Genomic DNA, 72,089 nt, shown 5'->3' on the forward strand with positions numbered 1-72,089 from the left:
ACTAAGGAACTTGATTGTGCAGGTTGAAACTTACTGAGATGCTTCCGTTGTGGCGGTGAAGACTGTGGTGCTGTTGAGGATTTTGCAGCAGTTGCAACCTTCTAAGGGAATTGCTCTTTTGGCGCTGTAGTTGAAGCTTTGGGTTTCTTCAGCAAAGTCTTCTTCTAAGGAATTGTTGTAGCAGAGGCTTCAGCAGCTGAAGGAGTAGCAGCAGTGGGTGCAGCAGCATAATCCTCATTGAATTTCTTCACAGCTACTTCTGCCTCTTCTGCAACTTAGACAAATATTTGTCTTTTCATCAGGATAATCCTCAATAGTTGCTACACTTGAGGGATGAGCTTCTTGTTGATCACCCTGTGGCGGCCTTTTGCAAGGTGGCTTGAGGCCGAATTTCTTTGCATATTTTGGAGTCACATATATGTACTCCTTCCATTCCTTAGCCCACCCGCGCTCGATCTTTTGAAGACTTATTTTGCGCTTCGCCATTGTCTCTTTACCATGTATTTCCTCATCAGGAGTACAATAGTCAGCATATATATCTTCAGGTATTTCAAATGGTGGGTTCTGTTCCAGCTTCTTTCCTCCTTTCTCCTTCTGGTCATCCTCCATTTTCTTCAACTGAGGCTTTTGCTGAGGAATCTGAACTCTTGATGATTCTGAAGACACACGTAAAGTTTCTTCAAGGAATGCTGCAAATGAGTTAAGTTGATGAGAACCTAGAGATTCATCAGCTGACATTTTTGTACCTGTGAAGAGAGTATAGGTGCGAAGAATTTGGGGAGGTCTTATGCGTTCTCAGATTTGAAGAAATTGAAAAAATTAAAAGTTGAGGAATTTGACCAGTGAGTTGAGGAATTTGACTAAGCATTCTGATCTTGGGTTCCACAGTTGTGCAGATTCGAGAATTTACACAACTGAGGAATCTCATGAAGAATTTTAGTGGCTTAGTGAAATTCATCAAGTGATTGAGGAATGAGTGTGCATGGCTGACAGACATTCTGAGGAAAAACAAATTTCGTGAGTCTAAAGTGAATTAAAAGATCAACAGAGGCAGTAAAACATGATTTTATTTACCCTGTGCGAAGAACACAAAGAACTAGAGCAGTAAAAGAGAAAAGTTCCTCGGTTCAGATCTTCAGTGCCCTAACTTGGCAACTGAAATCAGCTATGGCGGCGGCGGAAGACGATTTTCCGCAGTCGGCGTGAGTCCGGCGACGGCAAGGGCGAGGCAGCGAAGCTTTTCATCACCGGCGACGAGGATGCTAGCGGTGGCGCTAGGGTTGAGCTCGAGCGGAGAAGACGAGAGGACGAAGAGTTTTGACTGAGGGGGGGAGGACCTATTTATAGCTCAAGTGAGAAACCGTTCGCCGAAACTTTCGGATCGAAGTTCCCTTGCCCCTTCGTTTTCGCATGACACGTGGTGCCCATGACTGAAGCAGTGGAGTTTGTGGTTATCCGATCGTGAGAAGTGGGTCCGGTAACTGTGTAACATTATAAAAACAATTTTTTAATTTTTGAGGATTTTGTTATAAAGTCCTTAGCTAACAAGGACACGGTGAGGATTTTGAACAAGTGTCAAGTAGAACACATATGAAGAATTGAGAATAGACTGGGTTGAGCTTAGCATAGAGGGGAGTCGGGTCCGATCACATTCACTTAGATGAAATATCAAATTGAAGACTGAGCTATAAGTGAATGTTGTTGAGGACTTTGAAAGCTCATATATATATATATATATATATGTATATGTATATGTATATGTATGAAAATCATCAAACGTTTTGAAGAATTTGAAGATTTTGAAGGTTTTGAAAATTTGAGGATTTTGTGACAAAGTGTCAGATTGATGAATTTCAACTTTGAAGAAAAACCAGCTTGAAGAATTTCAAAGTTGGGTGCTGGCGTGACCCGCCGTATAAGAATGATGATGTCAGGCGCCGCGTACAATTGTCGTAGGGCCCTGAGAACCAAATTCTTCATTAATTTCTTCACACTAAGAGTGATGTTCTTCATTGATTGAAGAAAATCGTTTCTTCGTGTGTTGCACATCAATTTTGCGTAAATGTTAGGATGTGTGCATGTTTTCACAAAACATTTGAAGACTCTAGGATATTTAGCTCACACCTCAACTTGCAAAACCTTCTCTCATCCAAGGGCTTTGTGAAGATATTTGCTAGCTGATTGTTAGTCTTCACATGATCGATGATGATATTGCCCTTGAGGGCATGGTCCCGAAGAAAATGATGACGAATCTGGATGTGCTTAGTCTTCGAGTGTTGTACTGGGTTGTAAGAGATCTTGATTGCACTCTCATTGTCACAGTAGAGGGGCACATTCTTCATGTTGATGCCGTAGTATCTAAGGGTTTGCTTCATCCATAGAAGTTGAGCACAACAGGATCCAGCAGCAATGTACTCAGCTTCGGCAGTGGAGGGAGAAACACAACTCTGCTTCTTTGAGGACCAGCAGACTAATGATGTTCCGAGAAATGGCATGTGCCTGATGTTGACTTGCGATCCACACGGTCACCAGCATAATCAGAATCATAATATCCAACGAGGTGAAGATTTGAGCCCTTGGGTACCATAATCCTAGTGTTGGTGTGTGAGCTAAGTATCAAAGAATATGTTTCACAGCCTTATGGTGTGATTCCTTCGGTTTTGCTTGAAAACGAGCACACATGCAAACATTAAGCATTATATCTGGCCTAGATGCACACAGATACAATAAAGAGCCAATCATCGAGCGATATACCCGCTGATCGAAATCTTTACCATTTTCGTCAGTGCACATGCGACCGCTGTTAGGCATAGGAATCTTGACGCCTTTGCATTCATGCATGTTGAATTTCCTCAGAACGTCCTTGGGGTATTTCTCCTGAGATATGAAGATGCCATTGCATTGTTGACGAATTTGAAGACCTAAGAAGAATTTCAGCTCCCCCATCATAGACATCTCATATTCTTCACTCATCATGTAAGAAAATTCATCACTGTAACGTTTGTCAATACAACAAAAGATAATGTCGTCGACATATATTTGACACACAAATAGTTCATTTCCATAAGATTTTTTGAAAAGAGTTGGATCAAGTGAACCTGGTTTGAAGCCTTTCTTCATGAGGAATTCCTTCAATGTGTCATACCACGCCCGGGGGGCTTGCTTGAGGCCATAGAGTGCCTTTCTGAGTCTGAAGACTTTGTCAGGATGCTTCGGATCTTCAAAACCTGGGGGCTGAGCAACATATACTTCTTCCTCAAGCTTACCATTGAGTAATGCACTTTTCACATACATTTGATATAGAGTAATATTATGATGATTAGTAAAGCAAGTAGTATTCGAATAGCTTCAAGTCTAGCAAGACGTGCAAAAGTTTCATCGAAATCAATCCCTTCAACCTGTGTGTAGCCTTGGGCTACAAGCCGTGCCTTATTCCTCACCACTTGACCATCCTCATCTTGCTTGTTTCGAAAAATCCACTTGGTGCCGATGATATTGTGCTTGCGAGGATCTGGTCATTTGACGAGTTCCCACACGTCATTTAGCTTGAACTGAAGAAGTTCATCTTGCATGGCTTGAATCCACTCAGGTTCCATGAAGGCTTCAGCAACTTTTGAGGGTTCTGTGATAGACACAAAAGAGGAATGCCCACAAAAGTTAACTAAATGTGAAGCTTTTGAGCGAGTGAGAGGACCTGGCTCATTGATGTCATCGAGGATTTTGTCAAGTTCCACTTCATTTGCAATCCTTGGATGAGATGGTTACAGACTTTGGTTGGGCCGAGGAATTTGATCTGGAGCTATTTCCTCAGGTGCACCTGTGTGAATTTCATCATTGCTGGGGACGATTTCTTCATCAATTTCGTCAGTAGGAATGATATCCTCAGTGGCTTTGAGCTTGATTGCTTCCTCAGGAGGTAATTTATCTAGCACAGGAGGTAATTGCTCTCTTTGCGAGCCATTATTTTCATTGAACTGCACATCAACAGTTTCAACAACCTTGTTGTGATAGGTGTTGAAGACTCTGTAGGTGTGCGAGTCCTTCCCGTAACCAAGCATAAAACCCTCATGTGCTTTCGGTGCAAACTTTGAACTATGGTGAGGATCTCTAGTCCAGCATTTTGCACCGAAGACTTTGAAATAACTTACATTAGGTTTTTTGTCAGTGAGGAGTTCATTTGAGGTTTTCTTGAGGAATTTTTGAAGATATACCCTGTTGATGATGTGGCAAGCAATGTTGATTGCTTCAGGCTAGAAACGATGAGGAGTCTGGTATTCTTCAAGCATAGTCCGTGCCATTTCAACCAGAGTCATGTTCTTGTGTTCAACGATGCCATTCTGTTGAGGAGTATAAGGAGCACATAATTCGTGAGTAATACCAAGTTCATCAAGATAATCATCAATACTAGTTTTTTTGTATTTTGTCCCATTGTCACTCCTGATGTGTTTGATCTTGACGCCGAAGTTCATCGAGGCCCTTGAGGAAAATCGTTTGAAGACTTCTTGCACTTCAGTTTTATACAAAATGATATGTACCCAAGTGTATCAAGAATAGTCATCAACGATGACAAAGCCATATAAAGATGCTGCATTGGTTAGAGTGGCACAATGAGTAGGTCCAAACAGATCCATGTGAAGCAATTCAAACGGGCGAGTAGTAGTTATGATAGTCTTCGACGGGTGTATGGATCTGGTCATTTTTCCAGACTCACAAGCACCGCAGAGGTGGTCCTTGAGGAATTTGACTGGTTCGATGCCAATGACATGCTTCTTCTTCACCAGTGTGTGCAAATTCCTCATGCCTGCATGACCCAGACGTCGATGCCATAGCGAGCCTTCTGAGGTTTTTGCTAGTAAGCATGTGGATGGTTGAGGACCTGTGGAAAAATCAACAATGTGCAAATCTCCTCTCCTAAAGCCTTCAAAGACTTTGGATTTGTCAGATTCCATGATGACTACGCATATATATTTTCCAAAGATAACAACCATATCAAGATCACAAAGCATTGAGACTGACATGAGGTTAAAACCAAGGGACTCGACAAGCATGACTTTGTCCATGTGCCTGTCCTTGGAAATAGCCACTTTGCCAAGTTCCAATACCTTGCTTTTACCTCTGTCGGCATAAGTGATTTGCTTCAGTGGTGATGGAGTTAGTGGCATATTCATCAACAAGCTTTTATCACCAGTCATGTCGTTTGTGCAACCACTGTCAAGAATCCACTCTGTATTCTTGGGTTTGTCGTCCTGCAGATGAATTAGTACAACTTACCATCTCATATGCTTCAGACTGGAAGAATATGATTTCAATTTCATCAGATAGGAATTTCATCATAAACAGTAAATTTGAGGACGTGTGAAATGTTATCATTTCATCAATTTTAGCTTGCGTCCAATCAAGCATTTTCCTCAGGTCTCCAGCAAATTCTTCAGATGATGATTTTCAACTGGAGACCTAACGTGCATAAGTGATTAGTTCAGTTTCTTCACCACCCACATCTGAAGGGGTGGCAAAGAATTCATCATCCTGCGAGCACCATATGAGAAAGGGGGCATTGAAGCTAATGCACTTATTTTCACAATAGGGGGATTAGAGTACTCAAATGAATAGGCAGAGAAGTTCTTTGAGGATTTATGAACATAATGATTTGAGGAATAATGCTCATATTCATATCCCTTGTAATTTCCCTGCATATCAGAAGCATTAGCACGAGAACGAGTATAGTATTGACCATTTGAGGATTTGATCCTCTTGAAGACTTTGGTCCACCTGAGGAATTTGATCTAGGGTTCAGGTTCTTCATAGGTGGTGTCATCAGGACATTCACCTAAAGATTTTCCTTGCATCTTTTGGGGACCCAAAATTTCCTCACGGGTGGTCCATTCCTGCAGTTAGTTCCAACATATCGAGCAAATACTTCACCAGATTGTTTTTTGAACAGTTTATAGTTAGAGTCAAATGATTCATCTGAGGAATAGGATAATTCACATGCAAAGCCTATAAGAGTGGATGGATCGACTTGAGGACCTTTAGCAGCAACCCATGAGGTTTTGGGGTACTGCTCAGGTCTCCAGTATGATCCATCAGCATTCAATTTCCTCTCGAAGGCAATTCCTTCTTTCCTCGGGTTCATGTTCAAAATCTTCCTTTTGAGCACATCATAAAGGGTTTGATGCCCTTTGAGACTTTTGTATATGCCTGTCACATACAATTCCTTCAACCCTGCATTTTCATCAGTAGCATTTGTGGTTTCCTCAAGTGAAGAATTTCATACCACAGGAGCAGTTGAAGAATTTGTAGTGACACAAGCATTTGATGATTCTGGTGAAGAATTGGCAGTTTCACGCTCGATGCATTTGAGACATGGTGGAGTGAATTCAACCTGAGCGACACTGGTATGTTGAGCAAGCAATGAATCATTTTCCATTCGAAGATCATCATGAGACATCTTCAACTTCTCAAGATCAAGTTTCCTTTGAAGAAATTCATAGGAAAGTTTCTCATGATCAGCCAAGAGTGTGCCATAACGATCTTGAAGACTATCAAATCTAGACAGAATACTTTTCACATCTTCAGTGAGGACTTGAGTGCGATTCATTTCATCATTCAGCAGATCATCGCTTCTGTCTAGCAGTTTTTGAAGCTTTTCAATGGCACTTTGTTGTTTAGTTGCAATGTTGGCAAGTTTACTGTAACTGGTTTTTTATAATCACCAGGTTCACAATCACTTGAGTCAGAGGAGGAAGTATCATTGGGTACCTTTGAACCTTTTGCCATGAAGCAATAGGTTGGAGCGAAGTCATCAGCATATTCATCTGGGTAGATAGTGTTGTCATTTTCTTCAAGGTTGAAGATTGACTTGCTGATGAATGTGGTAGCCAATGCAAGACTTGCCACACCAGACTCTGAATCTTCTTCAGAACCTTCATCTTCATCACATTCCTCAGATTCTTCCTCTGAATCCATTTCCTTGCCAATGAGTGCCCGAGCCTTTCTGAAACTGATCTTGTTGTGCGATGAGGACTTTGAGGATGAGGATTTTGAAGATTTCTTATTTTTCTTCGAGTCATCAGAACTTTCATCCTTGTATTTCTTATTCTTTGATTCTTTCACCCGGCGAGGACAGTCAGCTATGTAGTGACCAGATTTCTTACATTTGTGACACATTCTTTTCTTGTAGTCCTCAGATGAAGATTCTGATTTCCTCATATCTCATCTTGAAGATTTACCAAACTGGACACGCTTTGTAAACTTCTAAAATTTCCTCACGAGCATTGAAAGCTCCTATCCAAGTTCTTCAGGATCACCAATGCTGCAATCTGAGTCTTTTTCTTTAGATGAGGAAATTGCTTTAGCCTTCAGCGCACGAGGTCTTGAGTAGCTTGGTCCGTACAAATATCTTTTTTCTTCCTGTTGGAATTCATGAGTATTGAGTCTTTCAAGTATATCAGCAGGATCAAGCATCTTATAGTCTCCTCTTTATTGAATCACCAGAACCAGTGTATCGAATGATGGATCAAGAGATCTTAGCAGTTTCTTCACAACTTCATGGTCAGTTATGTCTCGAGCTCCCAATGCTTGCAGTTCATTTGAGATGTTAGTGAGGCGATCAAAGGTATCTTGGCAGATTTCATTGTCAAGCCTCTTGAACCGATTGAAGAGATTGCGAAGAACGTCAACACGAGAGTCACGCTGAGTTGAGATTCCTTCATTGACTTTGGACAGCCTATCCCAGATAAGCTTGGTTGTGCCCAAAGCACTCACTCTGCCATACTAACCTTTTCTCAAATGGCCACATATGATATTCTTCGCTTGAGAATCAAGTTGCTTGAATTTCTTCACATCAGCGGCAGAGATAGTAGCAGTGATGGAGGGAATACCATGTTCCACAATGTACCAAATAGCATTGTCAATAGCCTGAAGATGCATCTGCATCTTGGCCTTCCAGTAGAGAAAGTCCTTTCCTTCGAAGGTAGGACATCATGCAGTAACCTTGATCATATCTGCGGTCGACATAACTAAAACTCCAGGTGGTTAAACCAAAATCACACAGAACAAGGGAGTACCTTGCTCTAATACCAATTGAAAGTGCGTTATATCAACTAGATGGGGGGTTAATAGGCGATTTTTAGAACTTCATCGCTGAGGAAATTCCTTGTGAGGAAATTCCTCAATGATGAATTAAGTGCAGCAGAAATAGCGCATGATCAGAAGCGCAAAGTGTTAGGGCATATTTATGCCTAAGTAATTTTGGTGATTGATAAGAGTACCTTAATGGACTAATCGTGTGCTTTGAGCATTTCAGATAAAACATGACAAAGGCACAAGACGATTCGGCACCCTCCGTGGAATAGAAGCACGGTGTCTTCTACGATTCTCTTTGATGGTTTTTGAGTCGTAGGAACACCATACTATTAAGAGGGGATCCGTATTGGGAAGGTTTGGGTGGAATTAATTCTGCACGCACACACTTTCTCTCCATCCCCTTTTCCCTGCATCTTTGGAGCTTTTCCCATCTCTGGTATTTCTCCTCTTGCAAAAAGGTCTCCTAGCGGTAGTACCGCTAGAGGTGGCGGTAGTACCGCTGGCCCAGCGGTAGTACCGTCCCTGGTCAGCGGTAGTACCGCTCCAGGAGTTTAGTACCGTCATCCTTGCGGCTGTACTACGTCGGACTTTTTGCGAAAATTTCTTGGCGGTGGTTGGCCCGATAGTTTCTTTGAGCTACCATGGGCTCAGCGGTAGTACCGCTGCAGCCAGCGGTAGTACCGCTAGTGGGTCAGCGGTAGTACTGTTGCAGCCAGCGGTAGTACCGCTGGAGACAACGCTAGTACCGCTGTGCTCGTGCTGTGAGTGGGAAAACGGTTGGATTCCCCCCCCCGACTATATAAAGGGTTCTTCTTGCTCAATAACCCTACCTTTGACCCTCCCAAGCTCCATTGTTACTCCCTAAGCTCAAAAGTGCCCGATCTCTCTCCCTAGCCAATCAAACTTGTTGATTTCCTAGGTATTGGTTGAGAAGGCCTAGATCTACACTTCCACCAAGAGAAAATTGATTCCCCCGCTAATCCCTTGCGGATCTTGTTACTCTTGGGTGTTTGAGCACCCTAGACGGTTGAGGTCACCTCGGAGCCACATTCCATTGTGGTGAAGCTCCGTGGTCTTGTTGGGAGTCTCCAAGCTTTGTGTGGAGTTAGCCCCAACCTTGTTTGTGAAGGTTCGGTCGCCGCCTTCAAGAGCACCTATAGTGGAATCACGGCACCTTGCATTGTGTGAGGGCGTGAGGAGAATACGGTGGCCCTAGTGGCTTATTGGGGAGCATTGTGCCTCCACACCGCTCCAACGGAGACGTACTTCCTGTCAAAGGGAAAGAACTTCGGTAACACATCCTCGTCTTCATTGGTTCCACTTGCGGTTATCTCTAATCTTTACATTGTGTATGTTTTTGTTGTAGACTATTTCTTACTTGCCTTAGTGATTATAGTTGGTAGCATCATATAGGTTCATCACCTAGTTGTTATTTTAGAGAACCTTTATGTTGCTAACCTTAACTTTTTAAGAATTATTAAAAAGTGGTCGTTGCCTATTCACCCCCCTCTAGTCAACCATATCAATCCTTTCATAAAGACTACTACAGCAGATTACTTGGTGAAGATTATGAGAATCGGTTTGCAAATTACGCAGGAACAAAGAACGCAGGTGAAAATTAACTCGAGTGAAGAATTTGAGGTTGAGGAAATTCAGAGAATGTCTTGAGACAAATTCTTCAAACAACATAGATGAAAGTCTTGAACATACAATTTTGAGGAAATGAAAGAGTTGAAGAAATAGAACACATAGCTTGATGAAGACAGTTGTTGATGACCGAGTTCCAACTGCTGTGATAGTTGTACGCCTGGTTCGGAGCGGCTTGGTATTGAAACCAAAGGACACACAATCCCACGACACACAGTATCTACCGTATTCTCCTTGAGCTAAGGACACACAGTCCTCGCCCAACACTCATGGTAAGTCTTCATGGCAGACTTCCAAACCCTCACAAACTCGGTCACCCGGCGATCCACAATTGACTACTCGATGCTCTAGACCATGACGCCTAACCGTCTAAAGGATGCACAGTCCTCAAAGGTAAAAGGCTTCAGTTCCACACAGGAACAAATTATTCAGTGATGCTAAATCACTTGGTTTTTGGTTTAGGGTTTGGTGTTTGGGGTATTTACTCACCTGATGATTTTTCCCTCGAAGACTATGAGGAATTTGGGTTGCTCTAAATGACAAGTTTCAGTTTCTCTCGGAGCAGCCAACCAGATAGTGGTTGTGGGGGGCAACTATTTATTGCCTGGGAGCATCCCGACACGATTTGACATTAATGCTCTTAAATAATGTGCCCGTAGGGTGGATAAGATGAGTGAGGTGGCCTGTGTCGCGGCAACGGTCAGAACTTTCATCTGCGAAAGTCGTCATGTCTCTCATATTCCTCACTTTGAGGTTTTAGTAGGTTTAGGCTTGGGTTGAGCATCATGAGGAAATTCATTCTGTAGTATTAACTCGACCCCCTTTAACAGTACGGTGTTCGTATGACTCAAGAGTAAAGAAAATGAAACAGAAAGAGTAAATCTTCACGCTTCAAAATCTTCAGACTGTTTTTCTTCAGGACACACCGAATTCCTCATCTTCAATATGTTCATGAGGAATATCAATTTCATCACAATTTCTTCGCGGTCAAATTCTTCAAGGTAAGACCAAGGTCTTCAGCCGAAGACATGCATTTTCAGGGGTCGATATTCATCGTATAACTCAAACTCCTCAGCGACTTATAGAGCATGTGTACACTTACAAACACATTAGTCTCTTAACCTATAAGTATTCAAACCACCAAAAATCACTAAGGGCACTAGATGCACTTACAATTTTTTCTCAAATGAAGAGAACTTTTTTGAATTCATGATTAATTTTTTATTTCACAACATTTTTTGAAATTTGAAAGTTTTTGATATCTTGAATTATTAAAAAATAGGCGACGCCCTAGCCCGCACATGTGCCGGCCCAGAAGGGCGTGAAAGGGAAGGGGGATGCGCGCTTACTTTCTTCGCAGCATGTTACACGCCCAATGGGAGGTCCCAAACATAGGGGTGCCCAACGTTGTGTAGTACTCCGCATGCCACCCCATCAAACTAAACAACAAACTGACCTAGCTGGGCCCATTCTCTATGCGTGTTTGGTCGCTTTCGAGTGTCGTGTGGCCAACATGAACGCTTGGTCTGTCGGTAGAGTTCGGCGGCTAAATACATCACAAGTGCCTTAACTTTTCTTGTGTGATCAGTTTAGTGTCTAAAATTGTAAAATACACGAAAATTATGCTCTGACTTGTTCCGTTGTGCAAGTACAATGCCTCCTACCATAGCAGAGTATATGCCCTACATGTGTGGTGAGCCAGTATATATGGTATCAGAGTATGTGCCCTACATGTGTGGTGAGCCAGTATATATGGTGGTGGCATGTACGTGAATGACCAGGAGCATTTTTTACAGCCAACCCCCTCATATGTTATTTAATCACACATAATTATATCGCATATGGATGCATACTGAACCTGTCAGGTTTGGATCCCACATGTCACTCACACCAAGCACGTGTACACATGCAAATTACAGATATAATGCAATTTTATATTAATGATACCGTGTGAAATAATAAAGATAAATAAGAAAAAATATCCAAAGTTTGGAACCCACGAGCTCAGGTGTGCCACCATCCATCATGCATGCAACGTCAAGTGCACAAGACCACAAGCTTTGGACTTTGCTACAAGTTTCAAAATCAGCCACGCATGTGACTCCAAGACCTTTTGGTGTGTGGGGAATGCAAAGTTGGGCCTGGAAAATCAATTAGGCCAGCCTGCTGTGTTCGGCCTCGGTACGACCGTGATGTGTGAACCGACATACAAGGGGCCGTGGAAGGCTACGACAGCCAAGTCAGCTCGGGAAATAGGAGAAAAGCTGCAGACAATGGCGGTGGCGTTGAGCGGCTGGGGATCCACCACTTTTGGCTCTGTCCGCACAGAGCTAAGGAAGTTGCGAGGAAGGCTGCGTGAATTACGAGAGAACCCGCATCGTACTGCAGCATCACACGAGGAAATTAAAGTGGAGGACAGAATTGTTGAGCTACGCTACAGAGAGGAAGTTATGTGGCGCCAACGTGCCCGAATCCAGTGGTTGCTAGAAGGGGATCATAACACGATTTTTTTTTCATCAGAAGGCATCGAGTAGGAGAAAGAAGAACCGTATCGTGTCCTTAACGCGGCCTGACGGATCTATATGCAGCGACCCAACGGAGCTTCATCACATGGAAATTGCTTTCTATGAGACCCTATATACATCGGAAGGGGTTATCGGAATGGAAGAGGTGCTGTCCCATGTTCCTTGTAAAGTCACAAGTCCTATGAATGAGATGCTATCAAAAGAAGTAATCGAAGGAGAAGTGAAATGCGCTTTGTTTCAAATGTATCCTACCAAGGCACCGGGACCTGATGGTTTTCTGGCTCATTTCTTCCAGAAGTATTGGCATTTATGTGGCGACGAAGTGACCAAGGTTGTGATTCGAGTTTTGAAGGGAGAAGACTCCCCTGAGGAGATCAACAGGACGTTCATTGTTATCATTCCCAAGGTACAAAACCCCACCCTACTGTCTCAGTTCCGACCTATTAGCTTGTGCAATGTGATTATTAAAATTGCATCCAAAGTGCTTGCTAACCGACTGAAGCAGATTCTCCCTAAAATAATATCTGAAGAGCAATCGGAATTTGTGCTTGGTCGTCTAATCACTGATAATGTCATCACGGCTTATGAATGTCTTCATTTTATGAAGAACAATAGAAGCAAGAAGAATGGGCATTGTGTTGTTAAGCTCGACATGATGAAAGCTTATGACCGTGTTGAATGGGTTTATTTGGAGGCTATTATCAAGAAGATGGGATTATGTGAGATATTTGTGCGCCAGGTAATGAGAGGTGTGACTTCAGTCTCTTTCTCACTTCTGTTTAACGGGATGTAGACTAGTGATTTCAAGCCATCCAGAGGTATCACACAGGGGGATCATATCTCTCCTTATTTGTTCCTCTTAGCGGCCGAGGGCTTATCCCGCATGCTAAATCATGCGAGCAATGAAGGGGTTTTTGAGGGTATCCACATTGCTCCCACTGCACCTAAAGTAAACCATCTATTGTTCGCGGATGATTGTTTGCTCTTCAGCAAAACTACCTCCGAGAATGCTGAGCAACTAAAGGAGATCCTAAATATGTACTGTCAAGCTTCTGGGCAGCGAATAAATCATGACAAGTCCTCTATCTACTTTGGAAAGGGTTGCCCAGATACGCAAAGAGAAATAATAAAGGGAATTCTACAAATCCAGAAGGAAACCATATGTGAGAGATATTTGGGGCTACCATCGGATGTGGGACAAGCCAAGAATGGAGTGTTCTCATACTCAAAGGATAGGGTTTGGAAGAACATTCAAGGCTGGATGGAGAAATGCTTAGCGGGAAGCGGCAAAGAGGTGTTGATCAAGTCGGTGGTGCATGAAATACCAACATTCTCCATGGCCCTATTCAAGCTACCCAGGGGTCTATTTCAACACATAACGTCTATGGTCCGCAAATTTTGGTGGGGATGCAAGGCGGGGGAGAGGAAAACTGCATGGGTCTCCTGGGAGACGATGTGCATGCCGAAATACAAGGGAGGTCTTGGCTTCCGAGATATGGAGATCTTCAACCTAGCTCTGCTCGCCAAGCAGGTTTGGAGAATACTCTATGATCCTAACACAATGAGCGCGCGGATCCTCAAGGCGGTGTATTTTCCAACATCCGATATCCTGTCTTCCCAAGTGGGATCACGGCCATCCCAGGTTTGGCGTTCTCTCTGCGAAGGAAGGGACATTCTCCTCACAGGACTGATCAAGCTTATCGGGAATGGTGAGACCACCAATATTTGGAATGACAACTGGTTACCACGCGACCATTGTATGCGCCCTTTCGGTTCGGCATCACCAACCCCCCGGAGCGAGTAGCGGATCTTATATCACATGATCGATGCTGGGATGAACAGGCTCTGGCAGAACACCTGTTACCGATGGATGCAGACATAGTGCGCCGAATTCCGCTCAGTTATACTCCTCAAGGCGATGTCTATGCATGGCAGTACGAATGATCAGGTGTGTTCTCCGTGCGCTCGTGCTATAGGATGGTTATGGCGACGAAGCTAAGGCGAGAGGGGTGGCTCAATGGAGACACATAATTATCAAACACTGCTCAGGAGGGAAACAACTGGAAGAAGTTATGGGGGGTGCAGGTTCCGGCCAAACTTCGCATATTTGCTTGGCGACTTGCGCGTGCGTCCTCGCCGACGGGGCAGGAACGAGAGAGGCACCATATGACAGACGAGGCCTCATGCCCGATATGCCACGCAGCAACCGATACCTGGAGACATTCTCTGCTCGATTGTAATATGGCAAAAAGCGTGTGGTCTTTGCGCGATGATGAAGATGACTCTCTGCTTCCCGTATATGGCGATGAGACGGATGACCCTAGGCTCTGGTTGCATGGCCTCTGTAATACATTAAGCAGGGAATGTTTCATTGCTGTTCTCACCACGCTGTGGGCGATCTGGTGGGCACGGCGTAAGGCGATACACGAGAAGGAATTCCAGAGCCCTCTGTCAACACACCTATTCATCAACCGCTATCTACAAGAGCTGAGAGGACTACCAGCAAAGAATCATCAGAACGGGAAGCCGGCGAAAACACCAGCCCCACGGTGGATTCCACCGGCTATCGGAGAGACAAAACTGAACATGGATGGAGCTGTGGCAAAGTCATCAAATACTGGGTCTGTTGGGGTCATTTGCCGCAATGCACAGGGAGACTTTCTTGGGGCTTCCGCGGTGGTTTTTGCTGGAGTGATAGACCCGGCTGTGATCGAGGCTCTTGCATGCAGAGAAGCTCTTGCCCTGGCGAAAAATATGATGTTCACCAAAGTTCGTATAGCATCTGACTGTCTGAGAGTCGTTAATGAACTAAAGGGCCAAGCACACCGTGGCGCATATTGCATGATCTTAAATGACATTCAGGGGAGGAAGTCTGGCTTTCGGAGTTGCGGTTTCGTTCACGAGCATCGTCAGAGTAATAGTGAGGCACATAACCTAGCAAGAATGGCCATTACCCTAGCTCTAGGCCATCATCTATGGTTTGATCGTCCTCCTGACAAACTTTGTATCCCTCGGAACATTATGATATGAATAAAGTGGTTGTGTTTCAAAAAAAACAAGGGGTCGTCGTTCTTAATCAATAGTCAGTCTAAATTAGGATTTAGATTTGGATTTTATTTAAAGAAGTTTAGTTATTATTAATTGTAGCTGTCTTCGTTCGTAACGGCTAGTGCGATCATCAAGACATCCTATCGGAATCCCAATTTGTGAAATTTATTTCATGTATCATATTCTTAATTTTGGATTGGTTGGCTATTATTTTCTTTCAAGTTCTTTGAGGAAGAATTCCTTGTGGATAGGTCGATTGCGTCATTGGCTCTGTCCATAACACCAGTAGTAGTAGTGCTAGCTGGAAAATCGGTACTACTAAATGTACTTACTAGTAGCGCTGCATGAAAAAGCGCTACTGCTATAAACTTAGTTGTAGCACGTTAGCGGTAGCGTTGTCACCGACGCTACTGGTATAGGTAAATCCAGCGCTACTAGTAGGCTTTCTCGTAGTAGTGTTGGCTCGGCCGATAACACCATGGAGTTGGTTCACTGATTGCCGTGAATATCACTCATGTACGGTTTTCCCTTTACGGTTGATAACCGTATCGTGATGGTCAAGTCCCATCAAAATCGTAGTTATCCTCACTCTCATCGGAAGATCGAGCCCCAGTTTACATTAAGTGATATTAGTTTTCAGGTTCATTGATGAGAGATTTATAATTTTATTAGAATAGATTGTTTCCGCCCTACAATCCGAAAAAGCCAAAGAAAAATACAGATTAGTTCATTTGCTGCATCTATCTTTTTTTGCCTCTAATAATTTGCATCTAATATTTGTTTTGTTGAATTTTTGGTTGCATTCATCCTAAGGGAATCGTTTCCCACCCGCCCGCCGGCCGAACCGACGCGTCGGTCGTCCCTCGCGCGCGCGGGCCCTTGCAACATTTTTCCCACCCGCGCGTTTCATTGATCAATGGATGCAACATTTTTCGTCTAAATTTGTTGCAACCAGCGTTATTTTTGCTGTAAACACTTTTTTATTATTTTTTTGTCCCAGTAAAAAAACTGCATATACGTTTGGTTGCAACTCGAGTTCGTCGGATTTTTCGTTACAATCGATGTTTTTTACTTTTGCTACAACCGTGTTATTTTTTGCTACAACCGGCATCATGTTTTGCTGCAACCGTTCACTAAAAAAGTTGCATACACGTCACATAAATATTTGCTACAACCGACGTTTGACTTTTGCTACAACGTACCATCAGCTTCGTTTTTTTGCTACGATCACGTAGATATTTTTTTTGCTACAAATTTTATTTTTTGTTGCAACCGTTGAAAAAATTGCTGCATCGCATCGAAATTTTGCTGCATAGAAAGAAAAATGTTGCATGCGGATCCAACGGCGCGGACGCGCGGGGTTGATGGATCCTACGGCCCGCGCGCGGCCGGCCGAAAGTTTGGGCCGGCGCAGATCACTCCCCTAATATTAATACTGGTTTAGATTAGTTAGGGATAAAAAACATCTACTAGATCGATCTATTTTTGTACATCATGCATAAATCTCTTCCGCTCCCGAGTCAATTGCATCCGGTCCTATCCACACACGAAAGGAATAAAATCTGTGTTTGGTAACGTCTATCTTCTTGCTACCATACTTTAATCTTTGGATTGGACGTTCTACTCATTTTTTCTGGCACTGGTATCTTTATATCGAGGACTCTCAAAGATTTGTTTGCAAGTGCCAGCTACGCCAGCTTCTCACGTTGTGTGCTGCGACCAAAAGAAAACTGTTTCTGCGCCTACCCTACCGCGTACGCCTCGCTTGGTCCCAGACATTAGCTTCACTCGTGTCTGCCCCTTCGCGCCGCCATTCCTTCACAGGATTTCTCGTTTGTTTTTCCACCGCTAGTAGCACGTCAGCGCTCCTCTCTGCCAGAGGCTTTTTGCTTGTTAGCGGCTTGAAAAGCAAAGACGGAAAAAGAGCAAAAATGAATAGAAAAAATTGAATAAAACACTCCAGCCGGCTAGCATCTATTTTGGACTGTTTTGTTGCTGCTACTTGATCGTCAATCCATCTATCATATACTTTTCTGTATCTAAATAAGTGTTGTTGAAAGAACTAGTTTAGTTCTCATCAACAACAGTTTTTTAAGGTACGGAGGGTGTATTTTGGAGCATTGCTATATACTCAATTATACCCCACTTATATCTAGCTCATTAGAGCTACCATATATTTTTCCGCCACCAATTTCACTCACTTGCTTCAGTATCTGGGTTTAGATTGTTTTCTCGCTTACTAGTCGACTGCCATCACTAGTTAGGAGTTTGAGAAATTATTCAACTTGCATTGTTTTTTGCTAAATTTGCGTCGATAATATTATGATTTGAGAAGCCTTTGCCAAGCTACACCTTTTCCTACCAATAAGTACAGGTCCGGCTCTATTGATTCCTGGTTGTTGCTCCATCCAATCTCCATAGGTTGTTTGAAGCCAACACCAACGTGTCGATCACCATCTGTTGCATGCATTGGTAAGAACACGTAACAATTTGATACTAAGCTTGAGTGTGGTCGATTTTTTTCTTTTCACCATGTCCTACTAGTTGATAGGGATTATACATTGTGTATTTTTTCTCTTGCTAACAATGGCAGAGAACCAACCCACACTCAAGGGCCTCAGCACCGATGCGAAGGTCACTAGCGAACGCCTCACCCAACTTGAGGGTGCTCAGATTGTGGTAGAAGAAAGGCTCAAGGCCATCGAGGGTGCACAAGGTGTTGCCAACACACATCTACATGACATCTTGTCACGTGTGGATGGGTTGCAGACTGCACTTCGCGTCAACAACAACGCTGCCCCTTAGAACTCCATGGGTGTCACCGCTATTTCGCGAGCTCGATGTGTGCCCTTGGGTGATCCACAACACATGGCTACGTACGATCACCAATGCTGCCACCATAAACCAGCACCAACAACGCCATCCACGCGCCAACGAGGAACATGAGGACTGCCACGGGGATTATTACGGTGACACCAAGGACGATCAAATGGCCAACCGCCACAATGACCATGCTCATCGACAACTATGTTTGAACTGTCAAGGTATGGCAAGAGATCCACACAGGTATGATGTTAGAGATCATGGACACTGTAGTGCTAAAATTAAATTTATTATGCCTACTTTCAATGGTAAATATGATCCAGATGTTTTCAGTTGAACGAAAATTTGCATGTCATGATATTCCCGAGAACCAAAGAGTTAGGGTAGCCACTAGTGAATTTACAAACTTTGCTTCTATTTAGTGGAGTTAGTGCCATGCTAATGCAAACAATATATGTGCTACTTGGGATGCTTTAAAATGAGCTATGCGACAACGTTATGTTCCTTCATATTATGCTCATGACAAACTGAATGAATTGAAACGTTTAAAACAAGGTATTAATTTTGTAGAGGATTATTATCAAGAATTGCAAACTGGCTTAATGCGATGTGGATTAGTTGGAACCGAAGATGCTATGATGTCTATATTTCTAGGTGGTTTGAATCATGATATTCATGATATATTAGACTATAAGGAGTACAATTCTATTAGTCGTTTGCTTCATTTTGCTTGTAAAGCTGAAAGGGGAGTACAAGGCCGACAGAACAAGGGACGAGGTAACTTTTCTGTAGGTTGCCGTGTTAGAAATATGCCCTAGAGGCAATGATAAAATAGTTATTATTATATTTCCTGTTTCAAGATAATCTTTTATTATCCATGCTATAATTGTATTGAATGAAACCATAGATACATGTGTGGATACATAGACAAAACAATGTCCCTAGCAAGCCTCTAGTTGGCTAGCCAGTTTATCAAGGATAGTCAAGGTTTTCTGACTATATGCAAGTGTTGTCACTTGATAACTGGATCACATCATTAGGAGAATCCTGTGATGGACTAGACCCAAACTATGAACGTAGCATGTGATCGTGTCATTTTGTTGCTATTGTTTTCTGCGTGTCAAGTATTATTCCTATGACCATGAGATCATATAACTCACTGTCACCGGAGGAATACCTTGTGTGTATCAAACATCGCAACGTAACTGGGTGACTATAAAGGTGCTCTACAGGTATCTCCGAAGGTGTCCGTTGAGTTAGTATGGATGAAGACTGCGATTTGTCACTCAGTGTGACAGAGAGGTATCTCGGGGTCCACTCGGTAATACAACATCACAGAGAGCCTTGCAAGCAATGTGACTAAGTATAAGTCACGGGATCTTGTATTACGGAACGAGTAAAGAGACTTGCCGGTAACGAGATTGAAATAGGTATGCAGATACTGACGATCGAATCTCGGGCAAGTAACATACCGAAGGACAAAGGAATGGTCCGGAAACAAAGATTGATTTATAGGATGGTTTCATTTGGTCATCGGAAAGTTTCGGGCATTTCCGACAGTGTACCGGGAGTGACAAATGGGTTCCGGGTGTTTACCGGGAGGGCCCACCCACCCGTGAGTGAGCCTAGTGACCCTAGGGTGGCGCACCATCCCTTGGTGGGCTGGTGAGGCCAGCACAATAGGGCCATGGAGCCACAAGGGAAAAAACACCAAAGGAAAGAAAAAAAGGGAAAGAGGGAGGTGGGAAGGAAGAGGAGGACTCCTCCTTCCCAAACCGAATTGGAGAAGGAGTCCTCCTCTCCACTTCGACCGACGCACTCTTGGGGCCCTTGTGCCCCAAGGCTAGCCTCTCCCCTCCTCCTATATATACTAGTGGTTTTAGGGTTTTTGAGACACAACTTTGCCACGTGCAACTCAAACCTATTCCACATAGTTTTGCCTCTAGATCGGATTTCTGCGGAGCTCGGGCGGAGCCTTGCAGGAGTAGATCATCACCACCACCGGAGCACCGTCACGCTGTCGGAGAACTCAACTACTTATCCGTCCCTCTTGCTGTATCAAGAAGGCCGAGATCGTCATCGAGCTGTACGTGTGCTGAACGCGGAGGCGCCATCTGTTCGGCGCTAGATCGGAACAGATCATGGGACGGCGGTGATTTGAATCACGAAGTTGAGCCACTACATCAACCGCGTTTCTTAATGCTTCCCGCTTAGCAATCTAGAAGGGTACATAGATCTAATCTCCTCTCGTAGATGGACATCACCATGATAGGTCTTCGTGTGCGTAGGAATTTTTTTGTTTCCCATGCAACGTTCCCGAACAGTGGCATCATGAGCTAGCTTCATGCGTAGAAGTTATCTCGAGTAGAACAAAAAAGGTTTTGTGGACGTTGATGTTCGATTTGCTGCCCTCCTTAGTCTTTTCTCGATTCGGCGGTATTGTTGCCTTGAAGCGGCCCGGACCGACATTACTCGTACGCTTACTAGAGACCGGTTTCATCAACTAACATGCAACTCGTTGCATAAAGATGACTGGCGGGTGCCTGTTTCTTCAACTTTAGTTGAATTGGTTTTGACCGAGGCGGTCCTTGGAGAGAGGTTAAATAGCAATTTGCACATCTCCGTTGTGGTTTTTGCGTAAGTAAGATGCGATCATACTAGATACCCATAGGATCCACGTAAAACATGCAACAACAAATTAGAGGACGTCTAACTTGTTTTTGCAGGGTATTCTGGGGATATGATATGGCCAATGACGTGATGTGATATATTGGATGTATGAGATGACCATGTTGTAATAGTTAATATCGACTTGCACGTCGATGCTACGGCAACCGACATGAGCCATAGGGTTGTCTTTAAACTAACGTTCGTGTTTGCAGATGTGTTTACTATATTGCTAGGTTGTAGCTTTAGTAGTAATAGCGTAAATAGAACGACAACCTCGATGGCGGCACGATGATGGAGATCATGGTGTGGCGCCGGTGACAAGAAGATCATGCCGGTGCTTTGGTGATGGTGATCAAGAAGCACAAGATGATGGCCATATCATGTCACTAGTGAATTGCATGTGATGTTAATCCTTTTATGCACCTTATTTTTCTTAGAACAATAGTAGCATTATAAGGTGATCTCTCACTAAAATTTCAAGATGAAATTGTGTTCTCCCCGACTGTGCACCGTTGCGACAGTTTGTCGTTTCGAGACACCACGTGATGATCGGGTGTGATAGACTCAACGTTCACATACAACGGGTGCAAAACAGTTGCACACGCGGAGCACTCGGGTTAAACTTGACGAGCCTAGCATGTGCAGACATGGCCTCGGAACACATGAGACCGAAAGGTCGAGCATGAATCGTATAGTTGATATGATTGGCATAGAGATGCTTACCACTGAAACTATTCTCAACTCACGTGATGATCGGACTTGAGTTAGTGAATTTGGATCATGCACCACTCAAATGACTAGAGAGATGTACTTTTTTGAGTGGGAGTTTATCAGTAATTTGATTAGTTAAACTCTAATTATCTTAAACATAGTCTAAGTCCACTTTGCAATATTTGTGTTGTAGATCAATGGCTCACACAGTAGTCACCCTGAATTTTAATACGTTCCTAGAGAAAGCTAAGTTCAAAGATGATGGAAGCAACTTTGTAGACTGGTCTCGTAATCTAAAGATGCTCCTGCAAGCTGGGAAGAAGGATTATGTCCTTAATGCTGCGCTAGGATATGAAACACCCGCTATGTCTAGCCAAGATGTTTTGAACGCCTGGTTAACACGTAAGGAGGACTACTCAGCAGTTCAATGTGCAGTCTTGTATGGCTTAGAGCCGGGACTTCAACGCGCTTTGAGCGTCATGGAGCATATGAGATGTTCGAGGAGTTGAACTTTATCTTTCAGAAGAACGCCCGGATCGAGAGGTATGAGACCTCCGATAAATTCTATGCTTGCAAGATGTACGAGCATTTGTCTGTGAGTTAACATGTGCTCAAAATGTCTGGGGTACTCAAACCGTCTAGCTGAGCTGGGGATTGAACTCCCGCAAGTGGCTATCACTGACAGAATTCTTCAATCACTGCCACCTAGCTATAAGAGCTTTGTGTTGAACTATAACATGCAAGGGATGAACAAGTCACCCGGCGAGTTATTCGCGATGCTGAAAGTCGCAGAGTCAGAACTCCGGAAAGTGCATCAAGTGTTGATGGTCAATAAGACCACTGGTTTCAAGAGAAACGGCAAAGGCCAGAAGGGTAACTCCAAGAAGAGCAGCAAACCTGTTGCCAATCCGACGAAGAAACCCAAGGCTAGACCTAAGCCGGAAACAGAGTGTTATTATTGCAAGGGGATGGGTCACTGGAAGCGCAACTGCCCCAAGTATTTGGTTGATAAGAAGGCGGCCAAAGAAAAATCAAGTATATGTGATATACGTGTTATTGATGTGTACTTAACCAACTCTCGTAGTAGTGCGTGGGTATTTGATATCAGTTCTGTTGCTCATATTTGCAACTCAAAACAGGAACTGCGGAATAAACGAAGGCTGGCAAAGGATGAAGTGACGATGCGCGTGGGAAATGGTTCCAAGGTTGATGCAATCGCCGTCTGCACAGTCTCACTTCAGTTACCATCAGGATTAGTTATGAACTTAAATAATTGTTATTTAGTGCCTGCGTTAAGCATGAACATTATATCTGGATCTTGTTTTGTAATGCCCCAGATGTAACCCTTGCCATATTTGGAAACCTTTCCTATTTGGAACCTTGATGTCAATGCTATGGAGTTATCATTTCATGTGGTCACCTTTGCATCATCCCATTCATTGCATTTATGTCATTTTTTCCTTTGTGTTGTTGTTGTTGCTTGATCTTCATGAGTCTCTTGTGTAATGAATGCTTGTGGTGGTGTGTGATGAGGTGGTGAATCCCAAGCTTGATTCAAACTATGTTTGTTTTCAAATTAGGTTTCAAATAAGTATTTGAGCTCATGTTTAACTTGCTCAAAACCTGTTTTAAAAATGTTGTTATTTTAGTGTGTTATCTTGTGATTGAGGGGTATTGTTTTGGGGTTTTTAAAACTTTAGCTAAGTGGGGTTTTAATTACAAAACAGCACTAAAAATCCCTGTTTTGGATTTAATTTAAATACCCCAAAAAACTGTTTTATATTTTATTTAAATAGGGCATAACTCCCTTATGCCCTAGGCATTTTTATTTTGTTTTCTTCAAACCCATGTGTGGTTGTGTGCATTTTTATTTGCAGGTGCTATTTAAAAATGCAAACCCCTTTTTGATTTAAACCGATTGGCCAGGTGGGCTGGCTTCGTCTTGTCCCTCTAGACCATTCCCTCCTCTCCTCGCGTGCGCAGCCCACCAGACGTATGTCTCCTTCCTCCTCTCGACGTCACTGTGTACGACCGAAGGCTAGCCACAGATCTTCCTCCCCCATGATCTTGCGGCTCCAAGCACGCCTCCCGAGGTTATTTAAGCGACCAGGCTCCCTCCCTGCAACCCTAGGTCTCCGTTTTCCCCCTCCTCTCCTCTCTGGCACCGTCGGGGGCGTTCTCGAGCAGAGCCACCACCATGGCAGGCTCCTGGTGAGCTCGTCGCCGGCAGATCAGCGCCCCGTCTCCTTCCCCGACTGGATCAGGAGCACGTGGTGGACCAGGGGGTTCCATTCCCGACAAGATCCAGCGACGGGAGCAGCTACAACAAGGACTCCGACTTCTTCCTCTTCTGCCACTATGGAGGCCCCTTCTGCAGCACCTCGTCGTCGGCGTCTCTTCCTCCACGGCGAGCTCCTCTCCTCTCAACGCTAGGTGAGCGGGGCCCGTGCTCTCCTCCTCTTCCCTCTCCGTTAGACGCGTCCGAGCCTTTTGCTTGAGGCCTGCCGGAGTTGCACCGGCAGGTTGTGCTGTTGGGCTGTTGCTTGCTGTTGCTCGCTGGTGCTTGTGGCATGGGAGTACTCCTTCTGTTCGTGGCCGACGCATCCCTCTCATAGTCGTAGTGTAGCTCAGGTAGTTCCGCAGCTAGTGTGTGCGTGTGTAGGACGACCTGCTCCGATGAGCTTGTCGTCGGCGCCTCTCTGCAAAAGCAGAGCAAGGCTGCCCCTTTTCCTAGCTTACCTGGTTAGATCTCCCCCTCTGGGACAGTAGCACGCGCCAGCTCGACTGGCTTGGCCCTTGCGCGCAGAACGGCGCGACGCGGGTTCGAATCCCCGCCGGGCCCTTCTATTTTTCTGTTTCGCTGGTAGTGGTACTCGGTAGAGCTAGCTCACCTGGGATCTTTCCCCTTATCTGTCGAGAGTCGTGTGCTAGCGTGGTGGTGTGTGCATGGGTGTTGCACCAAGGAGACCTGGGTTCGAATCCAGGGTACCCCCCCTTTTTGTTTTTTACCCTTGTTCATTTTTTCCCTATTACATTTCTTGGGCAGCAAGTATGCCTTGCTCCTTTTATCAAAACCAGTGGGTTTTTGGTCCTTCCAAAGCCTAGCTTATAGGCATGGATGTGTGTGTATGTGTGCATGTAGTGTGTGTATGCACTTGTATGTAAATGTCCTCACGAGTGTGTGTATGTGTGTGGATGTGTGCACATGAGGGAGGTGTGCACATATGTGAGTGTGTGTGTGTGTGTGCATGTGGTGGCACATGCATATGTGCAAGAGGGCAGCCCCTCTTGATGCACCTCTTGTAGTGTGTGTGTGTGAGCACATATAATTGTGTGTATGTGTTCATGCATATATGTGTGTGGGCATGAGTGCACATATGGACTTGTGCATGAGGGCTAACCCCTCATGCTTGCCTCTATGGTGTGATGTGGTGGTGTATGGGCTTGTATGTGTGCATGTGTACGTGTAGGTGTTGCTACATATGCTTTATTCACATGTGATAATGTCTTATATGAGCATATAGGATTCTAGGTTGTTTTTCGAGCTAGCTTTGTGCCTACATGTTACATGCAAGTACCCATGTATTATATATGCTTTTGGGGTATAATCATCCCAGGAATCCACTGGTGCAATCAGATTTCACTTTAGAGCAACTTCATAAACTGTCATTTTTCTGTCATGATGCCATGTTTAGAGCTTTGTATTATGTAGTGCTTTAACCCTATGAGGATGAATCCTTGATATGGCAGTAGTGGGTGAACGCCTCTACAACATGGGGTCTTTGTTTTGTTCATAGGAATTTGTATACACCTTTTGTGCCTTGTCAAAGTTGACACTTGGCTGAAACTGACACCTTTTGTGCAAGTACCCATGTATTATATATGTGTGAGAATCTGCTGTTACTTTCTTCCCTTCTTGTTTTGGTTGCAAAAGCTCATGTGTTGGGAATGAGCCCATGCAACAAACTAAAGTTTGAGAGCTTTTGTGTTTATCTAGCTCCCTGTTAAATTTCATGCTTATTCACTTCCTGTAGATATCATTTTGGAGGCTGCCAAAATGCTTCAGAGCATAAGCAGCTGGTGAAAATCTGAGATTTTCACTAAGTCCCAGAATCTGTTATTTTTTGTCCAAGTTAGTGCATGTAGATCTGCTCATGTGTGTCTCCTTTGTATTAACTTCTTGCCCAGGCTTGTTGAGCTTTTGAATGGCTTTTGCCTCATATCTTGTTTGGCTCATTTGGGTGGCTGTAGGTACTTTAAATGTTGTAGACAAACTGCTAGGATGCTGTTAAAAATAGATTGTATGTTTTAGTAGATTTGAAGCTTGTGTGGGCATTGTTGTTGGTGTGGTGTGTTTCCATGCACCACTCCACTTATATTTGATTGTTTGATCATGTGGCAACCTGGTAACACCAGGAGAGTGCCATTGGAGTGTGCTTGTGGTGGATTTGAACCGCAGGTCTCCATATCCGTAGCTCCGTTCTCTACGTTCTTTATATGTTTTTGCATCGTTTTCTCGTGATTCACATGTTCGTGCCATCTTCATGCATGTCAAGATATCTTAATATGAAGTTTTGTACAGAATTCTATTAACCCAACTAATGCATATGAAAGTGACTAGAATAGTGATGCATGCTTCCTTCTTCACCCATGCATCATATTGTTTGTTGCATCATGTTGTGTTGGTGTTCATTGGATGTTATTTCATCTTGGGTAGCATCGGGATCGGAAAGCCAGTACGTGGATTCTGGAGAGTACGCGCATGAAGATCACGAGCAGTTCCAAGCTGAAGATATCACAGGCAAGATGACCCTGACCTTGATACCGTATCTAGCTTTGTTATGCTTAGAATCACGTTTCCTTCGATATATGCCTGCTGCCTACCACTTGATAAAAATGCCTGCTGACATTGCCATGAAACTCAAACACCTTCCCCTCCTAGCAAATGTTGTTTGCCTAAGTAGGCTTGCTCAACTTCTAATGAATAGTTGTAGCGACCCGACTCAAAACGAGCCAAGCCTCTGTGTTTCTGTGCCATCCCTGGATCAGTATGCTGGCACACACAGTACATCAATGTATATATCAAAGTGCAATCACATGTAAATAGCGTAAAACTAATATATACCTTAAATATCTCAGCGGAAGCAGTCAAGGGAGTGGAGTCCCAATAAACACCAACGACAAGTTGAGTGTAGACCGTAACCCTGAATCGTACTCTTACTCGTCGAAGAAAATATCTGCAACATAAGACGTTGCAGCCGTGTAGGTCAGCATATTGAATATGCCGGCAAGTCACATAAGAGAGGGGTGAAAAGTAATCATCTATACTATATGCATATATGGCAGGTGGGGCTATAAGTTTTTAGCGAAAAGCAAGTTTTCTCCTACATCAAGAGAGGGCTAAAAGCAAAATGTTACTACATTGTTGGTTGTTAACGAGATGGTTGCACCAACCAATTCTCGTACCCATGTTGTCATTAATACCCACATCAATATTATTATTTGTGTTGAGAATTTCAGATAACTTCAGTTCCTTTGGCTCAAGTTGTCCATGACCGTGGACACGGCTAATCGATTAGGTTTGAGTACTCTGCAAAGTTTTGCACACGTTCCCCACAAGATTTGATCGCCTCCGTGTATGTCCTCGCACTTCAGGGTGTTTGAAGACCGGATGATCAAAACATGGTCTTTCAACGGGTCCCTCTGAATCCCTGTCGGTGCCCATCCAATCCTACCGTTCTTCTACATCTGCTAGCACCGCCTGTCCAGAGTCTCCGCGTTGTCCAACCAAGCCAGAGCCCATAATGACTTGTGGCTATGCATGTAAGCCTTGGGTCTTGAAAATATCCGTCCGTCTCTTTGAGCCTGGGTGAAGCTTTCCGCAAGGTGTCATAGCCGTCTCCAGCATCCCGGGTCATCCACTGGTTTCTCCAGGGAGCCGATCAACCGTCCTTCACCCAGAGTTGCATTGCATCATGAGGTCTTGAAAAGTCTTGACTTAACCGGTCTTGGTTATTAAATTACTTTCGCATCACTCGTGATAAACTCTCAACCAGAATCCCGTCTACTCAAGCATAGCAATATGAAATTTGTCGTCCCGGGCCAAGTAACGGGGTTGTTGGGTGCCTACCGCATGATACTACAATATGTAACCATAATTTCCAAGTACCTACGCAGCATGCAATTGGGCATAGGATGGTAGAACTACGATGCATAAAACATATGTGATACATGATCAAATGACTTGCCTGGCGATGTTGACGAAGAAGAATTTCTGGAGAAATAACTTGATAGACTACTCGTCACTCTCCGATGAAATCTATATAACAAACATATCATTCACATAAGCACTGATACTAGTAATGATTCTAGCAATCAAAACAAAGGAGAGAGTGAATAAGAATCCGAAGGAAACTTCAAATAAGACTAGGGAGTCTTCTACTACGTCAAACACTAAATAGTTTTTGTCTAACAGAAAAATAATAACAGGGAACTAAGATATAAATTTAACTAAGATAAAATAGAGTATTTTTCACAAAACTTTTTGAAAGTATTTCCAAACGGGATTTGAAACAGTGGAGAAACCAATTGCAAGTTATTAGGGAACTAGAATTGATTTCATGATAACATATAAACATAAAAATCAAAACCTGTTGCAAACCTACTGGTAACTAACATAAACAAAACATGATCTTTCTGAAATATAAAAGAAAATAATTTAAAAACAATTATAGAAAAGGAAATAACCATAATCCTAAAAGAGGTCAAACAGAAATTGTTTCACAAGAAACAATGAGCTAAAGTACTCAAATAATTCTGAAATTTTTACCACTGATAACTAAGATCACTAGTGATCAGTAGCAAAAAGAATCAAATTAAAACCTCTTTTTAAACTCCTGGAATAAGCAAAAAAAGGTTTAAACTAAATCTAATCTAATTCAAATTTGAAAATTTCAAACATAGACAAATTATATGTTTTTAAAAACTACAGAAAAATTGTGATCTACTGGAACAAGTTTCAAATCCATTGGAATTCGGGATCAAAAGCTATGATCAAAACAATTTTGAAACTTTCTCTATTTTGGAATTAAACAGAAAAAGAGAAAACAGATTCTAACACACAGGGGTACACGTGGCAGCCCCTGATTGGTTGCGGGGTGTGTTTGCTGCGGGAGTAGTAAGCCAATGGCCGATGACTAAACAAAACTCCGGCTAAAATTAAGTGAGACAGAAAACCGTTCGGTTCTTTAACTAAAACCAAAGGGGTAAGTTGTTTTTGATGTACGCGGTTGGATCTAGATCTAACGGTAGGCTACACAATACAAACACAAAAACAAAACGAACAAAAGAAAAAATGAAAAGGAGGAGTTATCTCCCGTGGATGGAGTTGCTGGGCATGACAGAGGTGCTCCGGCGAGGGGGCTACGCCGGCGAGGTGGGGGAGAGCAGCTCCGGCGTGGGGAAAGGGTCGCCGGCGGGGTGGGGTGGCGGAGGAGGGGGCCGGTGGAGGAAGGGGTCGCTGGTTGGGGGGGGGAGAGGCGCTCCTGGGCGAGGGGGCGCGAGCTCCTGGAGCTCCTGGTGATGGCCGAATTCCAGCGAGGGTTGGTGCGGTGGCGTGGAGCGGCGATGGGTCGGGCTAGGGGGAAAATGGGACGCGGTGGTTGTGGGGAACTTGCTGGTGGTCTCGGTGGTGCGTGGGGGGCGAGGTGGTGACCGGGGCGGAGCGGGGAAAAATTCCTGTGGTGTTGCTCCGGCGAGCAATAGAGGCAGGGGCGAGGCGGCGTGACGACGAGGGGAGGAGGGGTCCGAGGGGGTGGTGCGGCGGCGGTTTATATAGGGGCAGAGGGGGCCGAAGGAAGGAAGGGGGAGGGGGAATCGGGGGGGGGGGATCCCATCGAATCAGGGGTGGCAGGAGGTCACGCCATGGCTGTGCGCTGGAAAGGAAAAGGGTCACGTGGGAAGAAAGAAGGAAGGAAGAAGAAAGGACGAAGAAAAAAAAAGAAAGAAAAGAATGAGAAAGAAAAAAAATAAAGAAAGGAAGATGGGTGCGCTGGAGGGTTGGATGCTCGTGGGGATGGCCAGGAATCTCTCCCAGCGATGGGGGGATTTTCCTAGGAAAATCTCCCGATTTGTTTTTTCTAAACAGCAAGAGAAAAAATAAAAGGAAATAATTTATATGGAGTATTATATACCAAATCAATAAGAAAAATATTTCCTAATTGATTATCATTTTTCCAAAACCAGAATAAAAACTTAAAAAAAATGTTTTTTCAGAAAAATCCCTAAGGCTTTATTTTCTTTTTGGCAATTAATTCCTCCATAAAACATGGGTCTTCTCGGCTCAAAATATTTCAGAAATGCCTCACATTTTGGAGGGTCATTTTTCCTCCGCTCTTTCTTGCGTGCAAGAATTTTGTCAGGGCATTTTCTCGGGGAAGAAAAATAAAGAAGCAAGGGCAAATGTTTGAAAGAATTTCAAATGCAAAACTCCGTTCAAATTCTTTAAAGTTGAAGAAGTCATGTCATCTTCTCTCATTGCTTTTGAATTTGAATCTACTGGAGAAGGGGAAAGTCATTTTATTCCCTCTCATTCATAAGTTTTTGAAAAGTTTCAAATTTCACTCAAGATTCAATCACTCAATCAAACAAAAAATCGTTCTAATAATTATTTTAACATTCCAAAATTTGGGATGTTACAAACCTACCACACTTAAAATGAATCTCGTCCTCGAGATTCGGAGGGGCTAGAAAGAAAGTTTTGGGTTTGGGGGTCTTCTAACAAATCCAACCTCCGGCAAAGTGGGATGCTACCACACTTAAAATGAGAGATACCGGTCCCTTAAGATTTTAACAATCCTCTAGGGTTTTGGCCACTGACATCGCATAGTCTTCATATTAAATCCTTTGGTGATGCTCTCCCGTTATATTCATAACGTTTTCCATCAAAAACGAGTGCTCTTCCGTTGATATAAGCTTCTTCCGTTACTGGGTCTTCTTAACTGACAGTCTCGTGGTCAATTCTAAATAACATATCGATGGTTCTCATGGTGGTCTACCATTTGTGGTTACCCTGCAGAGAGAGGGGTCTTGTCTTCATCCTCACCGTAAAATTTCCTACGCGTGACAACAAATGCCATGTACATGGGGCGTTCATCATACCATTCTAAGGCTTAAACAAAAGCTTCAAAGAACGTCGTCTCTCACTATGGGTAAGTCTCTCAGATTTACCATTCCAAATAGCAAGAGAATGATAATAGTAAGTCGTCATGGTGGCCAAGCCATGTCGCACTGAAATCATTACCTTGTATAAGGCTTAGTGAATCTCGTATTCTAACACTTGGGCATCCTCACAAGCATTGCAGAATTTCTCTTGTCCACGAACGGAGTTTGGATAATCCATTGGTTCTGCAAGCTGAACAAAACATCTATCGTATCTTCACAACTCTCTGGCTTTCGTATGTTCCTAAGAAAACGTTTGTTGATCCATCATAGCTTCTTCCATAAATCATATTCATTTCATAATCAATCCTTTATTACATCCTTGCTTTCTCCTCAAAAACTCCAATTCAAAAGTACTCTATTACAAATGCTGCCATCCACATTGTTCGGTATGGTCGAGCATTTCTGCCAACTTTATTCATCTGCCTCGCTTGGAGGTACTTTAGTTCCACTGGAACTTTCCAATGTGCTCCTTGAAATCATCCATCTTTTGCTTTCTCATGGTGGCCATGAGCTTCATCTCCATCATCTCTGCATGCACTTCACTCAGGTATTCCTGGGTATGACGGAGTCTTGCTTCAAGTATTTCTCCAATCTGATGTATGGCTTCCATGGCAGCTTCACGAACAGCATCAAAGAAGGTTGCTCGTGGTACACGTCAAATGAAAAAGTATTGCCCCATAGTCTTTGGACAAACTCCTTTCACATGGTGGAGGTGTACTTCCACGTACCAAAGCTCCACTCCATTTTCCATGAATGGGTAGCCTTTGTAGACTGCATCTCCTTCAAGATGAATGTGCTTCATCATGTCCTTCAGGATTTTTGGGTAATCATGATCACTGGTCAGGGTCATGATCGTTTCTGGGCCCTCGAGGAATGACTCGTAGAGAGTTGTCATCTGCAGGTGTCAGTAAATAGGTACTCAGAGGAATGTATGTGTCTCCTTGGTAATTATGGTACATTCCTACTCAGTGGATCCTGTGGGTTTACCGATTACTACCACACTAAAAATGAATTATACTCATGCCTGCATAGACCATATTTTCTCTTATCCTCATAAATGTTCAGAGATCTTTGCTCGTAGAGAAACAACGCATACAGTTTCAACATAGGCAATCATGAGACAATAAATTCCATTTATTCATGATGTTATTACAATCTCAGGGACTTCTGTTACAAAAATTTCACTCCATGATCTCATGAAAAACAAGAGTTCTTCAGATTACACTAACTATCGCGGTCAAAACTTAACTACTCCTCTTTAGCTTTCTTCCTTTATGGACAATCGCTAGCAAAATGTCCTGCTTCCTTGCAACGAAAGCAAATGAGTTCTAACAAGTCTCGAGGCGTCTTAGTTTTTGCTTTTGCTCCTTGGGTTTCCGGCTTCCTTCCTGAGCACATGTATTTGTGGTGGCCAAATTCTATACACTTGTAACATCTGACATGACTCAGGTCTATGTCTGCAGAGATTTGGCTCTTTCGAGGGTACTTTTTCTTCTTTATGGACTCCTTCATTTTGGCCAGTTCTTCTATTTCAAGTGGATCAAACTCCACTTTTTCCGTCGGGAAGTTTCCCAGATACTCTTGGCTTCCCTTCGTGCAATCCTGTGAATAATGTCCTTCTTCTCCACATGAGTAGCATGCATTGGAGGAGAATCTGGTCAGACCTTGTCCATCAGGGTCTTCAATATTTTTGTTCATCACCGGTTCTTCTAGAATCTTCTTCTTGAGTGTTTCCTTCATTGCTTGTTTCTGCTGCTGGACAACTTGTTGTACCTTGAGGTAAATGTGACATTGAGCTGGGTAGTGGGTGGTTCCTTCACAACGGAAACAAGTCACCTGACTGCTTGGGCACTCCTCAGCTGGGTGATTTTCTTCACAATGAGTGCATCCATCCTTGTGTTCTTCCTGGGTGTGTCCTATTTCTCCACAGATCTTGCATGCACAAGTCTTCACCTTCGGATTATCATAGCACTTCCGAATAAGTCGGGATCTTAACAGCGTGTTCTTGAATTCGTCCCAAGTTTCTGCTCCACTAAATCCTTGTATGGCATGGTGCATTTTCCACCACATAGCAGCACTTTGGGTAAAGTACTGAAGAGCGTGTTCCACTTCATACTTCCTTGAGATCAAGTTGCTCCCGAAGTGGTTCTCCATGTTCTGAATCCATAATTCAGCCTCCAGCTGGGTCATTGGTCTAGAGACTACAAGTCCAGCTTCATACTCCATTTGGTAGGGTTGAGGTTTTGGGGATGAGACGGGTAAGAGAGAGGGAGATACACACAATACAAACAATATTTTTGAGAATAGGTTTTATTTGTGGCCATCGGAAAACACACACCAATGACGGCTCACAAATCATCATAACTAACGTGGGTATATAACAGGGGTTTGGACTTCTAATGGTCATATAAATATTCGAACGCTTCAGGGTCTTCGAATTCTTCGGGTCTTGAGAGTCTTCAATTGGTGCAGCTTCAATTCTTCAATGCATGATGAAATCCTCTTTACTTTGAAGTGGGACTCAGTTGATCCTTCATGTCGTCAAAGGGGTAAGGGTATTGTCTAACTATTTGAGGTGAGAGAGAACATTCGATGAAATCAGAAGAGATGAGAAGTAAAAGGTGTTGTTGAAAATAAAATTTTTGAGAGATCCTTTCCTAAGAAATTTCCAGTTTCTAGGGTCACGTCCTATAGTCAACATGTGCTCTGATACCATTTCCGTAGTGACCCGACTCAAAACGAGTCAAGCCTCTGTGTTTCTGTGCCATCCCTGGATCAGTATGCTGGCACACACAGTACATCAATGTATATATCAAAGTGCAATCACATGTAAATAGCGTAAAACTGATATATACCTTAAATATCTCAGCGGAAGCAGTCAAGGGAGTGGAGTCCCAATAAACACCAACGGCAAGTTGAGTGTAGACCGTAACCCTGAATCGTACTCTTACTCGTCGAAGAAAATATCTGCAACATAAGACGTTGCAGCCGTGTAGGTCAGCATATTGAATATGCCGGCAAGTCACATAAGAGAGGGGTGAAAAGTAATCATCTATACTATATGCATATATGGCAGGTGGGGCTATAAGTTTTTAGCGAAAAGCAAGTTTTCTCCTACATCAAGAGAGGGCTAAAAGCAAAATGTTACTACATTGTTGGTTGTTAACGAGATGGTTCCACCAACCAATTCTCGTACCCATGTTGTCATTAATACCCACATCAATATTATTATTTGTGTTGAGAATTTCAGATAACTTCAGTTCCTTTGGCTCAAGTTGTCCATGACCGTGGACACAGCTAATCGATTAGGTTTGCGTACTCTGCAGACTTTTGCACACATTCCCCACAAGATTTGATCGCCTCCGTGTATGTCCTCGCACTTCAGGGTGTTTGAAGACCGGATGATCAAAACATGGTCTTTCAACGGGTCCCTCTAAATCCCTGTCGGTGCCCATCCAATCCTACCGTTCTTCTACATCTGCTAGCACCGCCTGTCCAGAGTCGCCGCGTTGTCCAACCAAGCCAGAGCCCATAATGACTTGTGGCTGTGCAGGTAAGCCTTGGGTCTTGAAAATATCCGTCCGTCTCTTTGAGCCTGGGTGAAGCTTTCCGCAAGATGTCATGGCCGTCTCCAGCATCCCGGGTCATCCACTGGTTTCTCCAGGGAGCCGATCAACCGTCCTTCACCCAGAGTTGCATTTCATCATGAGGTCTTGAAAAGTCTTGACTTAACCGGTCTTGGTTATTAAATTACTCTCGCATCACTCGTGATAAACTCTCAACTAGAATCTCGTCTTCTCAAGCATAGCAATATGAAATTTGTCATCGCGGGCCAAGTAACGGGGTTGCTGGGTTCCTACCACATGATACTACAATATGTAACCATAATTTCCAAGTACCTACGCAGCATGCAATTGGGCATAGGATGGTAGAACTACGATGCATAAAACATAGGTGATACATGATCAAATGACTTGCGTGGCGATGTTGACGAAGAAGAGTTTCTCGAGAAATAACTTCATAGACTACTCATCACTCTCCGATGAAATCTATATAACAAACATATCATTCACATAAGCACTCATACTAGCAATCATTCTAGCAATCAAAACAAAGGAGAGAGTGAATAAGAATCCGAAGGAAACTTCAAATAAGACTAGGGAGTCTTCTACTACGTCAAACACTAAATAGTTTTTGTCTAATGGAAAAATAATAACAGGGAACTAAGATATAAATTTAACTAAGATAAAATAGAGTATTTTTCACAAAACTTTTTGAAAGTATTTCCAAACGGGATTTGAAACAGTGGAGAAACCAATTGCAAGTTATTAGGGAACTAGAATTGATTTCATGATAACATATAAAAATAAAAATCAAAACTTGTTGCAAACCTACTGGTAACTAACAGAAACAAAACACAATATTTCTGAAATATAAAATAAAATAATTTAAAAACAATTATAGAAAAGGAAATAGCCATAATCCTAAAAGAGGTGAAACAGAAATTGTTTCACAAGAAACAATGAGCTAAATTACTCAAATAATTCTGAAATTTTTACCACTGATAACTAAGATCACTCGTGATCAGAAGCAAAAAGAATCGAATTAAAAGCTATTTTTAAACTCCTGGAATAAGCAAAACAAGGTTTAAACTAAATCTGATCTAATTCAAATTTTAAAATTTCAAACATAGACAAATTATATGTTTTTAAAAACTACAGAAACATTGTGATCTACTGGAACAAGTTTCAACTCCATTTTAATTCGGGATCAAAAGCTATGATCACAACAAATTTGAAACTTTCTCTCTTTTGGAATTAAACAGAAAAAGAGAAAACAGATTTTAACAGACAGGGGTACACGTGGCAGCCCCTGATTGGTTGCGAGGTGTCTTTGCTGCGGGAGTAGTAAGCAAATGGCCGATAACTAAACAAAACTTCGGCTAAAATTAAGTGAGACAGAAAACTGTTCGGTTCTTTAACTAAAACCGAAGGGGTAAGTTGTTTTTTATGTACGCGGTTGGATCTAGATCTAACGGTAGGCTACACAATACAAACACAAAAACAAAACGAACAAAAGAAAAAAAGAAAAGGAGGAGTTATCTCCCGTGGATGGAGTTGCTGGGCACGACAGAGGTGCTCCGGCGAGGGGGCTACGCCGGCGAGGTGGGGGAGAGCAGCTCCGGTGTGGGGAAAGGGTCGCCGGCGGGGTGGGGTGGCGGAGGAGGGGGCCGGTGGAGGAAGAGGTTGCTGGTTGGGGGGGGGGAGAGGCGCTCCTGGGCGAGGGAGCTCGAGCTCCTGGTGATGGCCGAATTCCGGCGAGGGGTGGTGCGGTGGCGTGGAGCGGCGATGGGTCGGGTTAGGGGGGAAAATGGGACGCGGTGGTTGTGGGGAACTTGCTGGTGGTCTCGGTGGTGCGTGGGGGCGAGGTGGTGACCGGGGCGGAGCGGGCAAAAATTCCTGTGGTGTTGCACCGGCGAGCAACAGAGGCAGGGGCGAGGCGGCGTGACGACGAGGGGAGGAGGGGTCCAAGGGGGTGGTGTGGCGGCGGTTTATATAGGGCAGAGGGGGCCGAAGGAAGGAAGGGGGAGGGGGAATCGGGGGGGGGGGATCCCATCAAATCAGGGGTGGCAGGAGGTCACGCTACGGCTGTGCGCTGGAAAGGAAAAGGGTCACGTGGGAAGAAAGAAGGAAGAAAAAAAAGAAAGGAAAGAAAAAAAAAATAAAGAAAGGAAGAGGGGTGCGCTGGAGGGTTGGATGCTCGTGGGGATGGCCAGGAATCTCTCCCAGCGTTGGGGGGATCTGCCCAGGAAAATCTCCCGATTTGTTTTTTTTAAACAGCAAGAGAAAAAATAAAAGGAAATAATTTATATGGAGTATTATATACCAAATCAATCAGAAAAATATTTCCTAATTGATTATCATTTTTCCAAAACCAAAATAAAAACTTTTAAAAAAAAGTTTTTTCAGAAAAATCCCTAAGGCTTTATTTTCTTTTTGGCAATTAATTCCTCCATAAAACTTGGGTCTTCTTGGCTCAAAATATTTCAGAAATGCCTCACATTTTGGAGGGTCATTTTTCCTCCGCTCTTTCTTGCGTGCAAGAATTTTGTCGGGGCATTTTCTCGGGGAAGAAAAATAAAGAAGCAAGGGCAAATGTTTGAAAGAATTTCAAATGCAAAACTCCGTTCAAATTCTTTATAGTTGAAGAAGTCATGTCATCTTCTCTCATCGCTTTTGAATTTGAATCTACCGGAGAAGGGGAAAGTCATTTTATTCCCTCTCATTCAGAAGTTTTTGAAAAGTTTCAAATTTCACTCAAGCTTCAATCACTCAATCAAACAAACAATCATTCTAATAATTATTTTAACATTCCAAAATTTGGGATGTTACAATAACTTTGCTAGTTGCAGGTGCCAGCTATCTCATGTGATAACATGAGTATTTTTACATCATTATGTTTGAACTGCTATTTAATTAACGCACCTATATACTTGGTAAACGACGGAAGGCCTAGCCTTTTGCTAGGTGATTTGTTCCGTTATTGCCGCCTTAGTTTCGGTTACGGGTGTTTGATTCCATAATTGATCGCTCCTAACACGTTCGAGGTTGTTATGGGGACCCCCTTGATAAATCGTGTAGTGTTAAGGCTTGTCCGGCAGGACCCAACATTGGTTTTAATCTGCTAATAACCTAATAATAATTTGCATAGGGAATAGCTACCCCGAGGAATTTAATCAACCCCCGGGCCAGTGCTCCTCATGAGTGTTGGTCCAAACTAGAGTCGTGTGCGGGGCTAACCCGGGGCACCTCGGGAGATGTCTATCAGGCCATTGTACGCTGTGCTCATCTGTCGTGTCCTAAGACTGAGATACACGGCTCTTATCAGGGTCGTCGACACGAGGGGAGGTCCTGCTAGATTTGTCTTACCTTAGCGATATATCTTGCGTATAAGAATCCTGGTGAAACTTTGGGTCTCCTCAAAGTTGAGGTTTTCCTCTAAGGAATCCGACGAGATCACGAGATTCGTGATAGAGGATTACTTTGCGGCCCGTGGCAGTTTGTGATGGAATAGTTGGAGCACCCCCGCAGGGTTTAATCTTTCGGAAAGCCGTGCCCGCAGTTATGTGGCAAACATGAGAATTTGTTAACATCCGGTTCTATAAAACTTAAAGTAACTCTAATAAAACTGCCAACTGTGTGCGTAACCGTGACTGTCACCTTCGAAGACCTCTCTTCGATCGGGAACACGGTGGGGTAATGTTTGATGTAAGTAGGTGTTCAGGATCACTTAGTGATCATCCAGTCTTCGACCGCTTGCGTAGACCACCATATCAATTACTCTCATCATCGTAAGTTAGCCACCATATATGCTTAGGTTGCTGCCAACCTATACACTAAACCTTCCTCACCTAATAACTTGACTAGATTCGATACCAAGGTCATCCGATTGCTGAGTCCCCGTGGCTCACAGTTTACTACAAAACCCCAACAGGCACAGGTATGCCCGACGCAGGAGATCCTGATGGCACCTAGCTGACGTGGCAGTACGATGAGGAGTCTGACCGACTGTACTTGAACTATCCGGAGGAATGAGGCCATGGTCGTGATCGTGGGCCAGCATGCGGGATGTCCTAGTTGTTTTAATTGTTTCATGTTGTCCGTAGCGGGACTAAACTTTGCTCTGAATAATTGTGTGGTTGTAAAATTTATGTTACACTATCTTCAAATGGCACGTGTATGCCCTACTTGTCATTTTACAGTTATGTAATGTTATGATTATCTCGCTTGCGAAACGTTTAGATACCCCCCTTTCCCTTTGGTTCATCGCCCCCAAAATAGGAAAGGGCCGCATCTTAGTCGTTACATGTTTATTGCGAGATGGTTACTCGTTTAAGTCAGAGAATAATGGTTGTTCTATTTCTATGAGTAATATCTTTTTGTTGGGGAACGTCGCATGGGAAACAAAATTTTCCTACGCGCACGAAGACCTATCATGGTGATGTCCATCTACGAGAGGGGATGAGTGATCTACGTACCCTTGTAGATCGTACAGCAGAAGCGTTAGAGAACGCGGTTGATGTAGTGGAACGTCTTCACGTCCCTCGATCCGCCCCGCGAACAATCCCACGATCAGTCCCACGATCTAGTACCGAACGGACGGCACCTCCGCGTTCAGCACACGTACAGCTCGACGATGATCTCGGCCTTCTTGATCCAGCAAGAGAGACGGAGAGGTAGAAGAGTTCTCCGGCAGCGTGACGGCGCTCCGGAGGTTGGTGATGACCTTGTCTCAGCAGGGCTCCGCCCGAGCTCCGCAGAAACGCGATCTAGAGGAAAAACTATGGAGGTATGTGGTCGGGCAGCCGTGAGAAAGTCGTCTCAAATCAGCCCTAATTGCTCCATATATATAGGAGGAGGGAGGGGGGCCTTGCCTTGGGGTCCAAGGACCCCCCAAGGAGTCGGCCGAGCCAAGGGGGGGAGGACTCCCCCCCAAACCGAGTTGGACTTGGTTTGGTGGGAGGAGTCCCCCTCCCTTCCCACTTCCTCCCTCTTTTTTTTTCTTTTCCTTTGATTTCTTATTCTTGGCGCATAGGCCCCCTTGGGGCTGTCCCACCAGCCCACTAAGGGCTGGTGTGTCTCCCGAAAGCCTATGGGCTTCCCCGGGGTGGGTTGCCCCCCCCCCCCCCGGTGAACTCCCCGAACCCATTTGTCATTCCCGGTACATTCCCGGTAACTCCGAAAACCTTCCGGTAATCAAATGAGGTCATCCTATATATCAATCTTCGTTTCCGGACCATTCTGGAAACCCTCGTGACGTCCGTGATCTCATCCGGGACTCCGAACGACATTCGGTAACCAACCATATAACTCAAATACGCATAAAACAACGCCGAACCTTAAGTGTGCAGACCTGCGGGTTCGAGAACTATGTAGACATGACCCGAGAGACTCCTCGGTCAATATCCAATAGCGGGACCTGGATGCCCATATTGGATCCTACATATTCTACGAAGATCTTATCGTTTGAACCTCAGTGCCAAGGATTCGTATAATCCCGTATGTCATTCCCTTTGTCCTTCGGTATGTTACTTGCCCGAGATTCGATCGTCAGTATCCGCATACCTATTTCAATCTCGTTTCACCGGCAAGTCTCTTTACTCGTTCCGTAATACAAGATCCCGCAACTTACACTTAGTTACATTGCTTGCAAGGCTTGTGTGTGATGTTGTATTACCGAGTGGGCCCCGAGATACCTCTCCGTCACACGGAGTAACAAATCCCAGTCTTGATCCATACTAACTCAACTAACACCTTCGGAGATACCTGTAGAGCATCTTTATAGTCACCCAGTTATGTTGCGACGTTTGATACACACAAAGCATTCCTCCGGTGTCAGTAAGTTATATGATCTCATGGTCATAGGAATAAATACTTGACACGCAGAAAACAGTAGCAACAAAATGACACGATCAACATGCTACGTCTATTAGTTTGGGTCTAGTCCATCACGTGATTCTCCCAATGACGTGATCCAGTTATCAAGCAACAACACCTTGTTCATAATCAGAAGACACTGACTATCATTGATCAACTGGCTAGCCAACTAGAGGCATGCTAGGGACGGTGTTTTGTCTATGTATCCACACATGTAAATGAGTCTTCATTCAATACAATTATAGCATGGATGATAAACTATTATCTTGATACAGGAATTATAATAATAACTATACATTTATTATTGCCTCTAGGGCATAATTCCAATAGTCCCCGACTTGCACTAGAGTCAATAATCTAGCCCTCACATCACCATGTGAATTACATTGTAATAAATCTAACACCCATACAGTTCTGGCGTCGATCATGTTTTGGCCGTGGTAGAGGTTTAGTCAGCGGGTCTGCTACATTCAGATCCGTGTGCACTTTGCATATATTTACGTCCTCCTCCTCGACGTAGTCGCGGATGAGGTTGAAGCGTCGTTTGATGTGTCTGGTCTTCTTGTGAAACCTTGGTTCCTTTGCTAAGGCAATGGCACCAGTGTTGTCACAGATTAAGGTTATTGGATCCAGTGCACTCGGCACCACTCGAAGATCCGTCATGAACTGCTTCATCCAGACACCCTCCTTAGGCGCCTCCGAGGCAGCCATGTACTCCGCTTCACATGTAGAATCTGCTACGACGCTTTGCTTGGAATTGCACCAGCTTACTGCACCCCCATTAAGAATAAATACGTATCTGGTTTGCGACTTAGAGTCGTCCGGATCTGTGTCAAAGCTTGCATCAACGTAACCTTTTACGGCGAGCTCTTCGTCACCTCCATACACGAGAAACATCTCCTTAGTCCTTTTCAGGTACTTCAGGATATTCTTGACCGTTGTCCAGTGATCCACTCCTGGATTACTCTGGAACCTACCTACCATACTTATGGCCAGGCTAACATCCGGTCTAGTGCACAGCATCGCATACATGATAGAACCTATGGCTGAAGCATAGGGGACGGAGCGCATATGCTCTCTATCTTCATCAGTTGCTGGGCACTGAGTCTTACTCAATCTCGTACCTTGTAAAACCGGCAAGAACCCTTTCTTGGACTGTTCCATTTTGAACCTCTTCAAAACTTTATCAAGGTATGTGCTTTGTGAAAGTCCTATCAGGCGTTTTGATCTATCCCTATAGATCTTAATGCCTAGAATGTAAGCAGCTTCTCCTAGGTCCTTCATAGAGAAACTTTTATTCAAGTAACCTTTTATGCTCTCCAAAAGCTCTATGTTGTTTCCAATCAGTAATATGTCATCCACATATAATATTAGAAACACCACAGAGCTCCCACTCACTTTCTTGTAAATACAAGATTCTCCAACCACTTGTATAAACCCAAATGCTTTGATCACCTCATCAAAGCGTTTGTTCCAACTCCGAGATGCTTGCACCAGTCCATAAATGGATCGCTGGAGCTTGCACACCTTGTCAGCATTTTTAGGATCGACAAAACCTTCGGGTTGCATCATATACAACTCTTCCTTAAAGAAACCGTTAAGGAACGCCGTTTTGACATCCATCTGCCAGATTTCATAATCGAAAAATGCAGCTATTGCTAACATGATTCTCACGGACTTAAGCATCGCTACGGGTGAGAAAGTCTCATCGTAGTCAACTCCTGGAACTTGTGAAAAACCCTTTGCCACAAGTCGAGCTTTATAAACGGTCACATTACCGTCAGCGTCCGTCTTCTTCTTAAAGATCCATTTGTTCTGAATAGCCTTGCCGCCCTCAGGTAGTATCTCCAAAGTCCACACTTTGTTCTCATACATGGATCCTATCTCGGATTTCATGGCTTCTAGCCATTTGTTGGAATCTGGGCCCACCATTGCTTCTTCATAATTTGCAGGTTCATTGTTGTCCAACAACATGATTGATAAGACGGGATTACCGTACCACTCTGGAGCAGCGCGTGATCTCGTCGACCTGCGTGGTTCAACAGAAACTTGAACTGGAGTTTCATGATCATCATCATTAACTTCATCCTCAACCGGTGTCGCAACGACAGAGGTTTCCCCTTGCCCTGCGCCACCATCCAGAGGGATGAGAGGTTCGACAACCTCGTCAAGTTCTATTTTCCTCCCACTCAATTATCTCGAGAGAAACTCCTTCTCGAGAAAAGCTCCGTTTTTAGCAACAAACACTTTGCCCTCGGATTTGAGATAGAAGGTGTACCCAACTGTCTCTTTTGGGTAACCTATGAAGACGCACTTTTCCGCTTTGGGTTCCAGCTTTTCAGGCTGAAGCTTTTTGACATAAGCATCACATCCCCAAACTTTAAGAAACGACAACTTTGGCCTTTTGCCATACCACAGTTCGTATGGTGTCGTCTCAACGGATTTTGATGGTGCCCTATTTAAAGTGAATGCAGCTGTTTCTAATGCATAACCCCAAAATGATAACGGCAAATCAGTAAGAGACATCATAGATCGTACCATCTCTAACAAAGTACGATTACGATGTTCGGACACACCATTACGCTGTGGTGTTCCAGGCGGTGTTAACTGTGAAACAATTCCACATTGTCTTAAGTGAGCACCAAACTCGAAACTCAGATATTCACCCCCACGATCAGACCGTAGGAACTTGATCTTCTTGTTACGATGATTTTCCACTTCACTCTGAAATTGCTTGAACTTTTCAAATGTTTCAGACTTGTGCTTCATCAAGTAGACATAACCATATCTACTTAAATCGTCAGTGAAGGTGAGAAAATAACGATATTCGCCGCGTGCCTCTACGCTCATTGGACCACACACATCGGTATGTATGATTTCCAACAAGTCACTTGCACGCTCCATTGTTCCGGAGAACGGAGTCTTAGTCATCTTGCCCATGAGGCATGGTTCGCACGTGTCAAGTGAATCAAAGTCAAGTGACTCCAAAAGTCCATCAGCATGGAGTTTCTTCATGCGCTTTACACCAATATGACCCAAACGGCAGTGCCACAAAAATATGGCGCTATCATTGTTTACTCTAACTCTTTTGGTCTCAATGTTATGTATATGTGTATCGCTATCAAGATTCAATATGAACAATCCTCTCACATTCGGTGCATGACCATAAAAGATGTTACTCATAGAAATAGAACAACCATTATTCTCAGACTTAAAAGAGTAACCGTCTCGCAATAAACAAGATCCAGATATAATGTTCATGCTCAACGCAGGCACTAAATAACAATGATTTAAGTTCATCACTAATCCCGATGGTAGCTGAAGTGACACCGTGCCGACGGCGATTGCATCAACCTTGGAACCATTTCCTACGCGCATCGTCACTTCGTCTTTCGCCAGCCTTCGTCTATTCCGCAGTTCCTGTTTCGAGTTGCAAATGTGAGCAACAAAACCGGTATCGAATACCCAGGCACTACTACGAGAGCCGGTTAAGTACACATCAATAACATGTATATCAAATATACCTGATTTTTCTTTGCCCGCCTTCTTATCTGCGAGATACTTGGGGCAATTGCGCTTCCAGTGACCCATACCCTTGCAATAGAAGCACTCTGTTTCAGGCTTAGGTCCAGCCTTGGGTTTCTTCGGCGGATTGGCAACAGGCTTGCCGCTCTTCTTCGAATTGCCCTTCTTGCCTTTGCCGTTTCTCTTGAAACTAGTGGTCTTGCTCACCATCAACACTTGATGCTCTTTACGGAGTTCAGACTCTGCGACTTTCAGCATCGCAAACAACTCGCCGGGAGACTTGTTCATCCCTTGCATGTTGTAGTTCAACACAAAGCCTTTATAGCTTGGCGGCAGTGATTGAAGGATTCTGTCAGTGATAGCTTCTTGCAGGAGTTCAATCCCCAGCTCAGCTAGACGGTTTGAGTACCCAGACATTTTGAGCACATGTTCACTGACAAACGAGTTTTCCTCCATCTTGCAAGCATAGAATTTATCGGAGGTCTCATACCTCTCGATCCGGGCATTCTTCTGAAAGATAAACTCCAACTCCTGGAACATCTCAAATGCTCCATGACGCTCAAAGCGATGTTGAAGTCCCGGTTCTAAGCCATACAAGACTGCACATTGAACTATTGAGTAGTATTCCTTACGTGCTAACCAAGCGTTCTTAACATCCTGATCAGCCGTAGCGGGTGGTTCATCTCCTAGCGCAGCATTAAGGACATAATCCTTCTTCCCAGCTTGTAAGATCAGCTTAAGATTACGAGCCCAGTCTACAAAGTTGCTTCCATTATCTTCAACTTAGCTTTCTCTAGGAACGTATTAAAATTCAGGATAACTGTCGCGTGAGCCATGATCTACAACACAAATATATTCAAAGTGGACTTAGACTATGTTCAAGATAATTAGAGTTCAACTTAATCAAATTATATGCTAAACTCCCACTCAAAAAGTACATCTCTCTAGTCATTTGAGTGGTTCATGATCCACTTACACTATCCCAAGTCCGATCATCACGTGAGTCGAGAATAGTTTCAGTGGTAAGCATCCCTATGCTAATCATATCTACTATATGATTCATGATCGACCTTTTGGTCTCATGTGTTCCGAGGCCATGTCTGCACATGCTAGGCTCGTCAAGCTTAACCCGAGTGTTCCGCGTGCGCAACTGTTTTGCACCCGTTGTATGTGAACGTTGAGTCTATCACACCCGATCATCACGTGGTGTCTCGAAATGACGAACTGTAGCAACGGTGCACAGTCGGGGAGAACACAATTTCGCCTTGAAATTTTAGTGAGAGATCACCTCATAATGCTACCGTCGTTCTAAGCAAAATAAGGTGCATAAAAGGATTAACATCACATGCAATTCATAAGTGACATGATATGGCCATCATCACGTGCTTCTTGATCTCCATCACCAAAGCACCGGCACGATCTTCTTGTCACCGGCACCACACCATGATCATCCATCAACGTGTTGCCATCGGGGTTGTCGTGCTACTTATGCTATTACTACTAAAGCTACATCCTAGCAAAATAGTAAACGCATCTGCAAGCACAAACGTTAGTATAAAGACAACCCTATGGCTCCTGCCGGTTGCCGTACCATCGACGTGCAAGTCGATATTTCTATTACAACATGATCATCTCATACATCCAATATATCACATCACATCGTTGGCCATATCACATCACAATCATACCCTGCAAAAACAAGTTAGACGTCCTCTAATTTTGTTGTTGCATGTTTTACGTGGTGACCAAGGGTATCTAGTAGGATCGCATCTTACTTACACAAACACCACAACGGAGATATATGAGTTGCTATTTAACCTCATCCAAGGACCTCCTCGGTCAAATCCGATTCAACTAAAGTTGGAGAAACCGTCACTTGCCAGTCATCTTTGAGCAAAGGGGGTTACTCGTAACGATGAAACCAGTCTCTCGTAAGCGTACGAGTAATGTCGGTCCAAGCCGCTTCAATCCAACAATACCGCGGAATCAAGAAAAGACTAAGGAGGGCAGCAAAGCGCACATCACCGCCCACAAAACCTTTTGTGTTCTACTCGAGAAGACATCTACGCATGAACCTAGCTCATGATGCCACTGTTGGGGAACGTCGCATGGGAAACAAAATTTTCCTACGCGCACGAAGACCTATCATGGTGATGTCCATCTACGAGAGGGGATGAGTGATCTACGTACCCTTGTAGATCGTACAGCAGAAGCGTTAGAGAACGCGGTTGATGTAGTGGAACGTCCTCACGTCCCTCGATCCGCCCCGCGAACAATCCCGCGGTCAGTCCCACGATCTAGTACCGAACGGACGGCACCTCCGCGTTCAGCACACGTACAGCTCGACGATGATCTCGGCCTTCTTGATCCAGCAAGAGAGACAGAGTGGTAGAAAAGTTCTCTGGCAGCGTGACGGCGCTCCGGAGGTTGGTGATGATCTTGTCTCAGCAGGGCTCCGCCCGAGCTCCGCAGAAACGCGATCTAGAGGAAAAACTATGGAGGTATGTGGTCGGGCAGCCGTGAGAAAGTCGTCTCAAATCAGCCCTAATTGCTCCATATATATAGGAGGAGGGAGGGGGGCCTTGCCTTGGGGTCCAAGGACCCCCCAAGGAGTCGGCCGAACCAAGGGGGGAGGACTCCCCCCCAAACCGAGCTGGACTTGGTTTGGTGGGAGGAGTCCCCCTCCCTTCCCACTTCCTCCCTCTTTTTTTTTCCTTTGATTTCTTATTCTTGGCGCATAGGCCCCCTTGGGGCTGTCCCACCAGCCCACTAAGGGCTGGTGTGTCTCCCGAAAGCCTATGGGCTTCCCCGGGGTGGGTTTCCCCCCCGGTGAACTCCCGGAACCCATTCGTCATTCCCGGTACATTCCCGGTAACTCCGAAAACCTTCCGGTAATAAAATGAGGTCATCCTATATATCAATCTTCGTTTCCGGACCATTCCGGAAACCCTCGTGACGTCCGTGATCTCATCCGGGACTCTGAACAACATTCGGTAACCAACCATATAACTCAAATACGCATAAAACAACGTCGAACCTTAAGTGTGCAGACCCTGCGGGTTCGAGAACTATGTAGACATGACCCGAGAGACTCCTCGGTCAATATCCAATAGCGGGACCTGGATGCCCATATTGGATCCTACATATTCTACGAAGATCTTATCGTTTGAACCTCAGTGCCAAGGATTCGTATAATCCCGTATGTCATTCCCTTTGTCCTTCGGTATGTTACTTGCCCGAGATTCGATCGTCAGTATCCGCATACCTATTTCAATCTCGTTTCACCGGCAAGTCTCTTTACTCGTTCCGTAATACAAGATCCCGCAACTTACACTAAGTTACATTGCTTGCAAGGCTTGTGTGTGATGTTGTATTACCGAGTGGGCCCCGAGATACCTCTCCGTCACACGGAGTAACAAATCCCAGTCTTGATCCATACTAACTCAACTAACACCTTCGGAGATACCTGTAGAGCATCTTTATAGTCACCCACTTACGTTGCGATGTTTGATACACACAAAGCATTCCTCCGGTGTCAGTAAGTTATATGATCTCATGGTCATAGGAATAAATACTTGACACGCAGAAAACAGTAGCAACAAAATGACACGATCAACATGCTACGTCTATTAGTTTGGGTCTAGTCCATCACGTGATTCTCCCAATGACGTGATCCAGTTATCAAGCAACAACACCTTGTTCATAATCAGAAGACACTGACTATCATTGATCAACTGGCTAGCCAACTAGAGGCATGCTAGGGACGGTGTTTTGTCTATGTATCCACACATGTAAATGAGTCTTCATTCAATACAATTATAGCATGGATGATAAACTATTATCTTGATACAGGAATTATAATAATAACTATACATTTATTATTGCCTCTAGGGCATAATTCCAACACTTTTATGGTCATGCACCCAATGTGAGAGGATTGTTCATATTGAATGTTGATAGCGATGATACACATATACATAACATTGAGACCAAAAGATGTAGAGTTAACAATGATAGCGCCATGTTTTTGTGGCACTGCCTCTTAGGTCATATTGGTGTAAAGCGCATGAAGAAACTCCATTCCGATGGGCTTTTGGAATCACCTGATTTTGAATCAATTGACACGTGCGAACCATGCCTCGTGGGAAAGATGACTAAGACTCCATTCTCCGGAACAATAGAGCGTGCAAGTGACTTGTTGGAAATCATACATAACGATGTGTGCGGTTCGATGAGTGTGGAGGCACGTGGCGGATATCGTTATTTTCTCACCTTCACTGATGATTTGAGTAGGTATGGATATATCTACTTGATGAAGCACAAGTCTGAAACGTTTGAGAAGTTCAAGCAATTTCAGAGTGAAGTTGAAAATCATCGTAACAAGAAGATCAAGTTGCTATGTTCTGATTGTGGGGGTGAATATCTGAGTTTCGAGTTTGGTGCTCACTTAAGACAATGTGGAATTGTTTCATAGTTGACACCGCCTGGAACGCCACAGCATAATGGTGTGTCCGAACGTCGTAATCGTACTTTGTTAGAAATGGTGCGATCAATGATGTCTCTTACCGATTTGCCATTATTGTTTTGGGGTTATGCATTAGAGATAGCTGCATTCACTTTAAATAGGGCACCATTAAAATCTGTTGAGACGACACCATACGAGTTGTGGTATGGAAAATGACCAAAGTTGTCGTTTCCTAAAGTTTGGGGATGTGATGCTTCAGCCTGAAAAGCTAGAACCCAAAGCGGAAAAGTGCGTCTTCATAGGTTACCCAAAGGAGACAGTTGGGTGCACCTTCTATCTCAAATCCGAGGGAAAAGTATTTGTTGCTAAGAACGAAGCTTTTCTTGAGATGAAGTTTCTCTCGAAAGAATTGAGTGGGAGGAAGATAGAACTTGATGAGGTTGTCGAACCTCTAATCCCTCTAGATTGTGGCGCAGGGCAGGGGGAAACCTTTGTCGAAACGACGCCGCTTGAGGAGGAAGTTAATGATGATGATCATGAAACTTCGGATCAAGTTCCTCTCGGACCTTGCAGGTCGACAAGATCACGTACTACTCCTGAGTGGTACGGTAATCCTGTCTTATCAATCATGTTGTTAGACAACAATGAACCTGCGAATTATGAAGAAGCAATGGTGCGGATTCCAACAAATGGCTGGAGGCCATGAAGTACGAGATAGGATCTATGTCTGAAAACAAAGTGTGGACTTTGGAAGTATTACCTGAAGGCCGCAAGGCTATTCAAAACAAATGGATATATAAAAAGAAGACGAACGCAAACGGTAATGTGACCGTTTTTAAAGCTCGACTTGTGGCAAAGAGTTTTTCACAAGTTCAAGGGGTTGACTACGATGAGACGTTCTCACCGGTAGCGATGCTTAAGTCCGTCCGAATCATGTTAGCAATAGCTGCATTTTTTTATTATTAAATCGACAGATGGATGTCAAAACGACGTTCCTTAACGGTTTTCTTAAGGAAGAGTTGTATATGATGCAACCCGAAGGTTTTGTCGATCCAAAGAATCCTAACAAAGTATGCAAGCTCCAGCGATCCATTTATGGACTGGTGCAAGCATGTCGGAGTTGGAATAAGCGCTTTGATGAGGTGATCAAAGCATTTGGGTTTATACAAGTGTTCTGAGAATCTTGTATTTACAAGAAAGTGAGTGGGAGCTCTGTGGCGTTTCTAATATTATATGTGGATGACATATTGCTGATTGGAAACAACGTGGAATTTTTGGAGAGCGTAATAATTGAATAAAAGTTTCTCTATGAAGGACCAAGGAGAAGCTGCTTATATTCTAGGCATTAAGATCTATAGGGATATATCGAGACGCATGATAGGACTTTCACAAAGCACATACCTTGATAAAGTTTTGAAGAAGTTCAAAATGGAACAGTCCAAGAAGGGGTTCTTGCTAGTGTTACAAGGTATAAAATTGAGTAATACTAAATGCCCAACAACTGCGGAAGATAGAGAACAAATGAGTTCCGCCCCTATGCTTGAGCCATAGGCTCTATCATGTATGCAATGCTATGCACTAGACCAGACGTCAGCTTGGCCATAAGGATGGCAGGTAGGTTTCAAAGTAATCCAGGAGTGGATCACTGGACGGCGGTCAAGAATATTCTGAAGTACCTGAAAAGGACTAAGGAAATGTTTCTCGTTTATGGAGGTGACGAAGAGCTCATCGTAAAGGGTTACGTCGACGCAAGCTTTGACACTGATCCGGATGACTCTAAGTCTCAAACCGGATATGTATTTACTCTTAATGGGGGGGGTGCAGTAAGCTGGTGAAGTTCCAAGCAAAGCGTCGTAGTAGATTCTACATGTGAAGCAGAGTACATGGCTGCCTCGGAAGCACCTAAGGAGGGTGTCTCGATGAAGCAGTTCATGACGGACCTTGGAGTTGTGCCGAGCGCACTAAATCCAATAACTATGTTCTGTGACAACACTGGTGCCATTGCTTTAGCAAAGGAACCAAGGTTTCACAAGAAGTCCAGGCACATCAAACGACGCTTCAACCTCATCCACGACTACGTCGAAAGAGAGGACGTAAATATATGCAAAGTGCACACGGATCTGAATGTAGCAGATCCACTGACTAAACCTATTCCACGGGCAAAAGTTGATCAACACCAGAACTGTATGGGTGTTAGATTTATTACAATGTAAATCGCATGGCGATGTGAGGACTAGATTATTGACTCTAGTGCAAGTGGGAGACTGTTGGAAAACTACCCTAGAGGCAATGACAAAATAGTTATTATTATATTTCCTGTTTCAAGATAGTCGTTTATTATCCATGTCATAAATGTATTGAATGAAAACATAGATACATGTGTGGATACATAGACAAAACAATGTCCCTCGCAAGCCTCTAGTTGGCTAGCTAGTTGATCAAGGATAGTCAAGGTTTTCTGACTATATGCAATCGTTGTCACTTGATAACTGGATCACATCATTAGGACAATCATGTGATGGACTAGACCCAAACTATGAACGTAGCATGTGATCGTGTCATTTTGTTGCTATTGTTTTCTGCATGTCAAGTATTTATTCCTATGACCAGGAGATCATATAACTCACCGGCACCGGAGGAATACCTTGTGTGTATCAAACGTCGCAACGTAACTGGGTGACTATAAAGGTGCTCTACAGGTATCTCCGAAGGTATCCATTGAGTTAGTATGGATCAAGACTGGGATTTGTCACTCCATGTGACGGAGAGGTATCTCGAGGCCCACTCAGTTATACAACATCACAAACAAGCCTTGCAAGCAATGTGATTAAGTGTAAGTCACGAGATCTTGTATGATGGAATTAGTAAAGAGACTTGCTGGTAACGAGATTAAAATAGGTATGCGGATACCGACGATCGAATCTCGGGCAAGTAACATATCGAAGGACAAAGGGAATGGCATATGGGATTATACAAATCCTTGGCATTGAGGTTCAACCGATAAGATCTTCGGAGAATATGTAGGATCCAATATGGGCATCCAGGTCCCGCTATTTGATATTGAACGAGGAGAGTCTCGGGTCATGTCTACATAGTTCTCGAACCCGTAGGGTCTGCACACTTAAGGTTCGATGATGTTTTAGTATAGTTGAGTTATATGTGTGGTTACCGAATGTCATTAGGATTCCCGAATGAGATCACAGACGTTATGAGGGTTTATGAAATGGTCCGGAAACAAAGATTAATATATAGGATGGTTTCATTTGGTCACCGGAAAGTTTCGGGCATTTCCGGCAGTGTACCGGGAGTTACGAATGGGTTCCGAGTGTTTACCGGGAGGGGCCCACCCACCCGGGAGTGAGCCCAGTGACCCTAGGGTGGCGCACCAGCCCTTAGTGGGCTGGTGAGGCCAGCCCAATAGGGCCATGACGTCACAAGGGAAAAACACGAACGGAAAAAAAGGAAAGAGGGAGGTGGGAAGGAAGAGGCAGACTCCTCCTCCCCAAACCGAATTGGAGAAGGAGTCCTCCTCTCCACTTCGGCCGACGCACCCTTAGGGCCCTTGTGCCCCAAGGCTTGCCTCTCCGCTCCTCCTATATATACTAGTGATTCAAGGGTTTTTGAGACACAACTTTGCCACGTGCAACTCAAACCTATTCCACATAGTTTTGCCTCTAGATCAGATTTCTGCGGAGCTCGGGCGGAGCCCTGCAGGAGTAGTTCATCACCACCACCGGGGCACCGTCACACTGCCGGAGAACTCAACTACTTCTCCATCTCTCTTGCTGGATCAAGAAGGCCGAGATCGTCATCGAGCTGTACGTGTGCTGAACGCGGGGGTGCTGTCCGTTCGGTGCTAGATCGGAATGGATCGTGGGACGACAGTGATTTGAATCATGAAGCTGTACCACTATATCAACCACGTTTCTTAACGCTTCTCGCATAGCGATCTACAAGGGTACATAGATCTAATCTCCTATCGTAGATGGACATCACCATGATAGGTCTTCTGCGCGTAGGAATTTTTTTGTTTCCCATGCAACACTCCCCAACATGCCGCTCATCATGGACACCCTCTACTACTGTCCCATGCACTACTGAGTGAACACCACCTATTTTGAATAATGGTGCACACTCAAGAAGTTTAAGATCAGCTCCACAATCGTGTGAGGCTTCGAAAACAATGTCTCTGTTGAGTAATGTGATTGTTTAGGAAAGCATGGATAGACTAGGATTTGTTCCTGCCTTGACTTGTACTCCCAGATAATCATGTACTCATATATATATGCCCACGAGGCTCAAGCAATACAACAACGATTCCACCAATCCTTCTCTCCCCTTTAACATGGTATCTGCCGCAAGTTTATAGAACTAGCTGCCGCCTACCGCTTCCGCTCCGCGCGCCGCCCCAGGGGCGGTCGACCTCCATGACAGCCGCCACGGGCCGCGCCGCCCGTACCTAGGGTTAGTCCACCGGTCATGTTGACCGGCTGCCCTAGAGAGTCTTTTCCTGATCTCTTGTGCCAAGGTTTTCTCTCTTTTGCCGATCTCTTTGATCGGCGTTTTCTTTTTGGTTTTCTGATCTTAGATCGGTTTGCGTCGCCCGCCGTCGCCGTCGACCATCGTGCCTCTACTCTGACATCAACGCGACCCGACTTCTCCTTCGACCCGGTGGCCTCGCGCAATGCCGGCGGTCCCTCAACGCTGCTGTTTGTGCGTCGGCACGCCCGTCGATCTTCGCCGGTCTCGCCCATCACAGCCGCCGTTCGCACGCTGCCTGCCCATCGATCTCCACCGTTGCCTCGTCCGGTCGCGCACCGGCTGCCTCGGTCCGGCTGTGTCGTGCCGGTACCGGCTCCGTCCTCGCCGGCTGCCTCGAGCCGGCTGCTCCGGCCCGCCTGCGTCGCGCCGGCTGCCGGAACTTGCCGCCACTCTGCCTCCACCGAGCGGCATCCACGACCTCGCGCGCGATCGGATTGATCACCCGCCTGCCCGCGATCCGCCTTATCTATGCCGTGCGACCGACGTGGCACGTTGGTTGCGCGCGCCTCCGCAGGCCCCGTGAAGACTGTCCCGAGTAAAGCGCGCCCCTCCACCGATCGAGCATCGGGCTATCGCTGGGTCGCCCCATCGGGCTGCAGCGCCGCCGCCCAGTGGTTCTCCCCGCGGTTGCCCCAACCTGCGAGCTGGTGCTACACCACCCCTTCGGGTTGTAGTGCGGCGGTACGCGGTCCCCACGGCCGCCTCAGGCCGTCCCCGTGGCTGCACCGACCCGCGCACCGCCGTTGTGTCGCCCCTTCGGGCCGTAGCGTTGCGGCACGTGGTCTACGCCGCCACCCCGAGGTCTTCTGCCATCGCCCCGACCCGCGTGCTGCCGCTTCAAACTTCGTCGCCCCTTCGGGTCGTAGCGCCGCGGCGCCTGGTCCACTCCGCCGTCCCCGCGCATCGACGCCATCGTCCGCACCGGTCTTCATCAAGTTGTCCGGCTCTTCCTCGCTTACTTCGAGCATCGCCGCCGCGCTCCTAACCAGTCGTCGCCGCCACCATGAGGCCGCCACCGCCGCTCTTCTTTGGCGCTGCTACAGCTCGCTCACCCGAGTCGCACCGCCCGTCCACCTCCTTCATCTTCGTCCAGCACCAGATCATCGCTAGCGATACTGTTGTCTTCCTCGACCACCTCGTCTACTCCGACCACCGCGGGCTACATAGCCCCCCTTCGATTTGCGCCGCAACCGTCATTGATTCCTTCTCTGCTAGTCTCCTAAACATGGCGTACAAGTTGTGTGCAGGTCTTCGTCTACGCATGCCCGATGCTGGCTGTTGGAAATATGTCCTAGAGGCAATGATAAAATAGTTATTATTATATTTCCCCTTTCAATATAATCTTTAGTATCCATGCTATAATTGTATTGAATAAAAGCATAGATACATGTGTGGATATATAGACAAAACAATGTCCCTAGTAGGCCTCTAGTTGGCTAGCCAATTGATCAAGGATGGTTAAGGTTTTCTGACCATATGCAAGTGTTGTGTCTTGATAACTGGATCACATCATTAGGAGAATCATGTGATGGACTAGACCCAAACTATGAACGTAGCATGTGATCGTGTCATTTTGTTGCTATTGTTTTCTGCATGTCAAGTATTCATTCCTATGACCATGAGATCATGTAAATCACTGACACCGGAGGAATAACTTGTGTGTATCAAATGTCACAACGTTACTGGGTGACTATAAAGGTTCTCTACAGGTATCTCCAAAGGTGTTCGTTGAGTTAGCACGGATCAAGACTGGGATTTGTCACTCCGTGTGACGGAGAGGTATCTCAGGGCCCACTTGGTAATACAACATCACATACAAGCCTTGCAAGCAATCTGACTCAAGTGTAAGTCACGAGATCTTGTATTGCAGAACAAGTAAAGAGACTTCCCGGTAACGAGATTGAAATAGGTATAGGGATACCGATGATCAAATCTCGGGCAAGTAACATACCGAAGGACAAAGGGAATGATATACGGGATTATATGAATCCTTGGCACAGAGGTTCAACCGATAAGATCTTCGTAGAATATGTAGGATCCAATATGGACATCCACGTCCTGCTATTGGATATTGACCGAGGAGTGTGTCGGGTAAGGTCTACATAGTTCACGAACCCGCAGGGTCTGCACACTTAAGGTTCAGTGACGTTTTAGTATAGTTGAGTTGTATGTGTTGGATACCGAAGGTTGTTTGGAGTCCCGGATGAGATCACAGACGTCACGAGGGTTTTCGCAATGGTCTGGAAACGAAGATTGATATGTAGGATGGTTTGATTTGGTCACCGGAAAGTTTTTGGGCATTACCGGCACTGTACCGGGAGTGATGAATGGGTTCCAGAAACTCACCAGGAGGGGCCCACCCACCCAGGAGTGAGCCCAGTAACCCTAGGGTGGCGCACCATCCCTTAGTGGGCTGGTGAGGCCATCCCAAGAGGGCTATGGCGTCACAAGAGAAAAATACCAAAGGAAAGAAAAAAAAGGAAAGAGGGAGGTGGGAAGGAAGGAGTGGACTCTGCTACTGCAACAAAAGACCTTCCAACGGCACCAGAAACGTGCTGACGGCACCAGGAATCCTTCTGCTACGGCTATGCCTTAAGGGACTTCCTAGGCAAATATGCAAAGGATTTCCCCCGTGGCCTTGGAGCCTTGCGTTGGTGTTCCCTCGAAGCGGAAAGGGTGATGTAGCGCAGCGGTAGAAAGTATTTCCCTCAATTTGAGAACCATTTATCGATCCAGTGAAGGAGTATCTCAAGTGCCTGCACAAACACAAAAAGCTTGCTCCCAACGCTATGAAGGGGTTGTCAATCCCTTATAGATTGTTCGCCAAGTGAGACCTGAAAGCAACAAAGTAACAAAGCAAAGTAAAATCGAAAGTGGAAACGATAGGTGTGAGTAGACCCCGGGGCTGTAGTGTTTACTAGTGGCTTATCTCTTGAAAGCAAGTAGACGGTGGGTGAACAAATTACTGTCGAGCAATTGATAGAACCGCGCAAAGTCGTGACGTCATCTATGGCAATGATTATATCTATAGGCATCACGTCCAAAACAAGTAGACCGATACTTTCTGCATCTACTACTATTACTCCACACGTCGACCGCTATCCAACATGCATCTAGTGTATTAAGTCCAAAAGAACAGAGTAACGCCTTCAGCAAGATGACATGATGCAGATGGACAATCTCATATCTACGACAAATCCCACCTTGTTACCCTTGATGGCAACTACGCGAGGTGTGCCTTGCTGCCCCTACGTCACTCGGAAAGGTCACCACACGGTAAGAACCCAAAACCAAGCACTTCTCCCATTGCAAGAATCATAGATCTAGTTGGCCAAAAAAAACCCAAGACTCGGAGAGACTTATATGGATATCAAATCATGCATATAATAAATCAGCAAAGACTCAAATATATATCATAGATAATCTGATCACAAATCTACAATTCATCGGATCTCGACAAAGACACCGCCAAAGAGGATTACATCCGATAGATCTCCATGAAGATCATGGAGAACTTTGTATTGAAGATCCAAGAGAGAGAAGAAGCCATCTAGCTACTAACTACGGACCCGTAGGTCTGAAGTGAACTACTCACGAGTCATTGGAGGGGCGATGATGTTGATGTAGAAGCCCTCCAACTCCAAAGTCCCCTCCGGCAGGGCACCGGGAAGGGTCTCCAGATGAGATCTCGCGAAACGGAAGCTTGCGGCGGCGGAAAAGTGTTTTCGAGGATTCCCTGATTTTTTTCTGTATTTTAGGGAATATATAGGCGAAGGAGCTAGGTCAGGGTGGCGCCAGGGAGGCCACAAGCCTGCTGGCCGCCCCCTAGTGGCGGATAGGGGGCTTGTGGTGCCCATGTAGCTCTCCTGGCTTGGCCCTCAAGCCCCCTGATCTTCTTCCGTTCGGGAAAGATTTATTTTGGGGATTTTATTCCGTTTGGACTCCGTTCCAAAATCAGATCTGAAAAGAGCCAAAAACACAGAAAAAACAGGAACTGGCACTTGGCACTGAATTAATAAGTTAGTCCCAAAAAAGATATAAAAGGTACATAAAACATCCAAAGATGACAAGATAACAGCATGAAACCATCAAAAATTATAGATACGTTTGAGACATATCAAGCATCCCCAAGCTAAACTCCTGCTCTTCCTCAAGTACGGAAGTGATAAAGAATGAATTTTTTATGCTTTCATGCTACCTAGCATAGATGTCCTTTGTAACTCCACTTATGTGACGTGAATGTTCAGATCCATTAGATTCAAAACAATAGTTTTCTATTGACGTGGAAACAATAATAATTCAAGCAAACTAGCAAGGTAATCATGAACTTTCAAAATAACAAGGCCAAAAGAAAGTTATCCCTACAAAAGCATATAGTCTGGCTATGCTCTATCATCATTGCACAACGAATTTAAATCATGCACAACCCCAGTATTGGCCAAGTAATTGTTTCACACCTTTACTTTCTCAAACCTTTTCAACTCTCATGCAATACATGAGCGTGAGCCATGGTTTTAGCACTATAAGTGGTGTGGAGTGTGGTGGAGGTTGCAAGACAAAATAAGGAGAAGATGATCACATTAACTAGGCATATCAATGAGCTGTTGAGATGCTCATCAATAGATATCAATGTGAATGAGTAGGGATTGACATACAAATGATGCACTAGAGCTAAGAGTATGTGAAAGCTCTTAAAGAAAACTAGTGGGTGTGCATCCAACTTGCTTGCTCACGAAGACCTAAGGAAATTTTGAGGAAGCCCACCATTGGAATATTCAAGCCAAGTTATATAATGAAAATTTCCCACTAGCTATATGGTGGTGACAAAACGAGAGACTCTCAATCATGAAGATCATGGTGCTTAATATGCACAAGTGTGGAAAGGTCGTAGCATTGTCCCTTCTCTCTTTTTCTCTCATTTTTTTATTTTTTGTGTGGGCTCTTTGGCCTCTTAGTTTTTTTGGAGGGCATCTTTGGCCTCTTTTATTTCCTCACATGGGACAATGCTCATCAATGATGATCGTCACACTTTCAACTCAAAACTTAGAGCAACGATGACTCTATAAGGAATGCCTTCGGTAGTGTACCGTGACAACGATCTATCATGGCATAGACATTAATGGAAACATCATGCTAGCTATCTTACGATCATGAAATGGCAATGTAGAAGTGGTGGCACATGTCATGGTGGTAGTTGCATGGCAATATATTTCGGAATGACTTTGAAAAAGCCATAGTAGGTAGGTATGGTGGCTGTTTTGAGGGAGGCTAATGGTGGGTTTTGTGCACCGGCGAAAGTTGCACGACACTAAGAAGATAGTCATGGTGGAAGGTGAAAGTGCATCTAAACCATGGACTCAACATTAGTCATGAAGAAATCATATACTTATTGCAAAAGTTTTATTAGTAATCGAAACAAAGCATTCAACGCATACTCCTAGGGGAAGGGTTGGTAGGTATAAACCATCACGCGATCCCGACCGCCACACAAAGGATGACAATCAAAAGACTAATCATGCTCAGACTTCATAACATAGTGGTTCACCATACGTGCATGCTACGGGAATCACTAACTTCAAGACAAGTATTTCTAGATCCACAACACCTTACTAGCATAACTTCAATATTACCACAACCACAACTCAAAACTAATTGAGATGAATCAAACTTCTCTAACTATTGAATGCACATGAAGGTGGATGTTTTCGTATCCCTTTGGATAACTACCCCTTTTGAGACTACTTTCAAAGCATAGATCAACTACCAAGCTAGGCACAGCTGTGCTCTAAAATATATAAGTGAAGCACATAGAGCAAAAGTATCTAGCTCAAAAGATATAAGTGAAGGACATGTGAGCGGGATTGTCTACCAAAGGATATAAGTGAAGCTTGACAAAATCACGGTGAGTGCATGTCTCTCTCTCTCTCTAGGTGTTCAGCAAGGATGATTGTGACACAACAAAAATAAAAGACTCCTACGATACAAGACGCTCCAAGCAAAAACACATAACATGTGGTGAACAAAAATATAGCCCCAAGTAACGTTACCGATGGATTGATGACGAGAGAGGGGATGCCTTCCCGGGGCATCCCCAAGCTTAGGCTTTTACGGCATCCTTGAATCTCTTGGGGTGCCTCGGGCATCCCCAAGCTTGAGCACTTGCACTCTTTATCTTTTTGTCCATAAGAACTCCACCCAAAACTTGAAAACTTCACAACACGAAACTTAAACAGAAACTCGGGATAACATTAGTTTAAGAAAGAAAACCACCACTTCCTTAGGTACTATAGAAATTTTAAATTATACTTATGCTGATGTTGGGTTACTGCATTTTCAATCTTCCATGCCTAATACCCCCCCGATACTATCCATAGTTTCATCAAAATAAGCAACCAACACAACAAAAAACAGAATCTGTTAACAGCAGACCGGTCTGTAGCAATATGTATATTTAGTATACGTCTGGTACTTCAAAAATTCTGAACAATTACGAAAGTCTGAAGCATTTGCGTAGAAATCAGAATCAAAAAGAGTCAACTCAAAATCTCTTACAGAAAAAAAAGAAAATTCTTTTCGTGAGCAGAAAGTTTCTGTCTTTTCGAGCATAACCAAACGATCATCCCCAAGACTAATCATAACGGTTTTGCTTGGCACAAACGCAAAAAGAAACACAAAAAAACACAATCATAACAGAATTATGAAAGTGTGGAAAACAGAAAACAGAAGGAAAAAGGATAGATTCGTTGGGTTGCCTCCCAACAAGTGCTTTTGTTTAACGCCCTTAGCTAGGAAAAAGGTGATGGAATCACGTATAGTCATCTTTGGTGCTCAAACCATAAGTAATGTGATCATTTATCATCTTAAGATCTTCATCTTTATTGGATGACTCACCACTAGCTTTAGGAACAAAAACGGACTTGACGGTCTTTTTGAGAGTGAGATTTGGAGTATTTTGCACAGCGGCAAAAGCGGAACCCAAGTTGGTTATGACATCTTCTAGTTTGCCAATTCTAGAAGAATCATTAACTATAAGTTCCTTCTCCCTTAATTTTTCAAAAAAAATCCCACTTTGGATCCGTACTGAGTAATTTGATTGTGGATCTTTCTATCCAAACCCTCAATAAGTTCAATAGTGGCAATTTTGTTTTCAATAGCGTCAAGCCTTTGCATCACGTGTTCCAAGGTCAAGGTAGTTCCATTAACCATGAGCGGGGGTGAGCCTACCAAATTCATGATAGCTCCATAGGAGTCAACAGTATGGCTCCCCAAAAAATTTCCGTCTACAATGGTATCAAGGATATACCTATTCCTAGGAGAAATTCCAGCATAAAAACTTTGAAGAAGAACGGTAGTGGATTGCTTACGAGTAAATCTACTTTGAGCATTGCAAATCCTGTACCGAGCGTCCTTTAAATTTTCTTCCTCATTCTACCTGAAATTGATAACTTAATTCTCAGGAGTATCGTTTGGAGTGGTGGGTCTAGCCATTCATGGATATCTCACACACAAACAAGCAGGAAGAGAGAGTGAAACGGGCAAAAGAAAATGGCAAAGGAGAAACGCAAATGAAAACGGCAAATGTGAAGTGGGGGAGAGGAAAACGAGAGGCAACTAGCAAAAAAAAGTAAATGCAAGAGATGAGTTTGTGAGACCTACTTGGATAGATCTCTCCTTCCTCGGCAACGGCGTCAGAAATACTTCTGCTACTGCAACAAAAGATCTTCCAACGGCGCCAGAAACGTGCTCATGGCACCAGGAATCCTTCTGCTACGGCTACGCCTTAAGGGACTTCCTAGGAAAATATGCAAAGGATTTCCCCCGTGACCTTGGAGCCTTGCGTTGGTGTTCCCTCGAAGCCGAAAGGGTGATGTAGCGCAGCGGTGGTAAGTATTTCCCTCAGTTTGAGAACCAAGGTATCGATCCAGTGAAGGAGTATCTCAAGTGCCTGCACAAACACAAAAAGCTTGCTCCGAACGCTATGAAGGGGTTGTCAATCCCTTATAGATTGTTCGCCAAGTGAGAACTGAAAGCAACAAAGTAACAAAACAAAGTAAAAGCAAAAGTGGAAACGATAGGTGTGAATAGACCCGGGGGCCATAGTGTTTACTAGTGGCTTCTCTCATGAAAGCAAGTAGACGGTGGGTGAACAAATTACTATCGAGAAATTGATAGAACCGCGCAAAGTCGTGACGTCATCTATGGCAATGATTGTTTCTATAGGCATCACGTCCAAAACAAGTAGACCGATACTTTCTGCATCTACTACTATTACTCCACAGGTCGACCGCTATCCAGCATGCATCTAGTGTATTAAGTCCAAAACAACAGAGTAACGCCTTAAGCAAGATGACATGATGTACATGGACAATCTCATATCTACGACAAACCCACCTTGTTACCCTTGATGGCAACTACACGATGTGTGCTTTGCTGCCCCTACTGTCACTGGGAAAGGTCACCACATGGTAAGAACCCAAAACCAAGCACTTCTCCCATTGCAAGAATCATAGATCTAGTTGGCCAAACAAAACCCAAGACTCGGAGAGACTTATATAGATATCAAATCATGCATATAAGAAATCAGCAAAGACTCAAATATATATAATAGATAATCTGATCACAAATGCACAATTCATCGGATCTCGACAAACACACCGCCAAAGAGGATTACATCGGATAGATCTCCATGAAGATCATGGAGAACTTTGTATTGAAGATCCAAGAGAGAGAAGAAGCTATCTAGCTACTAACTACGGACCCGTAGGTCTGAAGTGAACTACTCACAAGTCATTGGAGGGGCGATGATGTTGATGTAGAAGCCCTCCAACTCCAAAGTCCCCTCCGGCAGGGCACCGGGAAGGGTCTCCAGATGAGATCTCACGGAAACGGAAGCTTGCGGCGGCGGAAAAGTGTTTTCGAGGATTCCCTGATTTTTTCTGTATTTTAGGGAATATATAGGCGAAGGAGCTAGGTCAGGGGGGCGCCAGGGAGGCCACAAGCCTGCTGGTCGCCGCCCCCTGGTGGCGGATAGGGGGTTGTGGGGCCCCTGTAGCTCTCCTGGCTTGGCCCTCAAGCCCCCTGATCTTCTTCCGTTCGGGAAAAATTTATTTCGGGGTTTTATTCCGTTTGGTTCCAAAATCAGATCTGAAAAGAGCCAAAAACACAGAAAAACAGGAACTGGCACTTGGCACTGAATTAATAAGTTAGTCCCAAAAAGATATAAAAGGTAGATAAAACATCCAAAGAATGACAAGATAACAACATGAAACCATCAAAAATTATAGATACATTTGAGACGTATCAGACTCCTTCCCCCAAACCGAATTGGGGTGGGAGTCCACCTCCTCCCAATCGGCCGGCGCCCTTGGGGCTCCCTTGAGCCCCAAGGCTAGCCCCTCCCCTCCTCCTATATATATTGGTGGTTTTAGGGCTTTTGAGAAACAACTTTTCCATGTGCAACTCAAACCTATACCACTTAGTTCTTCCTCTATATCGGATTTCTGCAGAGCTCGGTAGGAGCCTTGCAGGAGTAGATCATCACCACCACAAGCGTGTCGTCACGCTGCCGGAGAACTCATCTACTTCCCCGTCTCTCTTGCTGGATCAACAAGGCGGAGATCGTCATCGAGTTGTACGTGTGCTGAACGTGGAGGTGTCGTACGTTCGGTGCTAGATCGGAACGGATTATGGAACGGATATTGGGACGAAGGTGATTTGAATCACGAAGTTGTACCACTACATCAACTGCGTTTCTTAATGCTTCCCGCTTAGCGATCTACAAGGGTATGTGGATCCAACCTCCCTCTCATAGATGAACATCACCATGATAGGTCTTTGTGTGCGTAGGAAATTTTTTGTTTCCCATGCAACGTTCCCCAACAGTGGCATCATGAGCTAGGTTCATGCGTAGACGTAATCACGAGTAGAACACAAAAGTTTTTGTGGGCGTTGATGTTCGATTTGCTGCCCTCCTTAGTCTTTTCTCGATTCGGCTGTATTGTTGGATTGAAGCGACCGAGACCGACATTACTCGTACGCTTACGAGAGACTGGTTTCATCGACCAACATGCAACTCGTTTCATAAAGATGACTGGCGGGTGCCTGTTTCTTCAACTTTAGTTGAATTGGATTTGACCGAGGCGGTCCTTGGAGAGAGGTTAAATACCAATTTGCACATCTCCGTTGTGGTTTTTGCGTAAGTAAGATGCGATCATACTAGATAGCCACAACAGCCACGTAAAACATGCAACAAAAAATTAGAGGACGTCTAACTTGTTTTTGCAGGGTATGCTTGTGATGTGATATGGCCAAAGACATGATGTGATATATTGGATGTATGAGATGATCATGTTGTAATAGTTAATATCGACTTGCACGTCGATGCTACGGCAACCAAAAGGAGCCATAGGGTTGTATTTAAACTAACGTTTGTGTTTGCACATGCATTTACTATATTACTAGGTTGTAGCTTTAGTAGTAATAGCATAGATAGCACGACAACCTCGATGGCGGCACGATGATGGAGATCATGATGATGGGGACAATAAGATCATGCCGGTGCTTTGGTGATGGAGATCAAGAAGCACAAGATCATGGCCATATCATGTCACTTATGAATTGCATGTGATGTTAATCCTTTTATGCACCTTATCTTGCTTAGAACAACGTTAGCATTATAAGGTGATCCCCCACTAAAATTCCAAGATGAAATTGTGTTCTCCTCGACTGTGCACCGTTGCGACAGTTCATCGTTTTGAGACACCACGTGATGATCGGGTGTGATAGACTCAACGTTCACATACAACGGTGCAAAAAAATTGCACACGCGGAACACTCGGGTTAAACTTGACGAGCCTAGCATGTGCATACATGGCCTCGGAACACAAGGGACCGAAAGGTCGAGCATGAATCGTATAGTTGATATGATTAGTGATACGCCCATTTTGCATCATGCTTTCATGTTGATATTTATCGCTTTTTGGGCTGTTATTTCACTTCACGGTACAATACTTATGCCTTTTCTCTCTTATTTTCCAAGGTTTACACGAAGAGGGAGAATGCCGGCAGCTGGAATTCTGGCCTGAAAAAGGAGCAAGTTTGAGATGCCTATTCTGCGCAACTCCAAAAGCCGTGAAAGTCAACGTGGATTTTTTTTGGGATTTATAAAAAATACTGGGCCGAAGAAGTGCCAGAGGGGCGCCAGCAGGTGGCCACAAGCCTGTCATTTACCTCTTGAGCTAGAGCATAAGGCTTATTGGGCAATCTAAGAGCTCAACTTTGATTTCCAACTTGCTGGTGAGAAGAGGTTATTTGATATTAGCTCGCTTGATGAATGGAGAACTCAGGCATATGAGAATGCCAAGTTGTTCAAAGAAAAGGTTAAGAGGTGGCATGATAAAAGGATACAAAAGCGTGAGTTCAATGTAGGTGATTATGTCTTGCTATATAATTCGTGTTTAAGATTTTTTGCAGGCAAGCTTCTCTATAAATGGGAAGGTCCTTACATTGTTGAGGAAGTATATCGTTCCGGTGCTATCAAGATCAACAACACAGAAGGTAATTGTCCGAGAGTGGTAAATGGGTAGAGAATCAAGAATTATATTTGAGGTACTCCCATAAATGTTGAAAGCAATATTATCAATACCATAACTCCGGAAGAATACCTAAGGGATATTTATCAGCCTGTTTCAGACTCCGAAAACGAAGAGGTGTATGATTCGGTAAGAAAACAGATTCCAAAACTTTTCCAGTAGGAATTTTTCTCTGTTTTGGAATATTTCAAAAAATAGAAAAATTGGAAGTAGTCCGAAAAGCGCGCGAGGAGGCGACAAGCCTGTCAGGTGCGGGCCCACCCACTCGCCGCGCGTGGGGGGCTTGTGGCCACCTCGTCTGCCTCCCGGACTCTGTTTTCATGCGGAGTACTCCTTCTAGTCTGGAAACAAATCATTATATATTCTCCCGAAAGGTCTGACCCTCGTATCACGCAAATTTCCTTTGTTTTCATTTCGAGCTTGTTTCTGCTGCAGATCTAGTTCACTACGACGTCCCCAAAAGCTCCGAAGGACAAGATCTTCGAGAAGGTCATCAATCCCTACCTCGCGGGAGTGCTGCAACACCCTCAATCTATCGAGATGCGTGAGGGGATGTTGGACATCCATGATGTTGAGGGGCCCAAGAAGACCGGGAGCGTTGAGGCGAGGCTCGAAGCAATGGAGCAACGGGTCTTCAAGTGCCAAGGGATGGTGGAGCGTGGACTCAACGGTAACCACATGGTGATCACGGAGTTCACCAACAAGCACAAGATTGATGCCAATGACATTGGGAAGCACCTCTCCAGGCTCTATGAAAGGATTGCTCACCTCCAAGCCCAGATCTATGATCTACAGAACCTAAACTGTGAGTATGAGTATAGATTTAAAACTATACGGTTGGCTGCAGATTTGAGGATTCCGGAGACTCGTTCATCTTTCCATGATGGAGCACCTATGCCTTGGAAGACGGAGGATCAAACCCATGTTGCAACAACTCCACCACCATCACCTCCAAAGGAAGACAACTAAGAATGGGTATGGGCAATCCCCTTGGCTTATGCCAAGCTTGGGGGAGTTGCCCCGGTATCGTATCACCATCACATCTTTTGCCTTTACCTTTGTTTTAGTTTATTCCTTTTCAGTTTTCTCTTTCTCTAGTAGATTAAAGGTCTTAGTGTTTTAGGCTTGAGTTTTGCTTTGTGTCACCCCCGATGTATTCGAGCTCGTGAGCCATATAATAAAGAGTGTCTTAGTTGAAGGGCCTTGCCTCTTGCCATGATCAAAAGATTGAGAAAGGAACAAAAGCATGAAAGATCATGTAATGATCTTATGGGAAGTGATGGCTTCACATATAAAAAGAATGTTGATTGAAACTTGTTGAGGGTAGACAAACGTAGACCTTGGTCATTGTTGCAATTAATAGGAAGTGATAAAGAAGGAGATGTTCACATATAAATATACAATCTTTGACACCATCTATGATTGTGAACACTCACTAAACTATTACACGCTTAGAAGTAGATGTTGGACAAGGAAGACAACATAATGAATTGTGTTTGCTCGGTTCGGAACAATGTTATATGATTAGAGATCCCTTAGCATGTGACGATTGCTTCCACCTCATATTAGCCAAAACTCCCGCACCAAGTAGAGATACTACTTGTGCATCCATAAACGTTCAACTCAGTTTTGCCATGAGAGTCCACCATACCTACTTATGGATTGAATAAGATGTTGGGGAACGTCGCATGGGAAACAAAAAATTTCCTACGCGCACGAAGACCTGTCATGGTGATGTCCATCTACGAGAGGGGATGAGTGATCTACGTACACTTGTAGACCGTACAGCAGAAGCGTTAGTGAACGCGGTTGATGTAGTGGAACGTCCTCACGTCCCTCGATCCGCCCCGCGAACAATCCCGCGATCAGTCCCACGATCTAGTACCGAACGGATGGCACCTCCGCGTTTAGCACACGTACAGCTCGATGATGATCTCGGCCTTCTTGATTCAGCAAGAGAGACGGAGAGGTAGAAGAGTTCTCCGGTAGCGTGACAGCGCTCCGGAGGTTGGTGATGACCTTGTCTCAGCAGGGCTCCGCCCGAGCTTCGCAGAAACGCGATCTAGAGGAAAACCGTGGAGTTTGTGGTCGGGCCGCCGTGGAAAAGTCGTCACAAATCAGCCCTAAAACCTCCGTATATATAGGTGGTAGAGAGAGGGGGGCCTTGCCTTGGGGCTCAAGGAGCCCCAAGGGGGTCGGCCGAGCCAAGGGGGGAAGGTCTCCCCCCCCAAACCGAGTTGGACTTGGTTTGGTGGGTGGGAGTCCTTCCTTCCCTTCCCACCTCCTCTTTTTTTTATTTCTCTTTGATTTTTTCTTCCAATGCGCATAGGGCCCTTTTGGGCTGTCCCACCAGCCCACTAAGGGCTGGTGCGCCACCCTCAAGGCCTATGGGCTTCCCCGGGGTGGGTTGTCCCCCCCCCCCCGGTGAACTCCCGGAACCCATTCGTCATTCCCGGTAACTCCGAAAACCTTCCGGTAATCAAATGAGGTCATCCTATATATCAATATTCGTTTACGGACCATTCCGAAAACCCTCGTGACGTCCGTGATCTCATCCTGGACTCCGAACAACATTTGGTAATCAACCATATAACTCAAATACGCATAAAACAACGTCGAACCTTAAGTGTGCAGACCCTGCGGGTTCGAGAACTATGTAGACATGACCCGAGAGACTCCTCGGTCAATATCCAATAGCAGGACCTGGATGCCCATATTGGATCCTACATATTCTACGAAGAACTTATCGTTTGAACCTCAGTGCCAAGGATTCATATAATCCCGTATGTCATTCCCTTTGTCCTTCGGTATGTTACTTGCCCGAGATTCGATCGTCAGTATCCACATACCTATTTCAATCTCGTTTACCGGTAAGTCTCTTTACTCGTTCCGTAATACAAGATCCCGCAACTTACACTAAGTCACATTGCTTGCAAGGCTTATGTGTGATGTTGTATTACCGAGTGGGCCCTGAGATACCTCTCCGTCACACGGAGTGACAAATCCCAGTCTTGATCCATACTAACTCAACTAACACCTTCGGAGATACCTGTAGAGCATCTTTATAGTCACCCAGTTACGTTGCGACGTTTGATACACACAAAGTATTCCTCCGGTGTCAGTGAGTTATATGATCTCATGGTCATAGGAACAAATACTTGACACGCAGAAAACAGTAGCAACAAAATGACACGATCAACATGCTACGTCTATTAGTTTGGGTCTAGTCCATCACGTGATTCTCCTAATGACGTGATCCAATTATCAAGCAACAACACCTTGTTCATAATCAGAAGACACTGACTATCTTTGATCAACTGGCTAGCCAACTAGAGGCTTGCTAGGGAAAGTGTTTTGTCTATGTATCCACACATGTAAATGAGTCTTCATTCAATACAATTATAGCATGGATAATAAACGATTATCTTGATACAGGAATTATAATAATAACTATATTTATTATTGCCTCTAGGGCATAATTCCAACAGTCTCCCACTTGCACTAGAGTCAATGATCTAGCCCTCACATCATCATGCGAATTACATTGTAATAAATCTAACACCCATACAGTTCTGGTGTTGATCATGCTTTGGCCGTGGAAGAGGTTTAGTCAGCGGGTCTGCTACATTCAGATCCGTGTGCACTTTGCATATATTTACGTCCTCTCCTTCGACGTAGTCGCGGATGAGGTTGAAGCGTTGTATGTTGTGTCTGGATTTCTTGTGAAACCGTGGTTCCTTTGCTAAGGCAATGGCACCCGTGTTGTCACAGAACAAGGTTATTGGATTCAGTGCGCTTGGCACCACTCCAAGATCCGTCATGAACTGCTTCATCTAGACACCCTCCTTAGCCGCCTCTGAGGCAGCCATGTACTCCGCTTCACATGTAGAATCTGCTACGACGCTTTGCTTGGAACTGCACCAGCTTACCGCACCCCCATTAAGAATAAATACGTATCCGGTTTGCGACTTAGAGTCGTCCGGAACTGTGTCAAAGCTTGCATCGACGTAACCTTTTACGGAGAGCTGTTCGTCACCTCCATACACGAGAAACATCTCCTTAGTCCTTTTCAGGTACTTCAGGATATTCTTGACCGCTGTCCAGTGATCCACTCCTGGATTACTCTGGAACCTACCTGCCATACTTATGGCCAGGCTAACATCCGGTCTAGTGCACATCATTGCATACATGATAGAACCTATGGCTGAAGCATAGGGCACGGAGCGCATATGCTCTCTGTCTTCATGAGTTGCTGGGCACTGAGTCTTACTCAATCTCGTACCTTGTAAAACTGGCAAGAACCCTTTCTTGGACTGTTCCATTTTGAACCTCTTCAAAACTTTATCAAGGTATGTGCTTTGTGAAAGTCCTATCAGACGTTTTGATCTATCCCTATAGATCTTAATGCCTAGAATGTAAGCAGCTTCTCCTAGGTCCTTCATAGAGAAACTTTTATTCAAGTAATCCTTTATGCTCTCCAAAAACTCCACGTTGTTTCCAATCAGCAATATGTCATCCACATATAATATTGGAAACGCCACAGAGCTCCCACTCACTTTCTTGTAAATACAAGATTCTCCAACCACTTGTATAAACCCAAATGCTTTGATCACCTCATCAAAACGTTTGTTCCAACTCCGAGATGCTTGCACCAGTCCATAAATGGATCGCTGGAGCTTGCACACCTTGTTAGCATTCTTAGGATCGACAAAACCTTCGGGTTGCATCATATACAATTCTTCCTTAAGGAAACCGTTAAGGAACGCCGTTTTGACATCCATCTGCGAGATTTCATAATCGAAAAATGTAGCTATTGCTAACATGATTCTGACGGACTTAAGCATCGCTACGGGTGAGAATGTCTCATCATAGTCAACTCCTTGAACTTGTGAAAAATCCTTTGCCACAAGTCGAGCTTTATAAACGGTCACATTGCCGTCAGCGTCCGTCTTCCTCTTAAAGATCCATATGTTCTGAATAGCCTTGCGGCCCTCAGGCAGTACCTCCAAAGTCCACACTTTGTTCTCATACATGGATCCTATCTCGGACTTCATGGCTTCTAGCCATTTGTTGGAATCTGGGCCCACCATTGCTTCTTCATAATTTGCAGGTTCATTGTTGTCCAACAACATGATTGATAAGACGGGATTACCGTACCACTCTGGAGCAGCACGTGGTCTCGTCGACCTGCGTGGTTCGATAGAAACTTGAACTGTAGTTTCATGATCATCATCATTAACTTCCTCCTCAACTGGCGTCGCAGCGACAGAGGTTTCCCCTTGCCCTGTGCCACCATCCAGAGGGATGAGAGGTTCGACAACCTCGTCAAGTTCTATCTTCCTCCCACTCAATTCTCTCGAGATAAACTCCTTCTCGAGAAAAGCTCCATTTTTAGCAACAAACACTTTGCCCTCGGATTTGTGATAGAAGGTGTACCCAATTGTCTCCTTTGGGTAACCTATGAAGACGCACTTTTCCGCTTTGGGTTCCAGCTTTTCAGGCTGAAGGTTTTTGACATAGGCATCACATACCCAAACTTTAAGAAACGACAACTTTGGCCTTTTGCCATACCATAGTTCATATGGCGTCGTCTCAACGGATTTTGATGGTGCCCTATTTAAAGTGAATGCAGCTGTTTCTAATGCATAACCCCAAAACGATAACGGCAAATCGGTAAGAGACGTCATAGACCGCACCATCTCTAACAAAGTACGATTATGACGTTTGGACACACCATTACGCTGTGGTGTTCCAGGCGGTGTTAACTGTGAAACAATTCCACATTGTCTTAAGTGAGCACCAAACTCGAAACTCAGATATTCACCCCCACGATCAGACCGTAGGAACTTGATCTTCTTGTTACGATGATTTTCAACTTCACTCTGAAATTGCTTGAACTTTTCAAATGTTTCAGACTTGTGCTTCATCAAGTATACATAACCATATCTACTCAAATCGTCAGTGAAGGTGAGAAAATAACGATATCCACCGCGTGCCTCCACGCTCATCGGACCACACACATCGGTATGTATGATTTCCAACAAGTCACTTGCACGCTCCATTGTTTCGGATAACGGAGTCTTAGTCATCTTGCCCATGAGGCATGGTTCGCACGTGTCAAGTGAATCAAAGTCAAGTGACTCCAAAAGTCCATCAGCATGGAGTTTCTTCATGCGCTTTACACCAATATGACCTAAGCGGCAGTGCCACAAAAATATGGCGCTATCATTGTTAACTCTAACTCTTTTGGTCTCAATGTTATGTATGTGTGTATCGCTATCAAGATTCAATATGAACAATCCTCTCACATTGGGTGCATGACCATAAAAGATGTTACTCATAGAAATAGAACAACCATTATTCTCAGACTTAAAAGAGTAAACGTCTCGCAATAAACAAGATCCAGATATAATGTTCATGCTCAACGCAGGCACTAAATAACAATGATTAAAGTTCATAACTAATCCTGATGGTAACTGAAGTGAAACTGTGCCGACGGCGATTGCATCAACCTTGGAACCATTTCCTACGCGCATCGTCACTTCATCTTTCGCCAGCCTTCGTCTATTCCGCAGTTCCTGTTTCGAGTTGCAAATATGTGCAACAGAACCGGTATCGAATACCCACGCACTACTACGAGAGTCGGTTAAGTACACATCAATAACTTGTATATCAAATATACCTGATTTTTCTTTGGCCGCCTTCTTATCTGCCAGATACTTGGGGCAATTGCGCTTCCAGTGACCCATACCCTTGCAATAGTAACACTATGTTTCAGGCTTAGGTCCAGCTTTGGGTTTCTTCGTCGGATTGGCAACAGGCTTGCCGCTCTTCTTTGAATTACCCTTCTTGCCTTTGCCGTTTCTCTTGAAACAAGTGGTCTTATTCACCATCAACACTTGATGCTCTTTACGGAGTTCAGACTCTGCGACTTTCAGCATCGCAAACAACTCGCCGGGAGACTTGTTCATCCCTTGCATGTTGTAGTTCAACACAAAGCCTTTATGGCTTGGCAGCAGTGATTGAAGGATTCTGTCAGTGATAGCCTCTTGCGGGAGTTCAATCCCCAGCTCAGCTAGACAGTTTGAGTACCCATACATTTTGAGCACATGTTCACTGACAGACGAGTTTTCCTCCATCTTGCAAGCATAGAATTTATCGGAGGTCTCATACCTCTCGATCCGGGCTTTCTTCCGAAAGATAAACTTCAACTCCTGGAACATCTCAAATGCTCCATGACTCTCGAAGCGACGTTGATGTCCCGGTTCTAAGCCATACAAGACTGCACATTGAACTACTGAGTAGTCCTCCTTACGTGCTAACCAAGCGTTCTTAACATCCTGATCAGCCGTAGCGGGTGGTTCATCTCCTAGCGCAGCATTAAGGACATAATCCTTCTTCCCATCTTGTAAGATTAGCTTAAGATTACAAGCCCAGTCTACAAAGTTGCTTCCATCATCTTTCAACTTAGCTTTCTCTAGGAACGTATTAAAATTCAGGGTGACTGTCGCGTGAGCCATGATCTACAACACAAATATATTCAAAGTGGACTTAGACTATGTTCAAGATAATTAGAGTTTAACTTAATCAAAATTATACGCTAAACTCCCACTCAAAAAGTACAACTCTCTAGTCATTTGAGTGGTTCATGATCCACTTACACTAGCTCAAGTCCGATCATCACGTGAGTTGAGTATAGTTTCAGTGGTAAGCATCCCTATGCTAATCATATCATCTATATGATTCATGATCGACCTTTCGGTCTCATGTGTTCTGAGGCCATGTCTGCACATGCTAG

The sequence above is a fragment of the Hordeum vulgare genome, chromosome 6H (genome assembly GCF_904849725.1).
Source record: "Hordeum vulgare subsp. vulgare chromosome 6H, MorexV3_pseudomolecules_assembly, whole genome shotgun sequence".
Taxonomy (NCBI): domain Eukaryota; kingdom Viridiplantae; phylum Streptophyta; class Magnoliopsida; order Poales; family Poaceae; genus Hordeum; species Hordeum vulgare.